Source organism: Balaenoptera physalus, assembly GCF_965194825.1.
Source record: "Balaenoptera physalus genome assembly, chromosome: 21".
NCBI lineage: Eukaryota > Metazoa > Chordata > Mammalia > Artiodactyla > Balaenopteridae > Balaenoptera > Balaenoptera physalus.
This window is the reverse complement of record NC_138902.1, coordinates 8,772,440-8,833,387: the sequence shown is the minus strand read 5'-3', so window position 1 is coordinate 8,833,387 and position 60,948 is coordinate 8,772,440. Positions and strand designations below refer to the sequence as shown.

The window sequence follows — 60,948 nt, the reverse complement described above, 5'->3', positions numbered from 1 at the left end:
TATTTTAAAATATATATTTAAAGTATATTCAGGCCTGAAAGTGACTTAGTTGTGTTACCTATTTGTACTGGTAAGAGAGGGAGTGAAAATTCCATGAAAAATTGGGTAGGGAGAGATTAAACGGTTTATGTTACCGAGTTTAATCACATTTTTCTGATGAGGAAGGGCTGAGGGAGCTTCAGTAACTTGCTCAGCGTCTGCCAAGTGAGGGTCAGGGCCAGGATCCAAATCCGGGTCTGACTCCAGAGTCCACGTTCTTTCCTCTGCCTTCTTCCCCTCTGGTGAGGTTCCTCTGTGACCCCCCTTCCCCACTCTGCACCTTGGCAACAAGGACAGATGCCTGCAGGTTCCTGGAGGAAAGGGGGACCGTCCCAGAGAACCCCTCCTCTACAGGGGCTCTTTATGCTGACAGGTGATGGCCATAGAGAAGGATGCTTGGATAAAACAAAAGACCTGAGACAACAGTTTTCCTGAAAGGCTGTATCCATTAGAAAGTGTGAAGAACAAATCGATCAAAGTCTGGGCAATAGAAACGGTCGAAAGTGTTGGCGCTTTGAAAACAGCCAACCTGATTTGGGTTTTACCCTAAAAACTAGGGAGGTACTGCCCCATTTGGGGGTGTGAGGTGGCTTTTTATCCATCATGATAAAGTGTTGTCCTGACGCCTTCTGTCTGCCAACTCCACAGGACACTTCAGCAAAGGACAAAAAGCCCATCTGCTAAGAGGACAATTTGAGTAACATGTTAAAGTGACATATCTGAGGCACCCAGCCCAGTGCCTGGTCTAAGTTTGGTGCTAAATAAATGATCGTTCCTTTTTCGTTCCCGCAAGAGATGTGAGGCCAATAGAATTTTGAGGGAAACCGTTAGTCTGAAGTCTGCACGATTGCCAAGTGTACAGTTTCTGTGATGATGTCACAGAATGTTTTGATAGGAGGTCCCTGAGAGACCATCTTCGGCTCTGACTCCTTTCCCCCAGCTTTATTGAAATATAGTTGATGAATAAAAAGTGTGTATATTTAAGGTGTACAATGTGATGATTTAACATATGTTACATTGCAAAATGATCACCACAATCAGCCCAACACATCATCACTCAGTTACCGTGTGTGTGAGGGTGTGTGTGTGTGGTGCAGAAGTGGTAAGAACACTTGAGGTCTCTTTTCGTAGCAAATGTCAAGAATACGATAACTGTAGTCACCACCTTACTGTACATTAGATCACCAGAACTTGTTCATCTGGTGACTGCAAGTTTGTACCCTTCAACCGACATCTTCCCGTTACCTGCACCCCAGCTCCTAGCAACTACCGTTCTGCGCTCTGCTTCTATGAGTTTGACTTTTTTAGATTCCACACAAAAATGAGATCATACAGTATTTGTCTTTCTCTGGCTTATTTCACTCAGCATAATGTCTTCCAGGTTCATCCATGTTGTCGCAGACAGCAGGATTTCCTTCTTTCTCATGGCTGAATAATATTCCATTACATATATGTATATGTATATCACAACTTCTTTATTCATTCATCCATCGATGGACACCAGGTTGTTTCCATATCTTGTGAATAATGCTGCAATGAACGTAGGAATTCAGATATCTCTCTGAGAAATTGATTTCATTTCCTTTGGATATATTCCCAGAAGTGGGATTGTTAGATCATATGGTCGTTCTATTTTTTAATTTTTTGAGGAACCTTTATACTGTTCTCCATAGTGGCTGCACCAATTTACATTCCAAACAATGCACAAGGGTTCCCTTTTCTCCACGTCCTCACCAGCACTTATTACCTCTTGTCTTCTTATAGTACCATCTTAATAGGTGTCAGGTGATAGCTCATTGTGGCTTGATTTGCATTTCCCTGATGATTAGCGGTGTTGAGCTTCTTTGCATATACCCATTGACCATCTGTGTCTTTGGAAAAATGTCTGTGCAGGTCCTATTTTTCAATTGGGATGTATTTATGTATTTGCTGTTGAGTTTTATGAGTTTCTTACATATTTTGGATATAAACCCCTTTCCAGATACATGGTTTGCAAATATTTCCCCCCATTCTGTAGGTTGCCTTTTCATTTTGTTGCTAATCCCCTTTAACCAACACCAAAATCTGACCAGAAGGCCTAACTCATCAGAATGTTACTGAAACTAAACTTATAGAGGAAAGAAGCAAATGATAAGAAAACCAGTTGGTGACAAGGATGTATAAATAAACATAGAACCGTCTAGACAGCACCCTGTGTTCAGTATTCGTTCTTCTCATTCTCAGACAGCTAATCTCTAGTCCTGGAGGGTGATTCCTAAACTCAGAAGGACGAGGCACTAGAAGTCAGACAAAACCTAATTAATCCTGTTCTCTGTGAGGCACACTTTACCAGGACTCCTGTTCTAGAATGTTTTCTGGTAACAAGGTTAAGCCCTGACGAGCTAGAGATCTCGGTGAATCAGAATACACTGATCGGGACCTGCCAGGCGCTTTGCCTACAGCTGGAGCTCAGGAGACGTGTGTTTGCTCCCCTCAGGACCGGGGCTGGGAAAAGATGCACCACAAAGATGCACTAAGCACATCACAGTTTTCTGTCCCCTCTCGGTCGTCTGCCCAACACCCCCGTCCTGCTTCTCTTCCCGTTCCTGCACGAGAAGAGATGTAGGGTGTCAGGAAATGGGCTGACTCATCTGACATCAGATTGAGTCCTTTTTATTTGCCCTTTTGGTTGGCCTCAGTCTCTGATATTGGGAACGACCATGTTATGTTTGTGAAGGTTTTCATTTCACAGAGGACACTTGGACTGCAGTGGACTCTGGTGATTAAGGGTCCGGTGTGAGTGGCTGCCTGATAGCTCTTTGTTTCCCACAATCCTTTGACTAGAAAAAGAAATCAGAGTGTGTTTTAAACATGCTGCCCCGCGAGGGTCAGGGATTCCTTCGCTTTGGGCTGTGTCTCTGGTGGTATGTATTCACACTTTGCTTCAGAGGTAGGTTTTATTTCTGCCTGTTCTCATATTCCCTTTTTAGCTACATGTATTTCCTAGTTTTATTTTCCTCCTTTTCTAGTTGTGCTTGGCTGAGCAGAGATGAGATATGCTATGCATAAATATGTAGAGTGTCGGCACAGGAATTACTCCTCTTATAGCTGCTAATTAATCTATTCATTTTTAGTTGGTTGGCTTAACATGTAAAATGAGATTTTGGGGGGATGGGGTGGGGAGGACAAGGAAACATTGTAAACCATGTTTTATTTTATTTTCCCAATGAAAAATAGGCAAAAATAACAATGGCACAGTTTTCTATCCATCTCCTCTATGGATGTATTCAACTTCTTTACCTGTATTTAATATTTTTTCAAAACTGTGCTTTATTAGCTGATACTAGTCCTCAGTCTATGAACGCTTCCATTTTGTAGGTAATCATCTTCATTTTGGGAAATATGTCCTAAGAGTAAGATCATTCATTTTCAAAGTTAAGGCTTAGAAACGGACAGCTGCTGCTCTGTCCATGTCCACAAAGCCACATTTCCACATGCTGTCACCTTTTCAGGGACTCAAGGAGGGTTTATCTGAAATGTCTCAAAGGAAAAGAGAAACCTCAAAGGAGGAAAATGGGTAACAGGAGGATTTTTAATTATCTGTTTTATGTAGAAATATTTCTATCTTTATTAATTATGATGGCAGACAATGATGTTTTACATCTAAAATTGTTCTTTCCTGCTGAAATCTCAGTGTTTCCAAATGCATCTGTCAAACAACACTTTTTATTTAGTAATATAACAGCTATCCTTTCCTTTGTTTTTGCCTAATGAGTTGTTCAGCCCCTTAAATTTTTTTTCTTTCAGGGTATAAATCCCTTTGGGAAATTTATAGAATAGTATTTCAGGTATCAAATTTGAATTCTATAAGGAAAAATATAGAGGGGGCTTTAGTGAGATGAATTATGTCAAATGAAGGCAAGTAACCTAATTTAATGCATTCTTGGGAATATACAAAGAGACATGTATTACATTATTGTCTAAAATTTAATGACTGAAAGTGCTATTGTTTAAGAACTTTGGGGTTTCTATAAAAAATATTTTAAGTAAATTTTCCTTAGAAACTTTGCACTCTCACACATCTCCAAGAATTGAAATTCAAAGTTGATTTTAAAAAGGAGGAGGGCTTAAGACCTTAATGAAATTACTAGTTCTTTAAGTTTGATTGAAGAAGGTTCCCCAGCTACACACCCTGCTGGTTGTAGAAACAAGAGACCAGTCAGATCACTATTTTGACAAGAAAGGGCGGGACTTTTCTTTAATTACCGGATCAGTAAGATGATGAGTTCTGTTCAGCGACATAACTTTACACTGTGGTGCCATAGAGTTTAGAAGTGCTCTTACCAACATCATTTTGTTTGCTAGCGCACTAGTCCTGAGATGCCGGTATTACTCTTTTCATCTCCGTGGTGAAGGTGAGCAGCCTGGCCAGGAGGGGCAGGTGCAGTGGTGCTGGGGGAAGCTGGTGTCCCGCAGCCGCCTTCCCGGGATGGAAGCCCCTGGAACCTCCCCACCAGCTGGCATCCTTTCTGCTTCTCTAACCCCTCTCTCTGTATGGCGCCGCAGGATGTGCAGGCTGTGCGTCGGAGGAGAGGCTCTTTCACAAACTGTTTGCTTGTTATAACCAGTTCATCAGGCCCGTGGAAAACGTTTCCGACCCGGTCACTGTGCATTTTGAAGTGGCCATCACGCAGCTGGCCGACGTGGTAAGCGCAGGGGGGGCACCACGAGGCCTCGGAGGCCCCAACGCTGAGGGGTCCAAGCAATTCCCACTCACTGCACTGGGTAAATAAAGGGATTTTTGAACACAAACAGACACAAGTCTACAGAGTGCTGCCCTTCAAAGCCGGCCCGTTGGGAGGGATCCACTGTCCCCAGGGTTGCTGTCATTATTCCCCTTAAGGCGATGTTTTTCTGGAAATGCTCTCAGAACCAGTTTATGAAACAAAGAGGCGAAGGGGCATTTGAAGGGGGAATACAAAGGGAGCTAACGTCATTGTGCACCTATTATGCACCAGTGTCTGCACTTAGTGGCTGTCATCTGCATTTTACAGCTGGGGAGAGGAAATCTCAGGTAAGAAACTTTCCCAACGTCAGACAATTACAGATGGTGGCACTGGGGTTCAATCAGCACTGTTCAACCCCAAAGCTCATGCTCTTCTGACTCCGTATAAGAAGAATTGCTTTAAGTCTCCTTTGTTATAGAAGAAAGAGAAAATTCACCTTGTTTCACACAGGGTTCCATCCAGCCCTGAAAAACTGATGGGAATTTGGAGGTCTTAGTTTAACTTATTGCTACCCTGTTTAAGGGGCAAGGAGGACTAGAGTTCTTTCTTTTGAACAATCTTCACACCCTAGATGCTGGGAGAGGAGGTGTGGGACCTGATACCCTAACAGAGGTCAGGGTTCTGGGCTCCAAGGCATGGCAGGGTGCAGGCTGGCCTGAGGCACTGGACCCGGACCAAATTCCAGGAATAGGCAGGCTCAGGACGTAAGGGGTAAGGGACGTCAGGAGCATCTCTGAGACAATGGTGCACAGACTGAGGGAGCAGCCCAGGCCCTGGACGGGGGCCGGTGGGGCCTCCTTCCTCTCAGCTTTGCCTGGAGAAACAGTGGTGGCTCCAGGTGCACCTGGGGGAAGACCTCAGTTATGGATATGAAGTCCGGGCTCACCATGCTTCTCCAGTCCGTGCTTCCCAGCGGACTGGGCTGACCCTGACCTGGTCCTCTAGCTTCTGACCCAAGCTGGAAGTGTGTATAAGCTGATAAATACTGATTTTTAAAAAAAGTAAGCCAGATGTTTTATCTCACTTAGATGGGCCCACTCCTTCCTTTAATAAACATTTATTTAGTACCTATTCTAATCCCGCCTCCCCTCTCCCCTCAAATAGCTTGGCACTGGTTACTGGTCTCCTACCAGGCTGGAAGTCACACTTGGTATGAATAGGGCTGTTATGAATGGAGAACTGGACTGAGTTTCCCCTAAAGTTTGTGATGCAGCATCACTTCAAATCCATGATCTATACACCCTTTCAGGACATTGTTCTGAAGATGGTGGGTGGAGGATTGCTGAATACAGATTTTGGTATTTGCATTTGGCTGCTATCAGAGATTGAAAAACACACACATGCTCTCTCAGCTTATATAAAACAAGTTTATTTCTTTCTTATGTAATAGAAACCTAAAGGTTAACAGCCCAGGTTAATACCAGGTGGCTTTGTGGTAGTGGTTGCATCACGGTGTTTGGTTGCCCAGGTTGTGCACTGCACAACTCCTGAGGATGTTAATCACATGAGCTATGATGCTAAAAGCATAAACTGTGACAGGGACCAAGGTTCCTTCTATCTTTCTATGTCACCATCCTTAGCATGTGATTTCTTCCCTCAGTGTTGCCTTGTGGTCCAGGATAACTGCTGATTTTCACTCATCATATTCACATTCTTGGCAAGAAGCAGGAGGAAGAGAGAAAGGGGCACATACCAGACATCTGTGACTTCCTTAAGGAGTTTTATTAGAAGTCCTACTGACAGCTTCTGCTTCCTAGCTCATTGACCACCCCTAGCTGCAAGAGAGTCTTGAGAAATGTAGTTTTTTAATTGAAGTTTTATTTATTGAAATAATCATAGATTCACTTGCAGTAAGAAATAATAGAGCCCTTGTATACTTTTTTGACCAATGGCAACAACTACTGTCTCTTTCATTTCTAAAATTTTCTCGTTTCAAGAAAGCTATACATAAATGGAATCACACAGTATGTAACCTTGTAGACTGGCTTTTCCACTCAGCATATCAGTAGTTCATTTCTTCTTTTTTTTCTTCCAGTTTTATTGAGATATATTTGACATACAACACTGTATAAGTAAGGTGTGCAGAATAGTGATTTGACTTACATACATCATGCAGTGGTTGCCGCAATAAGTTTGGTGAGTCATTTCTTCTTATTGTGAGTAGTATGCCATGGTATTGATGGAGCACACTTTGATTGACCTTCCACTGGTTGAAGAACATTTGGGCTGATTCCAGTTTTAGTCTTTTACAAATAAAGCTGCTATGAACATTTGCGTACAGGTTTTTGGGTGAACATTAATCGTTATTTCTCTGGGATAAATGCCCAGGGGTGCAATTCCTGGGTCATGTGGTAGTTGTGTGTTAGTTTTAAAAGAAACTGCCAAAATGCTTTCCAGAATGGCTGTACCCTTTTACATTCCTACCAGCAATATGTGAGTGATCCAGTTTATCTACAGCTTTGCCAGTATTTGGTATTGTCACTGTTTTTTATTTGAGTTATATTAGGTATGAAACGATATCTCATTGTGGTTTTAATTTGCATTTCCCTAATGATTATTGATATAAAACCTCTTTTCATGTGCTTATTTGCAATCTGCATATCCTCTAAGGTGAAATGTTTGCTCTCGTCCTTAAGCCCATTTTCTAATTGGATTGTTTGTTTTTACTATTTAGTGTTGAGAGTTCTGGCTATATTCTAGATAAAACTGCTTTGCCAGTTTTGTGGTTTGCAAATATTTTATCCCAGTTTGTAGCTTATCTTTTCTTCCTCTTCACATGGGCTTTCACATGAAGTTTTTAATTTTGATGCGGTCCAATTTATCAATTTTTCCTTTTATATGTCGTGCTTTTGGCATCAAGCCTAGTAATTCTTTGCCTTATCCCAGATCCTAGAGGTTTTCTCCTATGTTTTTCTAAAGGTTTTATTTATGTCTTATGTTTAAGACTATGATCCATTTTGAGTTAATTTTTATATAAGATATGAGACCTAGATTTTTGTTTTTTAGACCTGTGGGTGTTCAATTGCTCCAGCACTATTTGTTGAAAAGGCAATCCTTTTCCCACTGAATTGGTTTTGCACCTTTGTGAAAAATCAGTTGAACATATTTGTGTGGGTCTATTTCTAGGTCCTCTATGCTGTTTCATTGATCAGTGTGACTATCCCTCCACCAACACTGCACTATCTTGATGACTGTAGCTGTAGAGTAAGACTTAATATTGGCTACAGTGATTCCTGCCTCTTTGTTCTTCTTTGTCAAGATCGTCTTAGCTATTCTGAGGCCTATGCCTAGAATAAGCTGCCTATGTCCACAAAAAGCCTTGCCCTGATTTTGATAGGAACTGCATTAAACCTGCAGATCAGTTTGGGGAGAAGTGACGTCTTTACTCTGTTGAGTCTTCCAGCCCATGAATGCGGGGCGTTTCTCCATTTATTTAGCTTTTCTTCCTTCAGGATTTTGTGATTTTCAGTATACAGATCCCATTTGTATTGTTATGTGTATATGTAAGTATTTTGTTTTATCTGAGGGTGACTGAAAATAGTACTATGCTTTTAATTTTGGTTTCTCCATGCTCATTGTTAGTATATAGAATTCTAAGACTTTTGTGTATTGATCTTGTATCCTGAGATCTTGCTGAACTCACTTAGTTTCAGCATTTTTATAGATTCCATGGGATTTTCTTCGTAGGCAACCTTATAATCTGCAAATAGAGATAGTTTTGTTTCTTCCTTTCCAGTCTATGCCTTTTCCCCCTTTTTCTTGCTTCATTGCAGTGGCTAGAACTTCCAGTACTATGCTGAATAAGAGTGGTGACAACAGACATCCTTGACCTGTTCCCAATCTTAAGGAAAAAGCATTCAGTCTTTCACCATTTGGTATAAAGTTAGGTGTAGATGTTTTGTAGATGCTCTTATCAAGTTGAGGAAATTTCCCTTTATTCCTAGTTTCACAGAGTTTTTAATAATGAATTGATGTTGAGTTTTGTCAAAAGCTTTTTCTCCATCAATTGATATGATCACATGGTTTTTCTTCTTTAGTTTGTTGATATGGTAAATTACATTGATTAATTTTTGAATGTTAAACCAGCCTTGCATCCTGCTTAGTCATGTGTATAACTTTTCATACATTGTTGGATTCAGTTTGCTAATATTTTGTTAATGATTTTTGCATCTAAGTTCATGAGAGATATTGATCTGTAATTTTCTTTTTTCCTAATGTCTTTGTTTGGGTTTGTGTCAGGATAATATTAGCTTCACAAAAGGGATTTGGAGTTGTTTCCTCCTCTTCTATTTTCTGGAAGAGATTGTGGAAAGTTGGTATTGATTTTTCTTTACATATTTGGTAGAATTCTTCAGGGAAACCTACTGGGCCTGGAGATTTCTTTTCCAGGAGCTTTTAAATTATAAACTCAATTCTTAAATGACTATAGGGTAGTCAGACTGTCTATTTATATCACTTTTCAGATTCTTTTCCCTTGTTGTTTATTACAAAATATTAAGTATATTTCCCTGTGCTATACAGTAGGTCCTTGTTAGTTTGTGGTTTTTGAGGAATGGGCTCATTTCTTTTACGTTGCCAAATTTATGATAAAATTGAAGTTGCTCATGGTATTATCTAACTTTTTAATGGCTATAGGTTCTGTAGTGATAGCTCCTGTTTCATTCCTGATATTGGTGATTTGTGTCTTCTCTCTTTTTATTTTTGTCAGTCTTGCTAAAGTTTTATCAATTTTGTTGTTTTTCCCCCAAAGAATCAGTTTTTTGTTTCATTGATATTCTTTCTTGTTTTCCTTTTCAACTTTATTGATTTCTGTTTTATCTTTATTTTTCCTTCCTTGTACTTGCTTTGGGTTTATTTTGTGCTTATTTTTCTAATTTCTTGAGGTAGAAACTTGTGTTATTGACTTGAGACTTTTTCTCATTTCTAATATAAGCATTTAGCTATAAATTTTCTTATCAGCACTTTTTTTAGCTATGTCCCTCATATTTTGATATATTGTGTTTTTGTTCCCATTCAGCTCTATGTGTTTTAAAGAATTTCCTTGAGACATTCTCTTTGACCCATGGATTATTTAGAAGTTTAGTTTCCATGGGTTTAGAGATTTTCCTGTTGTCTTTTGGTTATTGATTTCTAGTTTGATTCCATTATGGTCAGAAACACACTATGATTCCAATTCTTTTAAATTTGTTGAGGTTTGTTTTATGGCCTATGATAAGGATATGCTCTGTGTTGGTTAATATTATATGCATGCTTGAAAAAATGTGTATTCTGGTGTTTTTGAGTGGAGTATCTATATATGTCAATTAAATCCTGTTGGTTGATTATGTTGTTCAGATTTTCCCTATTTTTGCTAATTTCTGTTGAGTTTACTGAGTTCTATTCGTTTCTGAGAGAGAGATATTGAAGTCTCTAACTGTAATTGGGGATTTGTCTGTTTCTTCTTTCAGCTCTATCAGTTTTTGTTCCATATAATTTGAGACTCTGCTGTTTAGTGCATATATGGTCAGGATCATTGTGTCTTCCTGGTGGATTGATCCTTCTTTCATTATGTAATGTCCCTCTTTGTCTTTAGTAATTTTTTTCCTCTGCATCTACTTTGTCCAGTATTAATATAGCAATTCTTATTAGTGTATTAGAGTCTACTTGTCCTCATGTGGGGCACCAGAAGTTCCTGTGGGCCATATTCATTGTTGTCACTGAGCCATGGTGAGGTCTGGGAGTGACTGTGATGCAGTACAGCCCAGATGCACAATTACCAACTCCCTTCTAGAAGACTATAGGCCGTCTGCTGCTGTTTGAGCCTCAGGCTTGGCCTTAGAGCACCAGAGAGCTCTACATGGAAGGGTGTTTGCTGCTGCATAGAATGAACTTGGCCACAAAGTTTAATGAGTGGATGATCTTCAGAGTAAGTGTATCTCCACTGTCCACCTCATGGGGCCAGGACAAAGCCCCTGCCCAGCGTTTTTGATGGCCTGGCATATCTGACATGACAGACCTGAAGGCTCTCAAAATGTAGGCCGCCTGGCCTTTCTGGTCTCAGTCTCTGAGTCTGTTGCTGCTGCTCCAGAATCTAGTCCATTTGAAATTGTAACTCCAATCCTTTCACTGAACCACGTGTCAACTAATTTATTTTCCCAAGAAGGAGACGCAGGGTGATGGTCCCAGGAATGTGGGGTGGTACTGTGGGTCTCTGGCCTCCTTCAGCTGGGCTGTCTGATAGCAGTTCCCATGGCCATAGGTGCGGTCTGGCATTGGATGGAGAATGGGACTTTCCAGACCCGGTCCTGACCCATAAACTTGGCTGACACCTCTGAGGGCGTCCATCCACCATGAAGCAGGTCCACACCACATGGAGCTTCACCAGCCTGCGGAAGTATCGATGGGGAGACAGGAATACTGTCGGGATGATATCGCCAACTGATTTTAATTCTCAGAATACAGCGTTCTAGTTCACAGTGTGCACTAGTTCTCTAACCAGCGTATTAGTGGACAGAGAGGAAGCAGTCGCTGGAAGACGCTTATGACTGTTCCCTCCGAGACATTGCTGGACTGCTAGAGCTAGTCCATTCCTGACTGACAGCCAATGGATTTACTGACATGGCCCCTGCTCGAATCTGCTGGGCACAAGGTATGAGCAGAAGACACTGTCCTTAGACTTGGGTAATTGTAAAGTCATGAGTAAGTAATAGTGCATTTCTTTGCTTGCCCTGACCAACAGAAAACCATGAATGTAACTCCTTTTGTTGACCTTTTAAAACCCTGGGGCTTATCATGACTTGACACAAATGCCTTTGAAGGAAGAAGCTGGTGAGGTCTCCAGGTAGCGTTTTCTGGGGGGCATGGAGAACTGCAGAGCAGCAAACCAGAGTGGGCTGGTGTCCAGCCCTGGCCACAGCTTCCTCAGCCAGTGTGAGGTGTTTACTCTCGAATGTGCTCATGTGTCTGGGGAAACAAGGTTGGTAAGTTTTGGGAACCCACTGCCGCCACTGGGTGACCATCAATAGCCTCCAAGTGTTGCGCTGTGAGACTGCTGAAGGTTCTGGATGTGTCTTCAGTAGCTGCTCCACTGAGAGGTAATAGCTGATTAGGAACACATTGTATTTGGGATGTCATCCTGGAACGCTTTTATTCAAGAGACCCATGACTCTTTGCAGGTCATTTAGGTACCTGCTTAAACCACCTCCTCAGACAAGCCTTCCTGGATCATCCTGCCTAAAAGAGACATGTGTGCGTGTGTGTGCAGACACACACACACCACACTCAGTCCCTCTTTATTTTCTTTCATTGGACTTATCACTATCTTACATTATACGATGTATCTATTATTGATTTTCTGTCTCCCCAGCTAATAGCTTAGGCACGTGTAGGTAGGGATATTTTCCATCCTGATTACTTCTGTAGCCCCAGCATTTATAGAGCGCACAGTAGGTACTCAATTAATACTTGTTAATGAATGACTGAAGCAATCGGCAGTGGTTTGGGTGGGAGCAGTGCTCTGGGGAGTGGCAGGTTCCAGCTGGCAAACTCCATGTTGAGCTGAGGCTGACACCTTGAGGGGCAGTGGGGCTCAGGCCTCAGAACCTAGAGGGGGCTGGGGCACAGCTGAGGAAGAAGATGGCAAAAACAATGATACCCATCACCATCTGCAGGACTTCCCCTCCCTCCCTCCCACTCTCTCTTCTCTCCCTTCTTTCCTTTTATGGGATCAGAAATCTTTATAGGCTGCAGTGGTCAGCAAGGCTTCACAGAAGTGGGACTTCAATCAGATTTGAAAGACAGTCATAAAGCCACATTTCAAAGTCAACAGGGTTGGGACCAGTGTGGAAATATTGTATTTTTGGCTTTTTATAAGTTGCCTTTTCAGTCTTCTTTTTTTCCCTCCGTTAGCATGAATAACTCAGATTGGCTCTTTTTAGTTGTAATTTTTGCTCTAAGATTCACTTCTATTAGCAAGTACATTTGAGGCTAAAAAATATTGTTTCTTCTTCCCAGGATGAAGTAAACCAGATCATGGGAACCAATCTGTGGCTACGTCATGTATGTGTCTACGTCACACGTTCTTCTCTTGGAATTGTGTCACACTCGTGTGTCAGTTTAACAACGTCCAATGGATAAAATCCACTAGCATTCCCTCTTTGCATCTCCACCTTATGATAGAGCATAAAATATTAACTAGCTCCAAAGCCCAAAGTTCAATCTGGTAACGGCTGGCTGGGTGCAAGCTTCACGGTGCAGAACTGAGTGACAGAGTTCTCTCTGACTGTCCTTCAGTGGTTTCTGCTCTCAAGTCTCCTATTTTTGTCTGAGTCTCGAGCTCCAGAGCCAGATGCTTGCCCACTCTTTGATCCTGCTCTGGGTTAGATCCCACCGTCTGGTTTTATCAGTCAGACCATCTTGTTCTTCCTTCCTGTCTCAATCTTCTATGCAGATTTTGTAACAAACCCATCATCATACACTTGAATTATCTGTTTAATATTAGCAATGGATTGTTACTAGAGATCGAGCACAGTCCATGGAATATGGAAGCTGAGCCTATAAACTTGGCTAGCTAATTAATAATCAACAGATACTTATCTAATATCTATATTTGCCCAAAATCAGCTCAGCTACCTTGTTCCCCATGGATTTAATCTTCCAACTTTTGGTAGGAAACCAACTCTTTAAATAAGAAATTTTTCAAAAAGTGGTTGAACCAACATAGAATTAACATTGGAAGAAAGTCAAGAATTTTTTAAAACTGACTTCTATTCCCTTTAGATCTGGAATGATAATAAATTGCGCTGGGACCCAGTGGAATATGATGGCATTGAGACTCTTCGTGTTCCTGCGGAGAAGATCTGGAAGCCTGACATTGTTCTCTACAACAAGTATGGGCATCTGACTGCCAGTCTCTTTCCAAAGTTGCCTTTGGTACAGGCTGACCCAAAGCACAGGGGGTGTCACTAATGGTGTTTGATTTACTTTTCAGTGCTGTCGGCGACTTCCAAGTCAAAGGCAAGACAAAAGCTCTTCTTAAATACGATGGCATGATAGCCTGGACTCCACCAGCTATTTTTAAGAGTTCCTGTCCTATGGATATCACTTTTTTCCCTTTCGATCATCAAAATTGTTCCCTGAAATTTGGTTCCTGGACCTATGACAAAGCTGAAATTGATCTTCTTATCATTGGCTCTAAAGTGGACATGAATGATTTTTGGGAAAACAGTGAATGGGAAATTGTCGATGTTTCTGGCTACAAGCATGACATAAAATACAACTGTTGTGAAGAGATATACACAGACATAACCTATTCTTTTTACATTAGAAGATTGCCGATGATTTACACCATTAATCTGATCATCCCCTGTCTCTTTATTTCATTCCTAACTGTGTTGGTTTTCTACCTTCCTTCTGACTGTGGTGAAAAAGTGACGCTCTGCATTTCAGTTCTGCTTTCCCTGACAGTGTTTTTGCTGGTGATCACAGAAACCATCCCATCCACGTCTCTCGTGATCCCCTTGGTGGGCAAGTACCTGCTGTTCACCATGATCTTCGTCACCTTGTCCATCGTGGTGACAGTGTTTGTGTTGAACACCCACTATCGCACCCCGACTACACACACCATGCCCACGTGGGTGAAGGCAGTCTTCCTCTGGCTGTTACCCCAGATCCTGATGATGAGGAGGCCTCTGGACAAGAGGAAGGGGACAAGATACGACAAAAACCCCAAAGGCTTCTCTGGTAGGCCTGCCAAAGTCAAGTTCGATCATCGCAGAGAGCCCAAACTTCTTAAAGAATGCTGCCACTGTCGTAAGTCCGGTGAGATCGCCACCAGCAAGAGACGATTAAGTCATCAACCTTTACAATGGATGACTGAAAATTTGGAGCCCTCACCTGAAGTCGAAGATGTAATTGATAGTGTTCAATTCATAGCAGAAAACATGAAGAACCAAAATGAAACGAGGTAAATGTATGCCTCTTCTAGCCTGTTCACCCGCAGCAGGCCTGGGGGCCCTGCATAGACATGTCAGATCTTCAGTGTGAGTTCTGTTTGCAAGACGGTCAGGGAGTGGTGCCCTAAGATCCAGCCCTGTGATGATGCAGTTATGGGTGAACTGCCCTGGGGAGGGGGTGGGGTAAGGTGTAGCCTCAGAGCAAATCTCTGCCTCCAGAAATGTCAACTCAAGTAAAATCTGGTTAAAATAAACACTCAGGGCAACCTTGGTTTATTAAACTGAGAGCCCCTGCATAAGGAAGGGTGGGAGAGGGAAAAGCCGGCTGAGGGGCAGGAGGAAAGCCTGCAGGGCCGCTCACAGTCTGGGAGCCTGGGAGGAAGGTGGCGTGAGCCTCCGGCAGCTCCAATCCCACTTACTCCACTTGACGGGGATCCAGGTGCTGATTGAATGAACCTCAGGGATATTTTTAGCATCAACACAGTCTGCTTCTGCGGCCCAGAGCCTAACTATAGCAGCTCGGACCTCCCCATCCTCCAGAGAGAGAGAGCTCAAGAACTTTATGCCAATTTTCCATACCATCAGGATGACTAGCTGGGGGCCTCTGAAAACTCCTGCCACCAGGGGTCCGGGTCTGACCTGATGGCAGTAGCCATCATCCTTATCTCCTAATGAAGGGACATGGCAGACCTGAAGTCCACCCATTGGTGCTGAGGCGGACACGGGCTGCATGTCACACAGGCCGGGGAGGGGGTGCATCAGGGGCAGGTGAGCCTAGGACTCCCCTCTGTGGTGACAACTTCGTCAAACTAGGGGACAGTTGCTTCTGACTTGATCACCACCAGGTAGGGCTCTTGGAGGTCGGGGACAGGAAGGACGTGAGAGATGTAATGAACTCTCCCTGACCAGCGTGATCCCTAATTCTAGAGGGCCACCTATGCCTGATGGGGGGCCCATCACATCGCACGTCCTACAACCCCCGCCTCAAACCCATTTCCCAGACTTGCCAAGGAGTCAGAATGTCCCGTGGTGCCCATGACAAGGGTGGATGAGAAGTGTCACCTGCTCTATCAGTAAACGAAGGATGTTGCGCCCATCAAGCCATCAACCACTGCAGTCATCCCCAACTGTGCACCCTGAGCGGATTCAGGGTGGAGAAAAGAAGGATGCTGGCCCTAGATAGCTAAGTTGCATATCAAAGGAATGATTTCCATGAACCCAGACTCTTGCATCTTCCCATACATAGAAAAGCACTAAATTCCTTAACTTGAGATGTCTGGTTTTCTTTAATTAACAGTAATCTTTTTTTTTAAAGTTTTTTAAATTGAAGTATAGTTGATTTACAATGTTGTACTAATTTTCTGCTGCCTAGCAAAGTGACTCAGTTATACACATATATACATTGTTTTTTGGTATTCTTTTCCATTATGGTTTATCTCAGGAGATTGGATAGGGAGGAACCATGATATGTAGGAGGTTTTGCAACAAAAACCAGGTGGTTGGAACATCAAAGGATTACTGTTCCTGTCAAATGCAACAAAATGCTCTGCAACAGTAATCTTTCGATGTTCTGGCTACCTGGTCTTTGTTGCAAAACGCCCTCTATGCCCTGACTTTTCCCTTACCTCTTCAGGGCAGTCCCTCAGAGCGACCTGAGAGGCTGCCTCCCGGGCTTGAATTCCTCAGAAAATCCACTGAATAAAACATAATTCTCAACTGTTAGGTTGTGCTTTTTTTTTTCAGTCAACGCAAAAGTGGAGCTCTCCGAGCAGCTCCTTCTGGGGCGCTGTCTGCAGTCAGGGGAGGTCCTGTGCGCCCACATAAGCCTGCTCACCCCGCAGCCCGCTGTCCCAGGACTGATGGGGCGCACGCACCCACCCTCTGCAGACAAACGGAAGTTCTCTGTGTGCTACAGAGGAGACACGGGTTAACCAGAATCACAGGGATATTTGCTTTAAAATCGCCAGGAAATCTTCTGTGAAAAGGAAGCAGCTTATTTATGAGACAAAGCTTATCTCCCATGGTTTTGATTTTTTTTACAGCTGCTTGACTTTTGTCTTTCAGGTGCAGGACGACTGGAAATACGTGGCCATGGTGGTGGACAGGCTGTTCCTGTGGGTGTTTATGACCGTCTGCGTGTTTGGAACTGCGGGGCTGTTTCTCCAGCCACTCCTGCGGAACACAGGACATTCGTAAGATGGATTTTCCCTTTAGCTTCAGAAACTTACAAGACACTGTGTTTGTTCCATGTTTCCCCCACCACAAGGAAAGGGATAGAAAGCTTCGCACCAAGTCCCCATCTAGATGGGAAAAGAGGACTTTATTGCCAATCAGGAGCCTGGATGCCCTCCCTTGCGGCACAGAGGAGCACTTTATGATCCCAGTGTCTGGGGTCTGACACTGGAGCCCAGAGCTGGCAGCGCCTGCAGGCTTCTCTTGTCTGTACACGTTTGGCTTCCGGGGCCGTGACCCACCCACAGAACAGCAAACCGTGGGATCAAAGTCAAGCCACGCTAAGAGGTTCTTTTGCTTCTCCAGTTTATGGGCTTCTCAGTATAATGACACCTGCCAGACGTGAAACTCTGGACCTTGGACTTGCTGACCTCTGCAGCACCGGTGAACTTGTGTATGCTTGCTTTCTCCTGCACAGCTCTGTGATGTAGAGCACACACTGCAGCATTGTTTGATACATTATTTGGTAAAAAAGTATCAGCAGGTAGTCAGTCTAACCAACAGGCTGTATTTACTCCCCTTTTAAAAAATCTTATTGAAGTGTAGTTGATTTACAATGTTGTGTTAATTTCTGCTGTACAGCCAAGCGACTTAGTTATACATATATAGGCATTCTTCTTCATATTCTTTCCATTTTGGTTTATCACAGGATACTGAATATAGTTCCCTGTGCCGCACAGTAGGACCTTGTTGTTTATCCATCTTATATATACTAGTTTGCATCTGCTAACCCCAAACTCCCGGTCCTTCCCTCCCCCACCCCCCGTATTTAATTATCATTCATCTGGCAAGAGACTTGAGTGGTGACATTGCCACAGTCCCAGAAATAGGTTCTGTCCATGCACTTGGAGCTTTGTAGGAAAAGTCATAAACACAGAGATCTCCAGGACCAGGTATCACGTGGGGAATGTAACCAGAGCAACGAAAATAAAGCATGACGTGGTCTGGCCGGAGAGACCTGAAGCAACCTTTGCCGTGGGTCCAAAAGGTGTCTCTTCTCATCAGCAGTTTCCATTTGCTCTTTGTAACTAAGACTGAAAAGAAAAGTGTTTCTTCTGTAGGAAATGGTGATCTTGTACCTTTTAGAGCAATTCCCTTTCTGAGAGGGAGAACCTTGGGTATTCTGTTTTATTCTACCCTCGTTTATTATCTTCTTATTTTTTGTATACACTTATTATAACAGTTTTAAAGATGCATTTTAAAGTAGAAAAAAAAATCTACCCTAACACAGGAACTAATTTCATTTTGCCTTTTCCGTTCTAGTCCTTGTCTAAATGCACACATAATCTGACACCTCAGTTTTACCTTTCGGTTTTGTATTTTGCTATTTTCTCAATATCATGCCAGCAGCATTTCTCCGAGATGTTACGCAGTCTTGAAGTATAATTTTTGTGGTTGCATAACCTCCATTGTGTTGATACCCTACAACTTCTATTACTGATACTGACCAAGGTTCTTGACCTTCCCTTAATCAATAGAAATTGACAAGAGGCCAGACAAGAAACTCAGGCAAGGCTTTATTGGGGCTCCTGAGGCGGCAGGAGCGAAAGGAAAGAAAACAAGTAACAGCTTCCCTTGCTCACTCACCGAGGGGGGCGAGCTAGTTCCTTACATGGGGTGGGGGTAGGGGTGTGTCCAGGGGTCGGGCCGGAGAGGGGCTTAGGTGGTCCGCCCACCCCTTAGTTGGGGTTGTGTGCAGGGGGGCATACGCAGTACCCTGCTTTTGCTCCCAACTCATCGGAAGTGACAGCTGGGTTTTTTTTTTTGGACTTTTTGTATCTTCTTGTCCATAATTTGCCACAACTGCACATATACGCAGCTATTTTTACTCCCTTATAGTTTCTTTGTATTTTTTTGCTCAAGGAGACGTTTGTCCAGGTGCAAGCCCTGCAGCAAAGGGTCCCAGGTCCCCGATCCCAACCTGTCTCATTACCATGTGCTAGTTCTTCCTTGTCTACCTCATCCCGGAGCTTAAGGCCGGTTGTAGTACCCCAGGCACAAGTCACTCTGTTTTAAAGTATTTTTACTCTCTTCATGTCATGTAATTGTAGCACCTCTATTTTATCTGTCTTTACAGAGGGTTGCTTGTTTCTTGATACTTTTTTTTTTTTTCTATTAAGCCAAATCACTATTTCAAGTCACTGTTTAAAAGTTTTCATGGTGGTACATACACATAACAAAATGTACCATCGTAACCCTTTTTAAGTGTACGGTTCAGTGGTATTAAGTACATTCGCATTGTTGTACAATCATCAGCACCATCCATCCCCCGAACTCTTTTCGTCTTGCAAAACTGAAACTCTGAACCCATTAAGCAATAACTTTTTAATTTTTTTGAGGGACTGTCACACTGTTCCCCACCGCAGCTGCACCATTTTACATCCTCATGACAGCGAGCAGGGTTTCATCTTCTCCACACCCTCATCAGCACGTGTTAGCTTTTTGATGGTGGCCATCCTAATGGGTGTAAGGTAATATCTTGTGGTTTTGATTTGCTTTTCCCTAACGATGAGTGAGGGTGAGCATCTTTTCATGCACTTATTGGCCACTTGTATATCTTCTTTGGAGAAATGTGTATTCAAGTCCTTTGCCCTTTTTAAGATTGGGTTATTTGTTTTCTTGTTGTTGCGTTGTAGGCATTCTATATATACTGGATATTAACCCCTTATCAGATATAAAAAGAAGACTTTTAAGACCTGCAAAACAGGAAGATGAGAGGAAAGTGCTCCCAGCCAGGGGCGGGAAGCCAGGATCCTGACTTCTTAGCATATTCTTCTGTGCATGAATGGACATCAGCCCTCCCAGCCCAGCTTTCCAGAAGTTGCTTGGTGATCCTCAGGGGCAGTGACAAACTAGCAACATACATTTTAAAGAAATAAGCATTTGAATAAAAGGGGCATCACAGCGTGGAGATGTCTTTGTGTATCAGGTCTGTAGAATCAATGACTATGAGAGATGGAATGGAACTCATAGATTATGTAGCGCAACTCTTTTTTTAATCTCAAGAGGCAGAGCGGCTTGCCCGTGATCACGTAGCTAACAAATTCAACTCTGAAACCCACATCTCCTCACTCTTAAACCATTTCCCTGCCCCTGGATAATTTAGTCTCTCTCATGAGAAGGGAATCGAAAAAGACAGAAGATCAACTGATTTGGCCCATCTCCTCCCTTCCCATCCCCATGTCCTCCCAAAGGCCAGGGAAAGCACCTTTCACTGTCAGTAATCAGAAAGAAAAAAAGCTTAGAAATGTAAACCAGGTTAGAGAGATGAAGCAGCAAATGCTCTCTTAGTTTAGGAAAGTCAGGACTATTAGTGTCAAAGTTTATTTTAGCGGGGGTAGGGGATACAAATAACTTTTGTGGGCTATATGTGAGTCTTCAGAACGAGATCAGTCATTGCTGAGTTGAACTGCAGACATTCTTGGGAATATAAGTCCCAGGTCAGAGTGGAAGCATTTTTCTCCCTCACTGCCCCAAGCAGGAACACCTGCTTCCCTTGGCTGAGGCAGCAGAGCGGGGGCAGAGGAGAAAAGCTGGACGTTAGCAGATGCTGAAGCGTAAAGAGACTGACCAAAGAGGGGCCCATCATGCAGGGTCTGCTCTCTGCAGAGAGGCTGATTTGCCCCCCACTGGGCCCCGGGCCCTTGCCATCATGCTGAATGTGGGCCTGGGTGCTTGATCTTCTGATTTTTCAAGATACACTGAAATCCAGCTTTTTATACAGAATCTCCTAGTTTTAAAACGTGGCAACTAAATTAAGAAGCAAAAACAGTCTCGGTGTCAGCTAAACAAAAAAACCTGCCTGCAGGGCTGTGAGTTGGCAGCTTTTGGCTAAACAAACCAGGGCTTGATTGCTTCTGTCCGGCAAGGTCAGGCAGGAGGGGCAGACTCAGGGGCAGGGAAGTGCTGGGGTCGGGGTGGGGAGGAGGTGGACCCCGGGACCACGGAGCTCCATCTGAGGGCCTAGAGAGGTCTACGCGGGCTGTCCCACTGGCCCCAACCTCCCCCGAGGCCTAGGATGTGCCTCTTGGGTGTAGTGAGGGGACAGCGAGATGAGAACAGGGGCCTCTCCCCTAGCCCATCCCCACTTTTGACTTGGGAACTATAATCTGAACTTTTTAGCAGCAGCAGCAATTTTCAGCCAGAGCTGCTATTGTACCCCTTACACACACACACACACACACACACACAATTTCCAGCTGGTGTTTGGAAACGTCTAAAAGGGTATTTTGGGTTGTCACAATGAATGACTGGGGTGCTTTGTCACTTAGGGTCTGGGGCTAGGGATGTAAGCCTCCTGCAGTGTGAGGGGCAGGTCAGTGTAGAATTGTCCCAAACAAGATACCCATAACTCGCAAAGGAAAGTCTGAGCCTCTCACGGGTGGTCAGTTTGGAGCGCAGGCCTGTGAAGACCCTCACTCTGTGGGCTGCTTGAGGCAGCCACACACCACACCCAGCACGCACTCCACACCCTCTGCACACACCACACACCACACACATTACACACACACCACACACACCACACACCACACTCATTACACACACACCACACACACCACACACCACACACATTACACACACACCACCCACACCATACACCACACACATTACACACACACCACATACACCAAGCCCCCACCCACGCCACACGTATCCCACCCACCACACACCCCACACGCCGCACCCTCACTGGGTCCTTGGTGCAGAAGCACCCATCCTCCTGGAGAAACAGTAAGGCTCCTCCCCCACTGTGTTCTCCCCTGAGGACAGCGTTCTGCAGGTGGAGGGGACCTGCATCTGTAAACCTGGGTGTTGATAGTGCTTTCCACACAGCGCTGCTTGGAAGGTCGCCTGAGTCAATCTTCACGACGTGTACTCTTCCTTCTGACCTCCCTGTGGATCCTGCACTCTTCTGGCCTGGCGGAGATCACCCCTGAGTGTTCGGGGGCACCTCTAATCCTGCAGCAGGCCAGGCTGCTCTGCCCTACCGCCGCTATTCTGCCTGCCCGGGCAGGCAGTGGATACGTGCACCAGTGGATATACTGCTGCTCTCGGCTAGTTTGCCTGAAACTACGATTGTCTATGAACCGGAGAAATAACATTACTTTCATTTTCACTGCTATTTTATTGACATACTGAACAGAAAGTCTTAATACAAAGAAGGAGTATATGTCAGGTTAAACATAAATGGTAGTCACCATGGCTATTAAGTAAACAAATTCACATTAATACATAATAGTAGTAGGTGCTTCCAAGGAAGAATTATGACACAACCAAAAAAATCCATCCCAGCGTAAAGATATTACTCTTTGGAAACTACAGTGTTCTAATGTAGCTAGTTAGAGACCATTTTTAAAAGGACCAAGGTCACAGGTAAGAGTCTCTGTAACTTTGCTGTGTGTTATGGTCACAGGCTATACTTGTAAAATTACCAGTGGATTAAGGTAGACAGATCACCTTAATCCAGGGATTAGTCTTTTTTTTTTTAAATTAATTAATTAATTAATTAATTTTTGGCTGTGTTGGGTCTTCATTTCTGTGCGAGGGCTTTCTCTAGTTGCGGCGAGCGAGGGCCACTCTTCATCGCGGTGCGCGGGCCTCTCACTGTCGCGGCCTCTCTTGTTGCGGAGCACAGGCTCCAAATGCGCAGGCTCAGTAGTTGTGGCTCACGGGCCCAGTTGCTCCACGGCATGTGGGATCTTCCCAGACCAGGGCTCGAACCCGCATCCCCTGCACTGGCAGGCAGATTCTCAACCACTGCACCACCAGGGAAGCCCCAGGGATTAGTCTTAACGCTAACGACGAGACGGCCGGATAGCATGTCCCCTTGTATGGTAAATAGAAACCACACACCATCATCGACGATGTATTCTGCCAACAGTATTGAACTAGATTATAGTTGTAACTTCCAATTTACAGGAAATACAGGACACAGGGGGACAAGCTAAACGACACCAGAAGCAAGTAACAAGACAAATCCTAAAAATGAGACATTCTTGGGGAAGACTGATCTACTCCTTTCAACAAGTTAGTGACAAGAAAGAAATTAAAATAGATTTAAGAGGCATAGCACTATGGATTGAATCCTACTTTAGACAAGCTATCTCTTAATTTAGGCTATTCTTGAGATAGTTGGGGAAGCTTGAATATGGAGTTATTGATTCTTCTAAGTGTGATCATAGTATTTTAGAATTCTTTTAATGTAAGAAAATGGTTCTTTAAGGGGCATACTGAAAATTACACATGCACACACAGAGTTGGAAATATTGGGTGGAACTGAGCAAGAATACAAATTTGTCCTCATTTTGGACAAATAACCCAATCCAAACTTTGTGATACTGGGTTAATTAATGAACAAATATGATTTAAGCCTTGACCGCATACTCAACTCTCTTAGATGCTGTTGGGGATGTAATGGAGGATATGCTACAGAATAGCTGAGGAAATAAAATTCACAGAACAAAGCAATAGAGAACAATTATGTTCTAAACTACATATATATCAGAGACTGAAAACACCACAGGCTCTTGGAGACGGGGAATCCGAGTGGGCTGCGTGTTCTGTGAGGACTTCATGAGGAGGGGGGTGTGAGCAGGGAACTGAAGGATGAGAACAATTGAGGGCAGCTCTCTGTGTGCCCTCACCTGTGTGTGCCCACATGTGTGTGTTCCACACCTGTGTGTGTGCCCGCATGTGTGTCCTGCGTGCTCACATGTGGGATGCAAAGTTGTATGGGTCTTCCAACATCCACTGGTTGGAGTTAGCTGGAACATTTTGCCCGCAGATTTGTCTTGCTAAACATTTGAATGTAAAATTGCTTTGCTTTGAAGTTAGGTTTTGTAGTTACTCCTTAGGGTTATCGTGCTATATAAATGTTTATCCTTTCCCACACTTGAGACCGTTATCCCCTCCCAGTCTAGCTGGGACGAGGCTTAAGCTTCGTGCACACATAGAAATGCTTGACCTTTGCTATATTTGTGTCTGGTCAGAAAGAGGCTTGGCGTGGAAAGTGTTTCATGTGGCATTTTTCATAATTTAAAACTGAATTCAACTCTAAATGCATCTTTCCAAGATTAGTACTGTCATTTACCCAGCAAACTAATGAGCTAAACAAAGTTAAGTAATGAGTTAAGTCAACAGTGTTCTCAATAAAAAGAAGAACAGTGATTTGCCCTTTGAGTCCATAATCCCGTCAGGGATTTAAGGCAGGGAATCCTTGATTTTCATCACAGTGTAGTCCAGCAAATCCTGTCCTAAAGCAGCAATAAAGCAGATTATGTTTTCCCAAAGGAACAAAGTTACAATTACAAGTTGTGTGGTTTAAAATTGTGAAAGTTCCAGTATTTAATCTCTAAAGTATAGAATTTGGGGGCAGGAGAGGTCTTCAAAGTCATAACTTCTTGCTATTGACCAGAAAACTAAAACCCAGAGAGGACAAGTGACTCACCGAAGACCCCACAGTTCACACAGCTAGGTAATGGCTGGTCTAGAACCCAAGAGTCCTAGTGCCCTGGTTTCTGCTTTGCCATGTTGCCTCCCTTTAAAAATTCAGCAAAATATGCGGAAAAGTGATGACTATGTGTATCATACGAGGGGCCCCATTGTTCCATAATGTGAGCACATAGCACAGAAAAATTCAATTCTATACAACAAAATTTGGTATCTATTGAAAACAAACACATTGACCACATTAAATATTATTTAAACACCTAAAATATATGAATATGATTTCTTTTCTTTTTTCTTTTTTTTTTTTTTTTGAATTTAGAATTTCTTTTGAGGGTGATTCAAATGGGATAAATCTAAAAAACAGTCCAGGCTATTTGAAAACATTCTATCATTTCTGTTCACTATGGTTCTGTGCTTTGTTCTAAGAATAGAGCAGATCTGGGTACTTTGTAGGAAAGGAAGCCTCACAAGACAGGAGGGTAATTAAAGGAAGCATTTCCAGGAGGAGGGGTCAAGGGCACAGGGAAGGAGAGATAGGTATGAAGGAGAAGGGCTGGTTGGTGTGAACAGGATGGAGATCTGCCTGGAAGAAGGAAGGGCAGTTTGGAGACTTCAGCAAAGGTCCAGGAGACTGAAACAGCCAGGCGTGAAGAGCCCCACGAGAGTGGATGTGGTCCTCCTGCCATGTCTGACAACACATGGGATCATTACCTTCAAGACACGCCTCACTTTTTTTTGGCCAATAAATTCGCAATTCTATTCCCAACAGAATCATCTTTCTAGTCCCCACCCATGTCCAGCACCTACCAGGCTGCAAAGTCAAGATCATTCAGTCCTTAAAATAGACCTCACTCTTCTCATGGTGTGATCCCACTCTGGGTGATTTTTCAGTGTCCATTTGCCATCGACAATTGAACATGTCTATAGGGGTTGGCATTTAGAAAAAAGGTTTAGTATAAATGACTGGTTGATGTGTTTCCTTCTTCTTCTTCTTATTTTTTCGTCTTCTAAATCCTACTGATATTTCAGAAGAAATGTGAAATGAAAACGAATCCATAGGAGTACTGGAAAGTTGGCTGAGGTATCTTCATAGACTGGATCGGTGGGGATGGCTGAAATAGGTAGGACAGATGAGATCAGATTTATGGAAAAACCTAACAGAGCAGTGGAATTTGTGGTACCATGCAGGAGAGTTGGGACCACCAAAGAAATTATTTTTTTCTAGCAAACCCCACAATAACCCTAAGATTCTACATGGGGAGATGAGTGAAGGGCGGAGGAGCAGCTGCTGGGGTTCTCCACCCTCACAGTGGCTTCTGCCGTCTGTCCCCACTGATGCGGTCATTCTGACACGTGGAGAACTAGAGTGGGCACCAGATCAGAGAATTAGGGCAGTGCCCGAGGTCACTTACAGCTACCATGAAGGAAGGGGTGTCCCAAATGTAGAAGATGAACTACACGCACACCCTAGAGAAATGCTTGCTTGGACACAAGACAGTAAAGGAAAGTGACTGAAGCTAGGTTTCCTGTAATTGGAAATGGTTTTCACTGTCAGGAGAGTAAACAATATCAAAACTCACCAAACATTTGAATAAATTGACCACAAAAAGCATCAAAAATCAGCAGAAAAATTAACCGCTACAGAAAAATTTTTATTGCAGACAGTAGAAGAAGCCTTTTATTTTTTAAGACTTTTTAATTTATTTATTTATTTTGGCTGCATTGGGTCTTCATTGCTGCATGTGGGCTTTCTCTAGTTGCGGTGATGGGGGCTACTCTTTGCTGCGGTGCGTGGGCTTCTCACTGAGGTGGCTTCTCTTGTTGCAGAGCATGGGCTTTAGGCGTGCGGGCTTCAGTAGTTGCAGCACTCAGGCTCAGTAGTTGTGGCTCGTGGGCTCAGTAGTTGTGGCTCACAGGCTTAGTTGCTCTGCAGCATGTGGGATCTTCCTGGACCAGGGCTCGAACCTGTGTCAGCTGCATTGGCAGGCGGACTCTTAACCACTGTGCCACCAGGGAAGTCCCTAGAAGAAGACTTTAAAGTAACTATTCCCCTAATATATATTCCAGAGGGTATGACATCTGAAAAGAAGAATTAGAGTTGTTGGAAATCAAATACATGATTTATCCACAGACAAACCAATCCCCCACCTGGGTAGGTGGGCTGAATAGAAGACTAAACAATAACTGAAAAGCAAATTAGTCAGCTGTAACATCAAACTGACAATGGAAAGAGTTAAAGAAATAAGAAGTATGAGAGAAAAGTTAATAAGTTAATAAATATGGAAGACATCTAGGAATACTAAAACCCTTCTGTTAGAAATTTCAAAAAGAAAGGGGAGGAAGAATGGAAGACAGGAAATAATGAAAGAAGACAAGAAAATTTGCATGAGTTGAAGAAAGACATTAGTCACCACGTGCCAAGACAAGGAGAGAGAGAGTAAGTCTTACACTTAGACACATACAGCATACAGGTGACATTTCTAAAGTCCAAAGATGAAGAGGGAAGCTTAAGCTTAAGAAGCTTAAGGAAAAAACAGGAATCTGTAGCAATGAGAATACGAATCATCCCTCACCATATTTCTCATCTATAACGGGGGATATTGTAGAATAATGTCTTCAGAGTTCTGAGGGAAAATGATTTTGAACTCAGAATTCCAGGCCCAGCCAACCTATTCTGTGAGGGCAGAATGAACTACAATTGCAGAAATGCAGGGATTCAGAAAGGTTACCACACTCAAAACTTTCTAAAAGAATGGCTTAGAGATGGATTCCTCTGAAATTACGAAACGCATCGGCAAAAGAGAAAAACAGGATAAAAAAAATTGGAAAACTTAGGATTAAAAAAACTGGTAAACCAAGAAATGAATAAAACGATTAATTGTTTAGAGTATGGTTGTAGACAAAATGTATTGTCAAGACATTAGTCAGAAGAAAGAGACACATAATATAAAAATCAATAATCTGGAGCTAAATTCTGGATGATTTAGAGAAAATATAAAAGGTGATAAAGAAGGAGGGGACATGAAGGTGATTTACCATCTTGTTTTGTTTAGAGGGTAGTGGGACAGTGTTAATTCTCAACACTGGTAAAAGAAGTTTGTATGTGCTTATTAATAAATTAGTAGAAAAGGGTGCATACCTTTCATATCATTAGAGAAGAAGAAGGAACAGACAAATTCAGTCAAGGCTGAAAAGGAGCAAAATAAGAAAGAACAAGAAAACATTACACAGAAAACACAAACAAAATGGCATAAATAAGGCTAAACATATTGGAGGTAACAATTTATGTGAAAAGGTTAAATACTTAAATTGGGTTTTTAAAAGTCCCAGCTGCAAAGAGTTTATACGAAACATGCCTTGCACAAAATAATCCAGAGAAGGCTTGGATTTAGAACTGGGAAAGGAGAACAATTATTTCAAGCTAAAATCCAGGATTTGGCATCATCGAGAGAGAAGACTGTCAGCCTCTCCCCATAAGTCTCAGAGAGGGAGTCGGGGTGGTTGGGAGAATGAGGTGCTCCCAGAGGGCAGGGAGACACATGCAAACAGAATGGGAAGAGTCTTGGTGATGGTTTCTTTGGATCTGACACCAAAAGCAAAGGCAGTAAAAGCACAATAAACAAGTGGGACTACATCAAACTAAAAAACGACTGCACAGCAAAGGAAACCATCAGCATGAAAAGGTAAGCTATAGAATGGGAGAAAATATTTGCAAACCATATATTCGCTAAGAGGTTTCTATTCAAAATATGCAAGGAACTCATACAACTCAGTAGCAAAAAACCAAATAACTCAATTAAAAAATGGGCAAAGGATCTGAATAGATATGTTTCCAAGGAAGACAATCAGATGGCCAGCAGGTAGATGAAAAGGTGCTCAACACCAGGGGAATGCAAATCAAAACCACAATGAGGTATCACCTCATGCTTATTAGGATGGTTGTCATAAAAAAGACAAGAGATAACAAGTGCTGATGAGAGTGTGGAGGAAGGGACCCCTTGTGCACTGCTGGTGGGAATGGAAATTGGTGCAGCTACTATGGAAATCAGTATGGAGAGTCCTCAAGAAATGAAAACTAGAACTACTATACGATCCAGCAATGCCACTTCTGGAAATGAAATAATTCTCTTGACGAGATATCTGTATCCCTATGTTCACTGCAGCATTATTTACAATACCCAAGACATGGAAACAACTTAAGCGTCTGTCGATAGATAAATGGATAAAGAAAATGTGATATATATGCAATGGAATATAATTCAGCTATAATGAATTCAGCCGAATATAATTCAACCATGTGCTGACAGGACAGCAAATGTCCTGTCATTTGCGACAACATAGATGAACCCAGAGGACATGATGCTTAGTGAAATAAGCCAGACACAGAAAGACAAATACTGCATGATCTCACTTATAAGTGAAATCTGAAATAAAAGAAAAAAAAAAGTTGAACTCATAGAAACAGAGAGTAGAGAAGTGGTTGCCAGGAGATAGGGGGCGGGGAAATAGGGAGAGGTTGGTAGAAGGGTATACATTTTGGCTTATAACATGAATAAGGTCAGAGGATCTCATGTAAAACGTGACTACAGTTGATAACACTACTTTGTGTAATTGAAATTTGCTAAGAGCGTAGAACTTAAATGTTCTCAGAAAAAGAAGAGGAGAAGAATAAGGAGAAGGAGAAGGAGGAAGAGGAAAGAAACAGAATGGAAAGCCTGGAGAGTGCAGCTGAAATGGATTAGATTAGATGAAGGGACATAAAAAACCATTATCAGAGCATGTTCAGAATTTCAGTTTTCTAGGAGAAGGCTGGGTCTGCCCACACCTCCTCCTGGAACTCTTCATGGGCCACTGCCACAGTCCTAGTGTGTCTTGGCTCGTGACCTCAGGCCTGGACACACGATTCCTCCCTGAATGTCTGCAGAAGCCAAGGCAGGGGTCTGAGGAGGGTCTGCCTGATGTAAACCCAACTCACTCTCACGGCAACCAAGGTTCAACCTCCCTGAGGTTGACACAAGACACCGTCTACACTCGGGGCCTCCTGATAAGCACGTGCGCCTGGATGCTGTATACACGTGGGGGCTGGATGTCAGTTCCAGGGTGTAATTCTGTCTTTATGTGTGTGGTTTAGATTGCTCTGGAGACTTGCTCCTAATGGTAACTGCGTAGCCACATCTTCAAAGCAGGGGTGAAAATCAGAACTGAGCCGGTGACAGACGCGATCAGAAAGAGCCAGAGGAAGATCCGGTCGAGAACTTGAGCTACGAACTTCCAGTCCTGCACCACCTGCAAAAGAGAAAAAGACGCCTCCCATTCAGGATGCTGGGCAGCTGTTCTGAATTCATTTCAAGGGACTTCAGAAGAGTCCTATTCAGATTTACAGCCCTGCAGTTTTCCAAACGCACCTGACACATCCCCTGCAATATAGGCTTCCTGGGACCTCACTGACGGTGCCCAAGAAAACAGCCCATATTTCAAGTTCATGGGAAAACACTTTCATCACCGTTGAGGATGTAAAATTGAAAGAACAGAATCATTGATGCGTTTGTAAACGTCACTGATTGAAATGGGAAAAGCCTGATTTTTACCCAAATAAAAAGCCAGCATCTCTTACTGTGATGCTTCCTGATATGACACAGGAAATAAATCACAAATTTATAAACTAAGAATTTTTGTGGTCACTTGACTCAGGCCCTCTTTTCCTCCACTCCCCAGGTGTGTGGGGCTGCAATGGACACTCCTGGAGGAGATGACAGGAACTGGTGAGGGAGAGAGGAGACCAAGTCCCTCTGGAGGAAGGGAGGCTGGGGAGACTGGGCAGTGGCCAGTGAGGGCAAGGTCAGAGCAGGACAAGCTGCAGGGTCGGCGGGGGTCGGGGGGAGCCTCAGAGATGGGGCCAGCAATCTTTCAAGGGAAAATAAGTGTCCCATTTCCACTACGTGGGGATTTGGTAAAGATAGAACCAAGCAGGATGCCTGCCGTTCTAGAAGGAACATAGAAGCCGATGCAGAACTTGAATGTATTTTGTGCACATAGAGGTTTAGAAATAAAACCTTGGGGAAAACCACGAAGAAGACAGATGAAAATGTTAAAAGTTTCAAACTTAAGTGGGGGATTATTAACAATGTGAATCATCTTAAATGTTTTGTATTTTCCAAATTCCCTATACTGATGATGTGTTATTTTTATAATTTTTAAAAAAGCTATTTAAATCTTTGTATTAGAATTTCTAAAAAGCACCAGGAACTATATTCAATATACTGTGATAAACCATAATGGAAAAGAATATGAAAAAGAATGTATATGTATGTATAACTGAGTCACTTTGCTGTACAGCAGAAATTAACACAACATTGTGAATCAACTATACTTCAATCAAAATAAAATTAAAAAAAGAATTTCTAAAAGATATAAAGAAAGAAACAAACAAAAAACCCTTAAGGATAGCTGTAATGTTTTTTCTATAGCAGCATTTTTTCTAGTGCTGTTTAAAACATTTTTCAGTGGATGAAAAACATGACAAATTGTAAGAGAGGAGAGGTACTAGGCAGTGTCTACATGAAAAGTAGAGGATATTTCTAAAAACCCCTATTCTTTCATAAGTTTGTTTATGAGATCAGGATCTTGGCACTAAGTTTCACTGATTTTAGAGTAAAATAAATGAACCCTATAAACTGGTGTAAGTATTAACTCATTTTAAGCAACAGACCTGTTTTTGTGCTGAGTATTTATATGTCAAATAATATTTTCCTTCCACTGGGGAAGGACCATGTAGAGGAGGGAGGGAAGACGGGGAGAAGAAAGATGAGGATTGACATTTACTGACTGCTTACATAATCATGAGACCACGTGCGCTGGGCACACAGTGCATGTTTTATACTTGACGTCACTAATTCCTCACAGTAACCCTTCAAGGGAGGTTTCAGAAAACTGAAGTTCAGGTTAAGTAGCTTTTCTCAAGTCATATGGAACATGGGTAGCATCTGCATGCAGGACCGTTTTGAGTCTGAAATCCGCACCCTCGTCACATTTCAAAAAATAAATCTGTTTAAATCTGTGAACTAAATATCTGTTGTTACACCATGTTTTTGTATAAATTTAAAAATTGATTCTTTCTGTTTTCTTTTTTCCAAATATGCTGAATAGAGATAAACATCATCCCACTAAAAGTGAGAGATAAATGACCAGAGACCAGGATAACCAACTTAAAATGTAGAATTGAATTATTTTAGATAGAATTAAGGCTACTTATAAGAAATAGTGCTTAATCTATAGTTGCTCCTCTTTTGCTCATTCTGTTTTTGTGAACTTCTCCCTGAAAATCCATACTGAAGTCTCTATTTTGTGTCAGGGCTTGTTTTAAGTTTTATGTGTGTCAAGCAGAGAGCTAATAAGGTCACATTTTAAACAAGGATGCATTTGCTGTAAACAGACGTTAAAATCTCAGTCCTGGCTTGCGGCGGTTCCCTCACCTGACTGATGAATTGCTCTTTCTTCACGTGGCTGGAAATGTATCTGATGGAATCCGCAGCCTTTTCCAGGAAAATGGCCAGAACTTTTTCTCCATCGCTAATCTGCTTCTGTTTCCTTTTTTCGAGGACTTCACCTCTCACTGCCGGTTTACTCTCCTCTTTATCCGTGAAAGAGTAGCCATCCACGTGGTCCTTCATGCAAAGTAATTCAGGGAGTTTTTGCAGAAAGAGCCACTTAACCCAGGGGGCCATGGGGTGGTAAGTGGAGGGAGATCTGTGGTGGACGTTGATGACAAACACGGTGACGATGATGGACAGAGTGACGAAGACCATGATGAACAGGAGGTACTCGCCAATGAGCGGGATGACCTTGGAGGAGGACGGGATGATTTCTTCAATCACCAGGAGAAACACTGTCAGGGAAACCAAGATGGAGGTGGATAAGGAGAGCTTCTCCCCCTCGTCAGAAGGCAAGTAGAAGACAAGCACTGTCAGAACGGACAGCCCCAGGCAGGGGATGATGAGGAAGAGGGTGTAGAACAGGGGCAGGCGGCGCAGCACGAAGGAGTAGGTGATGAACGGGTACCGGTACGCGCCGTCTCTCCTGCTCCCCGCCGTGCCCTTGGCGTTGAGGATCTCCCACTCTCCGTTGCTGAAGAAGTCTTTTCTGTCCACGTTCTCGTCTATCAGGACGAGGTCAACCATGGTCCCGTCGTAAGTCCAGGATCCGAACTTCATGGAGCAGTTCTGCCTGTCGAATGGGAAGAAGGTGACGTCCATGGTGCAGGAGCTTTTGTAGCTGGCGGGAGGCATCCACACCACGGTCCCGTCGGATTTCACGATGGCCTTGGTCATGAGCGAGCCTTCAAACCGTCCGTCAGCGCTGTCGAAAAATGGTTCACCTGATGGTTAGTTGAACACATATTAACTGTTTTTTTGATTTTCCCCACCGTCGTACTATTTGTATTTTATGACTTTCCTACCACAGGGTCAAACAATATTTCCAAAAGGAATAATTTTCTCGTTAAAGTTGTACCTTTCTCTTAATTATTTTGGCACAATCAGGCTTTTCTATTTCTCCTCCTAATCCTACCAGTGCACTTTTCTACTGTGATACTAACTTTTCAAAGAGAACTATATCAGGCAGCCAGAGAGATTCTGACGGAACTTTAATTGAATGAATTCCACCATATTCATCTGGATTCCAGCGTAATTTGTGGTCTGTCCATTCCTGTGTGAAATTAATATACTGTAATTTTGTTCTGAAAATTCAAGGTATTAGAGTTTGGAATCTTCAAGTTTATGTTAATTTAATAATCCAGTGTTTTATTTTAAAAGGGAAATTCATCCACTTTAGACCTTATGACCCTATCTGTGACTCAGGGCAGGTCAAGATACAGTTCAAGCCAGCCTGGTCTTTGATGGTGCCCAGACTCTCACACCTGTCCAGTCTGGGACTTCCAAAATTGCCGTAACTACCTCACAATTTAGAGGCTCAGCAACAAACACCACTGATTCATGACCTATGTTTTCAGCCTATTTTCTCCTAAGGAACAAAAGAAAAGCAAAGATAGCTCTAACTCAGTTTATTCTAGGAGAGTTGGTCCAGTGATATTGTAATCTCATGATAATGGTATTGAGACAAATGATTTTGAATATCAATCAAGAGTCTTGGACAAAGATGCATGCAGCATGTTAATGGGAAACTTCCAGTATCTGCTGACTACTCTTGAGGACATTATAACTTTTACCCAATGAAAAAATATTTCCCAAGAATCTCCTTTTAAGTTCTAATCTGAATTTATTTTGTGAGTACCAAATCCAGTTTTAAATTATATTCCTAATGCTGTTAGCCTCCAGATGCTTGCATATTTTTCCTTGTAATAGAATGAAATCATTTAGCATGTTTTACAGGGGCTGGTGGATCCAGATTAACAAAACTGACCATTAATTGATTGAATTATGAAGGATGATGTGTGGATGAGCCAGTTACAGCAGAAGTGGACTTAAAAAGATTTAGGATCTAGAATCTTATGAAATCTGACCTGAAAATTAATTATTCCCCTGTCTGTCATGTGGACAGTTGAGGAATGATACAGGAGAAGATTAAATGACATTTCAGGAAGTTGGGAGGGTATGCCCAGTGTGAGGCTTCTTGGAGCCCAGTGATGCCAACTTTGTCATTAAAAAATCAGGAGTCAGCAGATAGATGATTCACTAGATGGTAAAATACTGAAATATGCATGATGCCTGGAAAAGGATGGAACTATATGCACCAGATGAGACACCGTCTCTCTTAGGCAATATTTGTGAGGCTTAATCCTTGAAAAACAAATTTAAAAAGATATGGGTCTTTAAAAAGCTACGCTCTAAAGGATTAAATAAAATTGCATGACTACTTATGGAAAACCATGCATATGAAGACTGACAGTTTAAGAGCCCAAACTAATAAAGCATTTACCATGCTTACTTGGTACTCACAAGCTTCTCTCTTCCTTCCTCTTCCTCTGCCCATTTTGAAAAGCAAATATAATTTCCTTCCTATGAATTATTTGTCTCCTGCTAAGGAGATTTCTACTACCGGCAGCAAGCCTGAATCCCAGAAATGCTGAACGGAACTCAGAGCAGCATTTTTGGTTTGTTTTCACTTTTACATTTTAAAATTTTCCTTACAATAAAAGTCACTCTACAGTTCTACAGGCAAACAGTTGGATAATCACTAATGCCATCAAGATACCAGAATAGCTCTGTTGCCCCCAAATTTTCCTCGGGCTGCCCCTTTGTAATCAACCCCTCTCATATCCCCAGTCCCTGGCAACCACTGATCTATTTTCTGATCCTATAATTTTGTCTTTTCCAGAATGTCATATAATGGAATCATACAATAGGTAGCCATTCCATCCTGACTTCTTTTACTTATCAGAATACATTTTGGATTCTTCTAGGTTGTATTAGTAGTTTGTTCATTTTTATGTTAGTGAGAAGTATTCCACTGTATGAATATACCACAATTCTTTTTATCCATTCACCAGGTAAAATATCTGGATTCTTTTCAGTTTTTAATGATTATAAATAAAGCCACTATAAACATTCTGTAGTTTTTTGGGTGAAAACCATTCTTTTTTTTCTCTTGGGTAAATACCTAGGAGGGGGATGGCTGGGTCATAGAGTAAGTGTACGTTTAACTTAATATGATACATACCGGAGAGGCTGAATCATTTTGCATTCCCACTAGCAACGCATGAGCATTCCAGCTGTTTGGCACCATCTCCAGTACTCGGTATTGTCACACTTAAATGTTTAACTATATTATAATAGTTGTAAAGTAGTATCTCATTATGGTTTTTACTATGCATTTTCCTAATGACTAAATGATGTTGAGCATTTCTTCCTGTGCTTACTTGCCATCCACACATTTTATTTGGTGAAGTGGTTGTTAAATCTTTTGCACATTGTTAAAATGGGTTGTCTGTTTCCTTCTTACTGAGTTTTTAGTTCTTTATATATATGGAAAGTACATTTCTATATATAAAAATAGATCCCGGGCAGGGAGCGAGCTGCAGGCCCACAGGCGATGAGCCCCGGGACAGATGTGCACTCGGGCAGACTGGCTGGAGCTGGGCTCTTACACTCTGGCTCCGTCTTTAAAAATCAGTGTTAAGCGAGCACAGTCAGTGAGTCCAAACCCACAGTTCCTCCGCTTGGAACCTAAAGATCTGGAAATCAAACTGCCTGCTTCTGGAATTCAGTCTTCTCTCTTCTACAGGCACTGCCCCTCTTTACCTAAGCCCGGCTCTACAGCCAAGGAGGAAGGTGGGGAGCTCACATTCTGGGGGCACATCCCAGCAAACGCACACTGGCCATACAGACTGTGCTCAGGGAAGTGGGCCAAGCCCCAGAGGGAGAGGCTGTTCAGTCAGAAAGATTTGTCTCGCTCACCGGACGGCAAGATGAACAGCTGTGGCCAGAGACAGCACAGAGACCGTGCTTCAGGAGGCTCACAATTTGGGGGGAATTAATTCATTCCACAAATATGCGAGGCTTATACCAGCACTGCGCAGGGCCGCCTTGCCCTCCTAGCCTGGGGCCATCTCAGACAAGAACGAGTAAACTAACCGGCAAACCATCACCACACCCTGTGGTCACTGCCATGAAGAGCGCGGTTCAGGTGTAAAGATGCAGGACGGTGAGTGGACAGGGAAGGAGGTTCGGATGTGACGACATCGCAGCTGAAGCAGAGGGTAGGAAGGGGCAGTGGGTGCTGTGGAGGGCAGGTCAGCCGTGGCCGCTGTTCCAGGATGAACAGCAGACGTGAGTGGATGGATGAATGAGGGACACGTCTCAGTCCTCGAGGAGGATATAAAGACAGCTCCAGTGGATTCAGGGTGTGTTCTTGACCAGTAAAGGAAAAGGGGCAGGTGGGACTTGAGGTCATTGCCGCTTACTTGGGGGTACCCGAGAGAGAGAGAGAGAAAGAGAGAGGCAGCCCTGAATTAGAGTTCCACCCCCGCACTGTTCTTTACTAGCTGTGCTCCTCTGCGGGGTTAAGGGAGACATTCCTCACCATCTTGGGGTCCTTCTGATGCTAGACCTGGGGAATCAGAGATGCTCTCCCCCCCCCCCCGACGTGCCCATCAGAGCGGCTCACAGAATTCCCAGCAGGTTGTGGTCCACCATGATGCTGGCTGAGCCCCACACCCCAGGGCCACTGCTCGTCTTGGGGTCAGCTGGGTCAAGGTGAGGATGCAGAGCCCAAATCCCCGGTCCTGCTCTCTAAGGAGCTGTGAGGCTTTCTGATCACTTCCCTGCTCTCTCTGAAACCGTGGAGGCGTTTGGAGATTGATCTCCTATCTCTGCTTTCTTAAAGCAGTAGATTAGAAACAGTATCCAGTGTTCACGGCGCATGTCCTGGCCAAGATTCCCAAAGCCCTGTACAAACATCAGCTTCACTTTGCAGCAGTCCCGGGCTTGAGAGCTTGTTATCATAGGAAACAGGGGAGCGCAGGGTAGGCCAGGGCCAAATACCAAAGTTAATCTCTGACTGAGAAAAAAAATGGAAACATACTCCCAGTCTAGCTCTCTTAATTCTGAAAAGTGCAACTTCAAATCCATATCGTATATATTCCCTTAAAACTGTCTTTTCTTACATATATTACCTGAAATATCACCCAAAAATGTCGAGATATTACCAAATTTCATTTAAACCTAAATCATAAGACTTTTTTAAACTATAAGTCATGACTTTTTTATAATAAATAAATTCTTCTAATTATTCTTAATAATTAGAAAAAATATTATTATAATAATTAGTAATTCTTAATCCCAAGACCAAAAGATAGTAAGGAACAAATATTCCTTGCTGGTGATTGGCAACCTCTGGGACACCCTTGGGATCTTCAGTTATCTCAAAGTCAGGTGTGAAATTCCTAAAACTGAATTAATGTTGATTCACTTTAAAGACAGCAACATGACATATTATATGTCTTATATTCCCATAATATCTATGAGCTTTCAAGGCCAAGAAATGGGCTTTGTCATTAAGGATGAGAAACCCTACAAAGGTGGCACCAGGAAATGACATTTATTGAGTCCCCACTACGTGCCAGACCATGTAGGAGTCACATTCATGCACACAATCTCGTTCAACCTCCCAGTGACACTGTGAGCTAGGCATTGCCTCTATTTGCTAGATGAAGAGACTGAGGGTCAGAGAAGTGAAGTGACCTGCTCAAGTTTATACAGCGAGACTTTGGATTCCTGACTCACTCTGCTTGAATCCATGGAATCAGAAGACCACATGGGTCTCCTCTGCTAAGGTCAGAGTGAGGCTGTAGAAAAGGAAGGAAAATAAGATGGTGAGGGAGGTCTGAGGTAAATTTCTAGACGTACAAGTGCCTTTGCAGGTTGTGGAAGGCTTTGGGGACATGGCCCAGACCTTATGGCAAGGCCGTCCTTTCCTTGGGTTTGTTATGAAATAAACCAGCTTCTTGGTTTTCTCCTGCAAGCCAGCTGCAGGGATTCATCCAATGAGGTCTTCATCATGTTTCTGAACTTTTTGTTGATCTAAAACAGGAATCAGCTGTTGGAGAAACAACACCAGTCTAAGGTGTTGGCCTGGGCAGAGATTAAGGAAGATTTGTTTCCCCTGGGGTCGCCATGGGGCTAGGATAGCAGCCGGCTCTCAGCAACAGTGAATCTTACTGGTTCATTGGAGTATGCCTCCAGCGGTGCAGGCCCAGTGCCCTCCACCATCCCTGGCACGTAGTAGGTGCTCAGGAAGTGCTAGTTGAGTGAATATACTTGACATCTGTCGTCAGAGTGATTATTCACACGATAACATCTCGGCAAGGGGCCAACCCTACTGTCATTAAAGAAGGGATATTTTCATCTTCCATCCCCTTTTGGGTACCTACGGTGCGGTTTTCCTACCCTTGACAACGACGAAGCAGAATCTGAGCGGCTAGGACAGTGAGTATTTCTCACGGAGTTTTAGTGAGTTAATAATCTATTTATGATTTATGTGGTCTTGATTACTCTCTGGAAGTACGAAGGAGGAAGACAAACGAGTTCGCAAAATAAAATCAGTAACATAAAAGTAGCTGCACGTAGAGGACTTTTTCAGGATGTCACTAAATTTGTGCTTGTAAAGGTCTGTGGTTGAGAGGATAGAAGAGAAATGTCTAGATATATCAGACGAGAATGAAGGAAATAGAAGATACAGCAGAGGAATTGGGTAAACAAACAAACAAACAAATAAAAAAACCAAGCATCTCTGTTGCATATGCTATCAGGAGACATGCTTTTGGTCCAAGTAGGTAGAATTTTATCCTCTCTTTGGAAATGAACTAAGGAGCATTTTTCAGTGTCTGAGAGGGCAATGACAAAAGAGGAAGGTTTGATCATTTTTGTCTTTATTTTGACTGAGGTAGACAGGGGTGATTGGAAAGAGTTTCCTGTAGGTTTGCTCTGGTGTGAGAGCTTTGGGAAGTCGTGTTATTGGGAAGCCTATTCAGGTGGTTCACAACTTCTCCACTTTTATGGCTTGTAGAACTTCTACTGATCCTGCAAGAGCCAGTTTAAATGTCTCCTCCCCTTGGAAGCCTTCCCTGATTTACTCCCTGTTTCACTGTCATTATTGTAATGACCCAGTTCCTTATGTATATACTTTCCTTATGGTGTTTATCATATTACAGTAGTTGTTTTTTACACAATTAACACCAGATCCTCTCCTTGAAGCAGGGCTGTTTTGTGCTCTGTACATCCAGGATCTAGCAGAGTGCCTGGCCCTTAGCAGCCTCTCAATAAACCCTGTGGAATGAATGGAAGATGGAGCGAACCCTAGCCTCATTCTGTCCCACATGTCCTTCTAGACCAACTCCATGAGACGTCCCAGAGGTTGAGGAATCGAAGCCTTAGAAGGCCAGGATTAGGAACCGGACTCTACAGGGACAGCCCTGAGAGGAGGACCGGACGTCTCCTGTCAGCTGCCTCCAGTCTGAAGAAGAATATGTTTCTTTATACAAGCCAGGCTGCACCTAATAGTGTGTAACCCGAGGCAAGTCACTCCAGTCCTCCAATCCTCAGTCTTCTCATCTGCAAGGTGGGAATAATAACAGGCCTGTCCTAGGAGGTGGCTGTGAGAATTGAATGCATTCATTCCCGTGACACAAGCGGCAGAGTGACTGGGCACTTGGCAGGTGCTCAATAAATCTCAGTATTGTTGTTGGCTACTCTGAAACTGACGTCTGTGTAAAACTCTAATGGTAGTTTTTTTTAAACATCAATTTTATCTTCTTTTTATCATCCCTTTTCTTCTGTCCTTTCTTTTACCTTTTTAGTTTTAAAAAGCTTTAAAAAAAGTATAAAAGTAACATTATGGTGGAGCTCCAATGCCTCCTCTTCCAGGCAGCCTTCCCTGCCTGCCACCTAGGCCATAGATTCTCCTTTCTTTTTTGTTGCCACATTGTTTGTGCCATAACATAGCCCTTATTGACTAATACCTATTGTGACATTCCCGCTCCAAATCCAATCTGTGTGAGTGGAATAGTTTCCTGATATTTTCAGTGGTTTCTCCCACTTTGAATCCTCCTCTAATTTAGAAACAGGCCTTGATGTTTTGTGTGAAGCTGGATGTGCAGACAAGGCCATAACTGGGGAAGGCTGGTTCCAGACAGGTGAGGCAGACTCTTCAGTCTCTGGTAACGGGGGTAATGATACCTGCTATGCTAATTCAGAGAGGTTGAGAAATGTAAATGGATAAGAGCCATGACAACCCATTGCAAATTAATGCAATGAAACCGTGTTACTCTCATTACTTCTATGACATAGGAACCAAAGTCCCCAGCTGGCTTTTCTAAGTGTCAGCTAGCAAGCCCCCACCTCCCCCTGGAGATTTCTCTTGCTCTGTTTTGGGTGTTGGGGGTTTTTAGGTGTTGGTTCTGTCTTGCCCTGGAGGTTCTCACCAGGCCACCGTGATTCTGGGGCATAGGTTTGCAAGAGGTCATTTCTAAAGTACAGCTAGAAACCAAGGAGCAGTGGTTTCTTCCTTTCGTGTCTGACATTGTTCTCTTTGGCTGAAATGACTCCCTATTTCCAAAATCTCAAGAAAAGTGAGAAGTCCCTACTATCTCAAAGGCCAAGGGTTCTGGACCACTGTTTTAAGTATAAGAGCTTAACCTCAAGGAGCAGCTGGAGGAGGTGTGTGTGAATCAGTGAGAGTCTGTTCGTTTGTTTTATTTTTGCCAAATTCCCAAGCCTATTTACACTTTAACAGAAAAGTTTTTCTTCTCTTCCCTGAAAGCTCAAATACAGGACTTCTTACTGATTTTTATGAACTCAAAATACCTCCAAATTCCACTTTAGAAAGTGCAAAAGTGGGATAAGTTCTGAGGAATGAGATAGGTATATCGAAAAGTACATTTATTTAAATTGTATTTTTATATCTACATTCCTAGCTTATTATTTTCTCCTGGACATTTTTATTTGCAAGTAAAATAATATGCAGATCCATTTCATAACATGTTAACATACCTACCAAGGAAAGAATCAGAGAACTAGAAACTAGTAAAATTTATAATGATTACCCAACTCTGATCAAAGTTTTTGGGTGGGAGAAATTTGATGACACCAGATGAAGTCTAGGGAATCTCCTTACAGTCTCTTTTATCCATTGTTCCTTATAAACAAACCATTAGCAGAAAGACCTGAACAAGTCTACTAAACCTGAATAGATAACTAATTCATTTCAACATAAACAAGTGAAAAATATTATGTTTGTACATTGAAATTAAGTGAGGCAATTAACGTATCCCCACTGGGAAGATTTTGAATCTCTGGGAGATGAGGCAACATCCCGTAAAAAAACAAATAATTGCTAACAAAAATAAAAAGTAAGCAATTATATCAACCTTCTCACCTCCTATCAAGGAAGTGCCAATATTTTCTCCTTTACATGACATATGCAAACTTGAATGGTAATTATTTCCTGGCAACTCCAGAAAGAGCAGGAAACAGGCTATGGCCAAGCTAAGAGCTGAAAACCATTCACATGCTTTTCTAGTCATGTCAGGAAAACGGAGATTCATCATTTTGACTTGGGCTTCACCTTGTTCTGAAGTTGGTGGTGAGTGGCCTCTGTCATTCCCTGTTTTCTGTTTCTAGGGAACAACATTAGGGGAAGAGTCATCCCAGGGAGGACCAGGGGGGAGGAGGGAGATTTTAACATCCCTGATTTTCTTATCCAGTTGTGGTAGCTTACATGGGGATAAGTTGCGCCCTGGAACCTTTCCCCCCTTTCTCCAAGTAGCCCAGGGAACAGTGTCTGAGTCACCCTCCTACCTGCCCACGCCAGGAGCAAGAAGACAGAGCAAGGTGTGCCTACGGGCTTCCAGACTGACCTCTGACTCGTGCAGAAGAGAATACAAAAGAATAAACCCTTCCCCAAACTCTCCCAAATATCTCACTGAAGAACTCAATATGCTCTTTAAAATCATTATTTTTCAACAGGAGCCTTTCCCAGTAGAAAGAATGGGAACAGTTAGGGGGGAGCTACAGGCCTGGGACTGACAGGTACCTGCTTGAGCCACACGTTTGTTGTCATCAGCTGATTCTTCTCATCCTAAGAGAATGAAAATTAAATTCAAATTAAGTGAAACTGTGTACTGGAGTTTTTTTTTTTTGTCCGAGACTTCCTGAGTCTTACCTTTGAGGGGTCCAAAGTGAAAAGGATTCTCAACTGAAGAAGTTAAATGGCATTGAGAGGTATTATGCATATTTTGCTGAAGTATTATGCATATTTTGCTTAAAATGAATAATAATAATTAGAGCAAGTAGTAGTTCACTGTGGTGGTATTTATATAAAATTGCATAACCGAAGGCATGGTAAGGGTGTGAAGTAGAATGAAGTATTAGCTAAATGGGAGACGGGCTTCGCATGATTTTCTAGAAGGAATCCTGGGCGTTGAGTCAGCTGGGGAGGACGCATGTGTGCACTTGTGGTGGGGTGGAGGATTTGGGCAATGGCGGAGGATTATTCTGCGACTTTGGGGACCACGGCAGAATGATTCTGCAGAATCGGGGTTGTTGAAGTTCATGGATTTCCCCAGGGACATCATGGCAGAAATGTGAGCCCGACAGGAAAATTAGTAGAGAATGTTAAGGTGTGGAGTGTCAGGGAAAGGTATGGGGTCCTGAGGGGATCTGGGAGGGGATGGGGTCACCCAGGCACTCACTCTGGTGCTGTCACCATCTGCTGTCCCTCCCCGCAAGCACCCCTGCCAGCCCTGGCTCAGCCCCATCTCTGCAGCCCTGCCCCTCACCCTGATGCTCACCTTGGTGGCTCCAGCAGAACTGCCAAGGGCGATGCCCTCCTAGCAGGCACATCCCTCCACCTCCCCCAAGGAAAAAGTCCCTCCTCCACCCCACCCACGCCCCGCCAACAGTGTTGCAATGAAAATGACATTCTGCCCGCAGGCAGAGGGCAAGAAGAGGGAGAACCAGACAGTACATGTGGACAGACGGACAGACAGACAGACAGAGATGCAGCGCCCTGCCTGATTCCAGTGATTTCCTCCACGTGGAACCGGGCTGGGGCAGAGCTGCAGGAGGGTGCGCTGCTCTTGGCTCCGGACACCGAGTCTCCTGCCAAACTCATCACTCGTTAGAACGAGAGTCCAATGAATATTTATTCAACGTTGAGAGGCCCTGGACTCAGACCCAGAGACGAGAGGTCTGGTCCTGATTCCAGGCTGTGTGAGCTCAAGCAAGACCTTTAGCCTCTCCCAGTGAAAACAGGGAGCGGTGATGGGGAAGGTCCAGCCACTCACACGCCCAGCGCTTCTGGGCTCTTTACGTCCATGAGACAGCTACAAACGTGACCTCTTAATGCCAACATCTGCTGTTCCAAAGGTACACAGAGAGCTCAAGATTGAGATGCGCCCTTGATTCGAGAACAGCCCTTCACACCTGGCTGCAGCAGAGAAGGCATCCAGGTGACGGTGACCAAAGCTACCCCGGGACTAGACACTCCCTGGGAGGAGCTTAGGGCTCTCTCGACCCCAGTGAGTGCAATCACGACAGATCTGGATGGGGCGCCCAGAAACAGCTTGAGACAAATTTTTCTTTGGAAACCACGACTTGAGTTTCTGGTCTCTTTATTCTTCGTGCTCCTGTGTCCTTACCTTTCTTCAGGTGCTCAGACCCTCTGCTCTCTCCTCACCCCCATATCAACAACTGCTTTCAGCAAAATTTTGACAAACTCTCTTATACCAAAGTATAAATAATTGATAAAACTTAATAGATGATAAAAATACAATAAACTAGTGAATATAACAAAAAAGAAGCAGACTCACAGATATAGAGAACAAACTAGTGGTTACCAGTGGGGACAGGGGAGGGGTATCATGGGGTAGGGGATTAAGATGAACAAACTATTAGGTATAAAATAAGCTACGAGGATATATTGTATAACATGGGGAATATAGCCAACATTTTATAGTAGCTATAAATGGATTATAACCTTTAAAAATTGTGAATCACTATATTGTACACCTATAAGTTACATAATATTATAAAGCAACACTACTTCAATAAAAAAACTTAATGGATGAAACTTCCCATGATTATTTACGATTTTATTGAAAACAATACCATTGTTTATCCTCAGCTGGAAGAGTAAAGAAGTAATTGAAGAATATCAAACCTCAGCAAGTATGGTTGGGAAAGGCGTATTTTTTGTCTGACACCTTTTGGTATATTTAGGGTTTGCCTTTCATTATCATCACCTCGTCCAAAAAAAAATCATACTACAAATAGCCTCTTCTGCCGACACGCAGAGCTAGTCCTCAGGGTGGACTCAAATAATAAATATTTCATGGCTTCCTGCTAGCATGAGAGTTTCTTAAAACAACCTTGTTTTATTCCTCCTTGCATCCCACATACTGGAACGATTACTACAATATGGTAGATCTTCAATAAATATTTTTTTGAATGAATAACACACGTCATCAGGTGGAAAGAGTGACGGGAAGATGAAGAAGACACAGTCCCTATTTCTGGGAGCAGACACAAAGCATGGCCATGACAGTGATCCTGCCACCAAAACCAGAAATGCAGAGATGAGGGCTTGTCCCTTGTAATTCGAAAAAGGTAGTCTTGTGTAACAAAAAGAAACTATTTTCTTTACAATGAGTAGCAAAGTTAAAGAACTTAAGGAAAGGTGGTGCAGATCTAAAATTAGCAATAGACTCCAGTGGATCTAGAACTACTCACAAATTCCAGTTACTGCCGGTTACTACATGGATTTGTTATAGATCAGTGACGGATGTATACAGCTCAGTCTACATTCCCAAACTCTTGCAGCCCACACAGGAAGACGGGGACCAGGCCCTCCTCCGATTCCAACTTTCTGTGTAACTTACAACGCACAGAGGAGGGGGCAGAGGTGAACCAGAGGGTGGTTTCTCTGTGGGCAGAATGGTAGGAATCAATTCTTTCATAGGAAATAGGATGCTCTCGTAATTAAGGCAGAAAAACACCAGACATTAATTGTACAGAAACTGATTATTATTTTCATGATTAATTGCATGCTAAAACACACAGAAGTTGATTATTATTTTTATGATTGGCAAGTTGCACTTAAGACTTTGCAGAGAACAAATTTAGTGATATTTGAAAGTGGGTTTGCCACTCTCTGCACTTAGAAATGACTGTGTGTTTCTGAGCCCCAGGTACGTAGCAAAGGCTACATTTTTGAAGATATAATGACGTTCAGGTGTGTGTGCCTCACAGCCTTATGACTTTTAATTCCAGGATTTATTTCAGGACTTGGGCAAATCTATCTCAGTGACTCTGGTTCTCTACCTGAAAATTACAATAATCAGATGTGGCAAAAATACTAGTGACAAATAAATACAAATTGCTAAAGGAATAACACTGTTTTCTCACCATCTGGCTCCTGGCTCTATATGGTTTCTGGTGTCATGGAAGAGCTTTCTGTTCTTAAGTTACAGGAAAAGTGAAATGATTCCAAAACCCAGAAAGCTGGCAGGAGACTATGACCATTTTCCCCTAAACTTTTCAGTTATTTTCTCACTCTTTCCTTTTCACTCTCTCTCTCTCCTTTTATTTGCCCTCATTCTTTATTAGGAATTCCTCTATTTTCTGGTGGATAATAGTCACAGAAAACTCACACAGGTCCATAGACGTTTGATATATATTTCATTTAATTCTGATGTACATACATACTGAATATACCTACATACACAAATTTATGAAAATATTTCTATGTCTACATGATATTTTGGATAATTATCTGCACACAGATATAGTGATTGTTCATAGATAGGATATTAAAATGTTGATATAGTCAATTCCTGTGCTAAATATTTTAACAATTCTCTGAGTACCATTCAGTGCATTTGGTAAGATTTTCCCTGCTTTTATATCTTCGTACCAAGCTGATAACGATTCAAAAGGAATAACACAATAAATGACAAAAGCATAAACATTATGGAATTCATAGATATGATTTCTTTAGCAATATACAGATTTCATAGACTTACTCATCGGAGCCACATTTTAAAGGTTATCCTAAAGATACCTACACATTACATTTTGTAATTCTAACATTATCAGCACTAACAATGATCAAGTCTTCATTTACTTTAGCTTGAGCTTACCTGAGCTGGTGACACTGAGGGCGCTGAGCACTGGGATAAAGTCTGCCAGCATCGTGATGTCAGCTTGAGAAAGATAATTCCTTCCTTTTTCACAACAGGGTATTTCCATCGGAAAGGACAAGAAAATGCAGTGCTTCAAAGTTCAGAGCGGAACCCGGGGAAAGTGGACACCTGGAGAGGGTAAAATAGTGTCGAACCAGCTCACATCAGCGCGATGTCGCTGAAAGTACACCTCATTGATTTCTAGTCAGCTGTCAGATCGTTTAAGTCTGAGAAATATCTCTGGGTCCTAACTCCTGACTTATTAATTCACTCTCTCGCAAAGAGATGCAGGGCAATGGAGAGAAAATGAACCCAGACAACTTCTGAATGTTCTGAGCTAGTTTTCTCATGGTTGGAGAGCTGTGTGAAAGGGAAAAACCACATATGAAAACATGCAACATGGAAGCTAGTGAAAGTTTCTCCTACACAGTGTTCCTCCATCATCTTTCATTTTGGACATGGAGCTTCAGAATAGTGAACACGAGGGGGTCAAAGGGTACAGACTCCCAGTTATAAAAACAAGCCCTGGGGATGTAATGTGCAGCATGGTGACTAGAGTTAACAATACTGTATTGCATATTTGAAAACTGCTAAAAGAGTAGATCTTAAAAGTTCTCATCACAGAAAACAAATTTTGTAACGATGTGTGGTGATGGGTGTTAACTAGACTTACTGTGGTGGTCATTTCACAATGTATACAAATATCGAATCCTTACGTTGTGCTCCTGAAACCAACATAATGTTATATGTCAATTGCACCTCAGTTTCAAAAAGGAATAATGACTACGTCCTTTAGGGTCGTCATCTAGCGGTTCTCACGTGCTTTAAGGTCAGAGCATCCTCTGTGGTTTCCTGGAGGCAGCATGTCCAGCGGACCCTCCACAGGAGAAAGGACAGTCAGAGTGTCATCTTGTTCACCACCCTTGGATTCATCTTGTTCACAGTTGGTCCGATTCTCACCTAGCTCAGTGCTGTCCACATGCAGAGGCCCTCAAGAAATGCAAATCTGGCAAGAGAAAGTTAGGGCTGGAAAGAGAAGAGGGCCAGGTGGGAGCAGAGTCACCCGATGGGGCCCCAGTTCTGGAGCAACACACTCTGGGCACTGACCACTGACCTGAGCTACACTGATTTAATCCAATTTAAAATTTCCCTGTATCTCATTCAAGTCCCCACCGTGTGCATTAGCAACTTCCAAGGTGACGCTCAGCAAGGTACCAGCACAGAATTAAAACAGCCCTGGCCAAGGAGGGGGAGGCAGGACTGCGTCCCCTCCTCCAACCCCCTCTCCGCTCCTCCCTCAGAGACCCCCTCACACCATGCGGCTGTCCCCTCCCCAGACCACGGGCTCCGGAGGACGGGCTGCGTCCTCTTACCCTCTCTCCATGACATCCCCAGCGCCTATCACTTGTGAATGCTTCAGAATGAGGAGGAAGGAAACAATTAGACATTGATTTCCTATCCATCTGATTGCGTTCCAGGCCCGCAGTGAACTTACAACTGTCTCAGGAATCAATTAGCCACTAACCCAAGGTGCAGGAAGTATCACATTTATTTTCAATAAATCAAATAAAATGGAGCTTGCCATTCCACTGAGCTGGCAGGAAATTCTGTCTGTGTCATTACAGGAATTCCAGCCCCTTGCCTAGGGTAGCAAAAGAATTGGGAAGGCTTTTGTGGCCCCCCAAACACAAGCAGGCCTGTAGCCTCCAGTCCGTCTTGACCACAGCAGAGGGTCAGTGGCTGGCCACGTTCTGCTACCCTTTCCTGGTCAGGAAGTCTGGGTGACAGGATTCCCCAGTGGCTGGTCCCCGCTGCTGGAGGGACCAGCCAGTCTCTGGAAATTTCTGGCCTATCTCCCTTTACAGCCCCCTTTCCCCCTGAAAAGACACTCCCCTCGTCTCCATCCTGCTCTAGAAACCTCAAATAATCTCTTCAGTGAGTTTAGACTCTTGGTGAAAGCGGACATCAAACAAATAGGAAGAGAAGTTGTCTTTAAGGGGCTTCTGCCTTTGGTCTCTACAAACGTAAGGAGCCCTAGCTCCATTCTTGGGAAATGTAGGGGAAAGAAAATTCCAGAGAACAAAACAAGTTCATATCCCCCAGATCATCCTGTTCTGAGCCAGTGTGTGCTCTTTCCCTCACCTGCTCTATAACCAATGATAAACGTCAGCTGGGTGACTGCCTGGGGTGCCGGAGTGGGTCCACCAAAGCAGAATAATCAGAAGGTCTCCATCGTCAACAGGGGACACGTTTGCATCCTGGGAGCCTGAGCAAACCCGCTGCTCCTCCATCACTGACCAAACACGCTCCCCGTGGGGAGTGAGCCTGCGCCTTCTGATGACGCGGGAACACCGCCCAGACCACTTCCAGGACGGACATCCTGAGAGCCGCAAAACAAAACTGCAGGTGCCGCGAAACAGATGTACTTTCACTTGAAGGTTTACAAAATTATGATTAGTAATTTTTAAATGGTAAAAGTAGTATAATCTTAACAGTAAATTTTAAGAAGATTTATAATCCATCTTCCTAATCTAACCACCATCAAGGTGTTGGTCTATTTCCCTCCAGTGCATGTGCCCCTGTGGGTATGCACGCGTGCACACACACACACACATGCACACACAATCGCATAGTTGCTATCTAGTTTGTATACAAGTTTAGCCTTCAGCTGAACTGTTACTGACTATAATATAAAACTTGACATTATTAAAAAGGAGAATGTTTTGATATCGACTTTGAGAACAGAAGAAACTTTGAGAAAGTATTTCCTGATCTTTATGTAGACAAAAAGAATTGTAGACGCTTCCATAGTACAAATAAGTAACCTCAAGGCTAGTTGAGCAACCACAGACAAGAGTGTTGGTTAATAAATGATGCCAGCCTGGAAGGAGGTCTCCAGCGGTGGTCTCCCCTGTGGCAGCATGGCTCTGACACGTTTAAATCTCTCAAGTATTTTCTTAAAGGCATGGAAGATATGCTTATCAGTTTTGCAAATAACACAAAAATAAGAGGATCAGCTTGATTTCCAAGGTCCCTTCCAATACTAAACCGTACAAGCTTGTCATCCACTGTGAGTGGTAGAATCAAGAGCCAGAAAAAGCTCTAAAGCCTGGGATGTTGGGCCCATACGAACAAGGTAGAATAGCTGAAAGTGACCACATTTCCGTAAATTGGGACAAAATATGTCTGTTACTGAGTTCAATGCTCACCACGTGACAAGCCAGTAAATTGAGAGATGAGATGCTGGGACAAGGACTAGTGACTTTACTCGGAGAGCCAGCAGACAGAGGAGACGGCGGACTAGTGTCCCAAAGAACCATCTTACCCCAGCTAGAATTCAGGCTGCTTTTACACTGAAAGGGGAGGGGGTACGGCTAGTTGTTGTAAACTTCTTGGTGCTGGAATCCTTTGTTCTTGCTGCTGTCCCTTTAAGTCAGGTCACGATGTTCCTGTAAACCTCTAACAAGACAAATGTTATTCTCTGTTCTGCAACTTCTTACCTCTATGTGAATAAAAAGTCTTCAAAGGGTCTCTGACCCTTTGAAGGTCAGAGTCTTGAGAATGGGCCATCATGTATATTTCAGGTTTGTTCTTCTCTGTTACATGTCTTTCTTATTTAAGATTTTATTCTACCAAAAAACTTACAGAGTTAGAAACACTAAATTATACTGAGGTGTTCAATTAATGAGTTGCCTTTATCACAAAGAATACAATTACACAGCACTGAGTCTGCGGGTCCCTGTGAGAATGGCATCTGGGACACTGTCTTTGTTTAGGGCAATGTGTTTTAAGACAGTTAAATATGTTCATCCAGGGGGAGCTGGGAGACCCAGGGCCCAGAAAGGAGGTTTTATGAGAAAAATTAAAGGGCAACGAGTTTAGATCAGAAAAAAATGTCTTAGGAAGCTTTCTGCTATGAAACGTTTACACTCAATGGCTAACCCCTCTGCACCAACACCATTTTACAGGCGAGAAAACTGAGGCCCAGGGAGGTGGAGTCATTGTCTCGGGTCGCACGGGTAGAGTCAGGCCAGAATCATGTATGCTGCCTGCAGGCAGACTGTACCAGCTCATGGAGAAACGGGAGAGGGGAGGACACCCAACCTGCCTTCTGAAGGCCCATCCGTGCCATCCCTGCCCCGTCATCCATCAAAGAGGTCCCAGCCCTCTTCTCTGGGCCCTCCCTCCACCCTCGGTCATTCCTGCAGCCTGTCTGCCCACGTCTAGCCAGTGCCGCCCCACTCGAGTTTCTGATGCGCACCCGCCAGCAGTGGGGATGTTGTGTGGGAAGGATGGGTGTTAGTGCTCATAGGAGTCAGAAGGGCTGGAATCTCAGTGCCTGAACTTGAAAATCTCATGCCCTCCAAAATAACCTCTCCTTTGATAGCTAAAATTTCACCCTAAAGAGAATTCCTAATTTGACTTAAAACTTATAAAGAAGCTAATTTACGTTAACTTTAATAAGTTAACATAAATTAATTCTTTAATTTGGTTTAAAACTTACTAAATCCAAGACCCTGGGAGGGACAAAGCCTCAACCCTGTTTCTTCCTCTGCACCTGTATGACATCCTCCCAGTAGTAACATTTCTCATTATCCGTAGCGATTTGAAAATCATGGTTTTTACGTGTGTCAATTTTTTTCCTGAGGTCGAAGGATGAAATCCAAGGGCTCCTGGGAAGCTTTGCGGTCCCCCAGGTGGCGCAGCCCAGAGACCAGGGCCAGCGGGGAGCCAGCGGCGCGCACGGTGCGGTGCGGGGCTTGGGCGCCCCCTGTTGGACCGTCGATCAGACTGCAAGCTAAGGCCGACAGGCCCCTTTTTAAAGGAAGTACGCTTTAGACGTTGTTCCTTAAAATTTAACTTTAAAAATAAAATAAAAAATTTAAAAGGCTGCCTGAATCCAAAACTAAGCACTCGAAGGCAGTGGGGTGTTGGCGCGACAGCTCCACCCACCCACGCACGGCTCTAAAAGAAGGGCGCTCCGGACTCGGCCCGGAGAACTCGCTCAGGGGGTGAGTTGGTGCCCCGCCCGCCCGTGGAGTGAGCCAAGCCCTGGAGCGGGAAGCGCCCACCGTCGGAACCCTGGCGTTTGTCCAGGAAGGGGGCGGGGGGGGGGGGTTTAAACAGAAAGAAACCATCTCTAAACGCATCGATCACGCCAGCGTTTCCCAAACATACCTGTGCATCCCAGCCATTCCGGGAGCTTTCGAGAAACACCAATTCCGGGATGCTTTCCCCGGGAGTTCTGGTTGGATGGGTCTGGAACGGGGCCCGCGTGGTTTACAGACCACAGACCACCGACCGGCATCCTCTTCCAAGTTCAGGCACCACAAGGACCAGGAGAAAACACTTGATGACAGGGGAACAAACCACATTAAACCACCGCAAACGAGGAGGCGGGGCAGTGAGGGCCCAAAGCCCTGGCGGCCCTAGAAACACCGTGTCCTCAGGAAGCCGGCTGTGACACAGGGAGGGGGAGGAACCCCCGGGCTGAGGGGAGGCTTCTCATTGTTCTTCTGCTAAAAAAATGACTTAAGAAGACAGTTGAGGTGATACAAACACTTGACACGTCATGAAGTGGACGGTCTCCTTTTGGAAAACTGGGCAGAAGGCAGGAAGCTTTTATAGGATAAAGAATAAAAAACAAGGAAGAGAAAAATGGAAAACATCCGGTTGTCTGGGGCCCCAGCGTCAACCTGGTTTGGGATGAGAAGCCCAGAGTTGGCGTGGTGGGTGGGGACAGCTGACTGCATTTACCCTGAACATCCAGGTCAAGTGGGCCTTTACAGGGACGTGAAAGTTACCTAGGTACCATGGCACCCCGGGCAGGAGAGGCTCCATCTTGGACTTAGAAATCTCCTTCAACACTGCCAATTTCATTCTTTTTTTTTTTTTTCACACACACACACTGTATTTTATTTTTACAAGAGATAAATAGACTGACACTAAGCATTGTACATGGATGACCACAACAAAAGCAACAATGATTGCAATTACCAAACATGAAACACACTCATACTATGTCATAATATTGACATTCAGTCCAGTAATCCTCCACTGTGATAACTCCTTTACTTTGCAGTGAAAATTGATTTATATATTCTTTGCCTCTGAGTCCTTGTGGGATTTTTTTTTTTAATTCAAATAGAAAGTCACAAAAATTATACTCATCCTCATCAGTTCACTCAGTCCCATGTAATTAATTTTTTTTTTCATCTTGATCTTTTGTTAGCACTTTTATGAGTTCATCAGTTTTTCATTAGAGTTCTGAAAATGCTTATTCATTCAGTTCAGCAGTACAGTCAGTTACCAGAAACCTGTACTTGTCAGAGTCTTTTCCATGAATTTCTTGAAGATGAAACCCTTTTATAGGAACATATTTGCAAAAGCATGAGAGTACACCCAGAACTGTCTGTAAATGACAAAAGACTTAAAAATGACCACGGTTAAAGATTTGATGAAAGTTCATAATAATGCAGTTGACAAGAAAATTAGTTATTTCTGAGATATACATTTTAAAGTAATAATAAGGATTATGACTTATAACATTATACCAGAACATATAAGATTTTTAGAAATTTCATGTAATGTCTGAAACATTTATATTAACATATTTCCACACAAATAACCCAATGAAAGTTTAGTATTAGTTGTTTTGTTTGTTTTTTTATACTGCATGTTCTTATTAGGCATCAATTTTATACACATCAGTGTATACATGTCAATCCCAATCGCCCAATTCAGCACACCACCATCCCCACCCCACTGCAGTTTTCCCCCCTTGGTGTCCATATGTCTGTTCTCTACATCTGTGTCTCAACTCTGCCCTGCAAACTGGCTCATCTGTACCATTTTATTAGGTTCCACATACATGCGTTAATATACGATATTTGTTTTTCTCTTTCTGACTTACTTCACTCTGTATGACAGTCTCTAGATCCATCCACGTCTCAACAAATGACTCAATTTCGTTCCTTTTTAATGGCTGAGTAATATTCCATTGTATATATGTACCACCTCTTCTTTATCCATTCGTCCATCGATGGGCATTTAGGTTGCTTCCATGACCTGGCTATTGTAGATAGTGCTGCAATGAACATTCGGGTGCATGTGTCTTTTTGAATTACGGTTTTCTCTGGGTATATGCCCAGTAGTGGGATTGCTGGGTCATATGGTAATTCTATTTTTAGTTTTTTAAGGAACCTCCATATTGTTCTCCATAGTGGCTGTATCAATTTACATTCCCACCAACAGTGCAAGAGGGTTCCCGTTTCTCCACACCCTCTCCAGTATTTGTTGTTTGTAGATTTTCTGATGATGCCCATTGTAACTGGTGTGACGTGCTACCTCATTGTGGTTTTGATTTGCATTTCTCTAATAATTAGTGATGTTGAGCATCTTTTCATGTGCTTCGTGGCCGTCTGTATGTCTTCTTTGGAGAAATGTCTATTTAGGTCTTCTGCCCATTTTTGGATTAGGGTGTTTGTTTCTTTAATATTGAGCTGCATGAGCTGTTTATATATTTTGGAGATTAATCCTTTGTCCGTTGATTCGTTTGCAAATATTTTCTCCCATTCTGAGGGTTGTCTTTTCGTCTTGTTTATGGTTTCCTTTGCTGTGCAAAAGCTTTTAAGTTTCATTAGGTCCCATTTGTTTATTTTTGTTTTTATTTCCATTACTCTAGGAGGTGGATCAAAAAAGATCTTGCTGTGATTTATGTCAAAGAGTGTTCTTCCTATGTTTTCCTCTAAGAGTTTTATAGTGTCCAGTCTTATATTTAGGTCTCTAATCCATTTTGAGTTTATTTTTGTGTATGGTGTTAGGGAGTATTCTAATTTCATTCTTTTACATGTAGCTGTCCAGTTTTCCCAGCACCACTTATTGAAGAGACTGTCTTTTCTCCACTGTATATCTTTGCCTCCTTTGTCATAGATTAGTTGACCATAGGTGCGTGGGTTTATCTCTGGGCTTTCTATCTTGTTCCATTGATCTATGATTCTGTTTTTGTGCCAGTACCATATTGTCTTGATTACTGTAGCTTTGTAGTATAGTCTGAAGTCAGGGAGTCTGATTCCTCCAGCTCCATTTTTTTCCCTCAAGACTGCTTTGGCTATTCGGGGTCTTTTGTGTCTCCATACAAATTTTAAGATGATTTGTTCTAGCTCCGTAAAAAATGCCATTGGTAATTTGATAGGGATTGCATTGAATTGGTAGATTGCTTTGGGTAGTATACTCATTTTCACAATGTTGATTCTTCCAATCCAAGAACATGGTATATCTCTCCATCTGTTGGTATCATCTTTAATTTCTTTCATCAGTGTCTTATAGTTTTATTCATACAGGTCTTTTGTCTCCCTAGGTAGGTTTATTCCTAGGTATTTTATTCTTCTTGTTGCAAAGGTAAATGGGAGTGTTTCCATAATTTCTCTTTCAGATTTTTCATCATTAGTGTATAGGAATGCAAGAGATTTCTGTGCATTAATTTTGTATCCTGCAACTTTACCATATTCATTAATTAGCTCTAGCAGTTTTCTGGTGGCAGTTTTAGGATTCTCTATGTATAGTATCATGTCATCTGCAAACAGTGACAGTTTTACTTCTTCTTTTCCAATTTGTATTCCTTTTATTTCTTTTTCTTCTCTGATTGCCGTGGCTAGGACTTCCAGAACTATGTTGAATAATAGTGGTGAGAGTGGACATCCTTGTCTCGTTCCTGATCTTAGAGGAAATGCTTTCAGTTTTTCACCATTGAGAATGATGTTTGCTGTGGGTTTGTCATATATGGCCTTTATTATGTTGAGGTAGGTTCCCTCTATGCCTACTTTCTGGAGAGTTTTTTTCATAAATGGGTGTTGAATTTTGTCAAAAGTTTTTTCTGCATCTATTGAGATGATCATATGGTTTTGATTCTTCAATTTGATAATATGGTGTATCATATTTATTGATTTGCATATACTGGAGAATCCTTGCATCCCTGGGATAAATCCCACTTGATCGTGGTGTATGATCCTTTTAATGTGTTGTTGGATTCTGTTTGCTAGTATTTTGTTGAGGATTTTTACATCTATATTCATCAGTGATATTGGTCTGTAATTTTCTTTTTTTGTAGTGTCTTTGTCTGGTTTTGGTATCAGGGTGATGGTGGCCTCATAGAATGAGTTTGGGAGTGTTCCTTCCTCTGCAATTTTTTGGAAGAGTTTGAGAAGGATAGGTGTTAGCTCTTCTCTAAATGTTTGATAGAATTCACCTGTGAAGCCATCTGGTCCTGGACTTTTGTTTGTTGGAAGATTTTTAATCACAGTTTCAATTTCATTACTTGTGATTCGTCTGTTCATATTTTCTCTTTCTTCCTGATTCAGTCTTGGAAGGTTATACCTTTCTAAGAATTTGTCCATTTCTTCCAGGTTGTCCATTTTATTGGCATAGAGTTGCTTGTAGTAGTCTATTAGGATGCTTTGTATTTCTGCGGTGTCTGTTGCAACTTCTCCTTTTTCATTTCTGATTTTATTGATTTGAGTCCTCTCCCTCTTTTTCTTGATGAGTCTGGCTAATGGCTTATCAATTTTGTTTATCTTCTCAAAGAACCAGCTTTTAGTTTTATTGATCTTTGCTATTGTTTTCTTTGTTTCTATTTCATTTATTTCCGCTCTGATCTTTATGATTTCTTTCCTTCTGCTAACTTTGGGTTTTGTTTGTTCTTCTTTCTCTAGTTTCTTTAGGTGTAAGGTTAGATTGTTTACTTGAGATTTTACTTGTTTTTTTAGGTAGGCTTGTATAGCTATAAATTTCCCTCTTAATACTGCTTTTGCTGCATCCCATAGGTTTTGGGTCGTCGTGTTTTCATTGTCATTTGTCTCTAGGTATTTTTTGATTTCCTCTTTGATTTCTTCAGTGATCTCTTGGTTATTTACTAACGTATTGTTTAGCCTCCATGTGTTTGTCTTTTTTACGTTTTTTTCCCTGTAATTCATTTCTAATCTCATAGCGTTGTGGTCAGAAAAGATGCTTGATATGATTTCAATTTTCTTAAATTTACTGAGGCTTGATTTGTGACCCAAGATGTGATCTATCCTGGAGAATGTTCCGTGCGCACTTGAGAAGAACGTGTAATCTGCTGTTTTTGGATGGAATGTCCTATAAATATCAATTAAATCTATCTGGTCTATTGTGGCATTTAAAGCTTCTGTTTCCTTATTTATTTTCATTTTGGATGATCTGTCCATTGGTGTAAGTGACGTGTTAAAGTCCTCCACTATTATTGTGTTACTGTCGATTTCCTCTTTTATAGCTGTTAGCAGTTGCCTTATGTATTGAGGTGCTCCTATGTTGGGTGCATATATATTTATAATTGTTATATCTTCTTCTTGGATTGATCCCTTGATCATTATGTAGTGTTGTTCCTTGTCTCTTGTAACATTCTTTATTGTAAAGTCTATTTTATCTGATATGAGTATAGCTACTCCAGCTTTCTTTAGATTTCCATTTGCATGGAATATCTTTTTCCATCCCCTCACTCTCAGTCTGTATGTGTCCCTAGGTCTAAAGTGGGTCTCTTGTAGATAGCATATATATGGGTCTTGTTTTTGTATCCATTCAGCAAGCCTGTGTCTTTTGGTTGGAGCATTTAATCCATTCACGTTTTAGGTAATTATCAATATGTATGTTCCTATGACCATTTTCTTAATTGTTTTGGGTTTGTTTTTGTAGGTCCTTTTCTTCTCTTGTGTTTCCCACTTAGAGAATTTCCTTTAGCATTTGTTGTAGAGCTGGTTTCGTGGTGCTGAATTCTCTTAGCTTTCGCTTGTCTGTAAAGCTTTTGATTTCTCCATCAAATCTAAATGAGATCCTTGCCAGGTAATCTTGGTTGTAGGTTCTTCCCTTTCATCACTTTAAGTATATCATGCCACTCCCTTCTGGCTTGTAGAGTGTCTGCTGAGAAATCAGCTGTTAACCTTATGGGAGTTCCCTTGTATGTCATTTGTCGTTTTTCCCTTGCTGCTTTCAATAATTTTTCTTTGTCTTTAATTTTTGCCAATTTGATTACTATGTGTCAGTGCAATCTCTCAGAGCGATCTGACACTGCCTCCTGGGCTTAAGTCTGCAGCAAGTCCCCCCAAAAAAGATGATTCTCAACTTTTAGTTGTGCATTTTTTTCAGTCAACAGCGACTGAGGTTTTAGGTTGTTTGTTAGTACAGGTACCATCAATCATCCTGACTGACAAAATGACATAATCAGAATTACAAACAAAAATATCCATCATATATATATATATATATTTATAAACAACAAAATAACTGAATTAACCGTCCAAAAAAGGGAGCTGGTTAAATAAAGGATGGTACACGATACAGCTGTTAAGACACGTCTTTAAAATGATGCTAATGATATGGGGATACGATAAAAAGTGAACTTATTTTTTTTTATACTGCAGAGTAGTAACCAAAAAGTAATTGTAAAATAATTTAAGTACTTTGCTTAGAGTCTTTGAAGGGGATTTATGGATCACAGATTTTTTGTTTTTAATTCTCCCTTTCCCGTCTTACCACAGCACTTGCTCCCACACTTCCTTCTTCACACATTCTTGCACAAAATCCCCGCCACTAGCCTACTTACCGCTAGCCTCCCCTTCCTTTTTTCCCCAATACTGTACCCCCAAAACTAAAGGACAGTCCACCATGCAGAAAAGGAAGAATAGGTGGAAGGAGGGCAAGACTGCTAACAGTCATACATCAACAATGCTCACCCAGAACCTCTGGCAAAAGGAACTTCATTTTTCTACATCTTTCCAGAATCAGAATCTTGCTCACCTCTGGCCCAGGCTCAAAGGGAGCTCTTGTCATCAGAGAAAAATTAAGGAGTTCTCCACTGCCTGTGAAAGTAACTGAGGATGCTTTCTGATACATTGCAGGCACGGAGAGAGAGCATGTTTAGCTTAGTCAAGGCCTCTTTCATGACATGGAAAGAAAAGAGGTCAAAGTTACATTAAAATGAATCAAAGAGTTCTTTGATTTTTGAAAGAAATCATTAATTGCATGACTTTTGATCAGACTGCATGTCTTATCAAATCTGGAGCTCATATTTGCACGTGGATGAATAATACAAGAGTCCCCACAAGATCCCTCTTCCTCTGCAGCCCCATGTTTTTCTCCCTTTGGCTGGTGACAGTGGTTTTTTTCCTCTACGTGAGTTGGATGGGTTGGGAATGTGTCACTTTGAAAAGAAGATGCCCTAACACCAGTCCATAAAAAAGGTAGAGTTCTGGTTACCTCAGCCCTCCCATCCATTCTGGGCACCCACTCAGGGCTCCAAAATGATCTTGTTGGCCGGGCCTTCACAGTAGATAGGTGTGAATTAAATGACGAAGCTCTGGGCTGCGTCAGACAGAGGGGGCAAATCATAGTGTCTGATAGGACAGGTATTTTGCCTGTTTTTAAATTTCTACACAATGGGGGATCCTTTCCTAGGCTGACCCATCTGGAAGTTGCTTTCCCCCCTCCACCCAGGTATCAAATTTAGCCTCAACAGAACATGGGCCCTCAGAGATGCCACAAACATAGAGACCCCAGAATGAGAAAAAGGAGAGCGCTGTAAACCTGGATCTCAAGGAGGACAGAAACAGGCATTTTGCAGACAGCATGAAAGGAAGGCACAGAAAATGACTCCACTTAAAACAGAATTTTGAGCTACAACAGCTCCGGGGACTTGAATTCTCTCCAGTTAGTAAATACATAGTTTGCACCATGTTACCACAGAATAATCTGAGATAAGACGAGAGACAGGGTACGAAAGATCGACAAAACCTAGATTTTAAGTGAGGAGGACTCTGAAATGGACAAGAATAGAGACATTTGCACTCAATACAAAACGCTGAGAGTTTTGTCCACCCTTGTGAGGAAGGTGAGTATTAAGAACCTCAGTAAAGGGGCTTCCCTGGTGGCGCAGTGGTTGAGAATCCGCCTGCCAATGCAGGAGACACGGGCTCGAGCCCTGGTCTGGGAAGATCCCACATGCCGCGGAGCAACTGGGCCCGTGAGCCACAACTACTGAGCCTGAGCGTCTGGAGCCTCTGCTCCGCAACAAGAGAGGCCGCGATAGTGAGAGAACCGGGCACCGCGATGAAGAGTGGCCTCCACTCGCCGAAATTGGAGAAAGCCCTCACACAGAAACGAAGCCCCAACGCAGCCAAAAATAAAAATAATAAATAAATAATAAATGAAAAAATTTTTTAAAAAACCAAAAACATAAAATCTGGAAAATAGTTGAACACCTATATACCCACTGCAGACTTTACAATTAGTATTTTGAAAAAAAAAAAAAAAAGAACCTCAGTAAAAATGACTTAGAGTCTTCAATTAATCCTTTTCTTAGTAAAATTGGAGGGAGATAAACAACCTTAGTAATCGTTACGGATAATATCCGGACTATGGGTGTGTCATTGGCAATGATAGTGTAACCATTCCTGGAGTATTACAATGGGCTGGTCATTGTCAAGGGCACTTTCAAATATTGTGCTGCTCTGCCCGAGCGCACTGCAGTGTAGATGTGATGAGTCCCACTTCACAGAACATAAACTGAGACTCAGAGAGGATATATGATGCTTTATAATACCAAATACAGAAAAAGTTAAAGAAAAAAATGTCCCGTAGTCAAATCAGTACTGTTATTTTAATCACTTTTTCTGCACTTGTATTATTACATTTTAACAAAATGAAATACTCCATCTAGTATTTTGTACCCTGCTTTTACACTACATCTTCCCACCATTAAATATTCATGGAGAAAATCATTTTTAATGAATGAACTGTTTTCCATCCTTTTTTAAAAAAAACATCTTTATTGGAGTATAATTGCTTTACAATGGCGTGTTAGTTTCTGCTTTATAACAAAGTGAATCAGCTATACATACACATATATCCCCATATCTCCTCCCTCTTGCGTCTCCCTCCCACCCTCCCTATCCCACCCCTCTAGGTGGTCACAAAGCACCGAGCTGATCTCCCTGTGCTACGCGGCTGCTTCCCACTACCTAGCAGTTTTACATTTGGTAGTATATATAAGTCCATGCCACTCTCTCACTTCGTCCCAGCTTCCCCTTCCCCTTCCCCGTGTCCTCAAGTCCATTTTCTACGTCTGCGTCTTTATTTTCCATTCTTAATTTGGGCCATCCGTTATTTAACCAACCCCCTATTGTGGGATTTTTAGGTAGCTTCTAATATTTTTTCTATTACACTACTGGCTGAGATGAATATTCTTGAACATAAGTCTTGTACATAAATTTGACTTTCACCTTAGGATAAGATGCTAAAAGCAAAACTACTGGCTCAAAGTGTATGAACATTTTAAGGCTGTTGATACACAAATTGCCAAATTAACCTCCAGAAGGTTCGCACCAATTTCCATCCCCATCAGCAGCAACAGATGAAAACGGCCTTTTCCTTACATCCTTAGCAGCAAATTTTGTGCATTCTTAAAACTTTCTACCAATGAGATGAGCAAAAAAGAAATAGATTTATAACTTGAATTTCTTTGTTAGGTAGTGAAGTTGAACATCTTTCCATATTTATTGGGGATAAGCTTCTGTTCTATTGTGAATGCCCTGTCGCATCTTCTACCCGTTTATCTATCACTGTGTTGGGAGATGCTGGGATGCAGAACCTCCTTCGGTGCCTGGTGTGGTTCTGCTCCTGCTGACACAGAGTCCTCTCTCAGTGGAAGATGGCTGCTCCTTAGCACTGAGAAAAGTCAGCACCCCTACAGCCCGCCATGGGCCTGGAAGTGATGTCTCGGTGGCTCTGGAGGAATTACATTCAGGCCCCTGGATTTAGCAACTCACCAGCA

General features: G+C 42.6%; 2 protein-coding genes across 2 annotated transcripts; one reads left to right on the top strand and one right to left on the bottom strand.

Moving 5' to 3' along the window:
* Positions 1–2,609: 2,609 nt before the first annotated feature.
* Positions 2,610–20,946, top strand: LOC309651557 (neuronal acetylcholine receptor subunit alpha-6-like). Its single transcript, XM_082444407.1, has 5 exons — positions 2,610–2,968; positions 4,585–4,724; positions 13,563–13,672; positions 13,774–14,748; positions 16,780–20,946. The coding sequence occupies exons 1-5, from the start codon at positions 2,890–2,892 to the stop codon at positions 16,931–16,933; spliced, it is 1,458 nt and encodes a 485-aa protein (XP_082300533.1). The 5' UTR covers positions 2,610–2,889; the 3' UTR covers positions 16,934–20,946.
* An 8,142-nt stretch (positions 20,947–29,088) lies between these two features.
* On the bottom strand, positions 29,089–42,779 carry LOC309651472 (neuronal acetylcholine receptor subunit beta-3-like). Its single transcript, XM_082444276.1, has 6 exons — positions 42,720–42,779; positions 42,092–42,167; positions 41,963–42,007; positions 33,012–33,121; positions 31,891–32,773; positions 29,089–29,704 (listed from the first exon to the last, which is right to left on the bottom strand). The coding sequence occupies exons 3-6, from the start codon at positions 41,987–41,989 to the stop codon at positions 29,570–29,572; spliced, it is 1,155 nt and encodes a 384-aa protein (XP_082300402.1). The 5' UTR covers positions 41,990–42,007; positions 42,092–42,167; positions 42,720–42,779; the 3' UTR covers positions 29,089–29,569.
* Between the last annotated feature and the right edge of the window lie 18,169 nt (positions 42,780–60,948).

Bases quoted from the DNA above. Each gene is read 5' to 3' on its own strand.
- LOC309651557 (XM_082444407.1), top strand. From the start codon at position 2,890: ATGCTGCCCCGCGAGGGTCAGGGATTCCTTCGCTTTGGGCTGTGTCTC. The intron at 2,969-4,584 runs GTAGGTTTTATT...ATGGCGCCGCAG, and splicing joins ATTCACACTTTGCTTCAGAG to GATGTGCAGGCTGTGCGTCG. The intron at 13,673-13,773 runs GTATGGGCATCT...TTTACTTTTCAG, and splicing joins GACATTGTTCTCTACAACAA to TGCTGTCGGCGACTTCCAAG.
- LOC309651472 (XM_082444276.1), bottom strand. From the start codon at position 41,989: ATGACAACAAACGTGTGGCTCAAGCAG. The intron at 32,774-33,011 runs GTTAGTATCACA...ATTTTTCGACAG, and splicing joins GATATAGTTCTCTTTGAAAA to CGCTGACGGACGGTTTGAAG. The intron at 29,705-31,890 runs GTGAGGGAACCG...TCTCTTTTGCAG, and splicing joins AAGAGCAATTCATCAGTCAG to GTGGTGCAGGACTGGAAGTT.